Below are 55459 nucleotides of genomic sequence, written 5' to 3'. Positions count from 1 at the left end.
GTTTGATTAGCGAGTCAGTATGTGTGATCAGTTTGCAGCTTTGCCTAGCTTTGCATCTGTGTTTGAATCGTTTGTGTGTATTAGTATACCTATGTCTCTGACTCACGTAACTATGTGTGTTTCTTGATGTCCTTTGTGTGTCAATTTGGGTTTGATAAAAAATGAGGGAATTGGCTAGTTGGGGTTCTTATTTCTGAGTTTCACTTCCGATTTAACCAATGTTTCAGAGTCCAGAGAGGAGAATGTTACAGAAAGTTCTACTTCTGGTTGTGAAAACTGTATGCGACGAGCATCTTTTAATTTTTCAGAGCAACAATTTTTATATACTTGTTAAAAATTTCGGTTTATAAATTCGGTTTTTTGGCAATGATCGAAATTTAAATTTCGCTTTGGTTATAAAACCGAAACAATTTCGGTTCAGTTTTCGGTAGAGATTTTTTCGAATTTCGATTTCGGTTAACCGAAAAAAATTTCGATTTCGGTTTCGGTTAAGCAAATGCACACCCATGGGTACCACACTATTCTAGTAGCACTCAATGTTGTGAGTAAGGGTCAACACCGATTGCGTCGGTCGGGTTGGATGTAAAAAATAATCCAACCCAATTTAATCGGTTTTATAAAAAATTTAATCCAATCAACCAAAAATATATGTCTAACTCAACCCTACAATCTATAGATCAGGTTAATTGGGTTTATATTACCTATCAAAATAAAAATTCACTTCAAATTAAGATAACAAAAGTAATGAATTAGAAGAAATACGAACCGTCACAACATCATGACGCCCCTTCAATAACTCTGACCGCACACAAACACTTCTAACATTTTTGCACTTATAATGACATAATATTATAGATACGAGTTAAATATTATATAAGTGTTGAAAGTGAGAGAATACAAAGACAAACTACTAACTCACCAATCAATATATGAAATCTAACATTTAAACTCATCCAAATAATTAATATGAAATATTATAGAATCCAGAACAGAATCTAGAATAAAATCGTGTATATATATATTGCACGATTAATATTACATAGAAACATGTTATTTTTAATCCATATTTATTGTTAAACATGTTAGATACTATTATTATTCATAATAAAAGATTAATTAGTTAAAATAAAAATTTAATTCAAGTTTTAAATGAGATTCTATATGCGATTCTAAAGTGTTCTTCTTTTAAGGGTGTTCTTTTCTGAGCAATGCTATATATATATATATTTATATATATATATATATAAACCTATATATATGTATATATATATATATATATATATATATATATTCATATATATATATATATATATCCGTGTGTGTGTGTGCGCGTGCGCGTGTGTGTGTGGAGAGAGAGAGAGTTAAATTCCTTGGAGTCCTCATTTTAGTGGAGTCTTGGAGTTCTCATTTTTCAAAATTGGATAAAATATAATCTAGTGGTTTCAATTTTTTTTTTTTGTTCTATAATATTTTTATACATCCGACAAGCTAAAGATTATGTTCTACAACATGCATAGGAATTGCTTTTATAAATCGCAAGACACTATGTTCTATAATATGTTTAATATGTCCCGCGATTTATAAAATTAATTGTTGTGCATATTGATTACGTTGTAGAACATATAATCGATCTTCAGCTTGTTGGATTTAAAAATATCGTGCAACAAAAATAATTAAAAGCAAAACCACTAGATTATTGGATATATTTTATCCAATTTGAAGAATGAGGACTCAAAGACTCCATTGAAATGAGAACTCCAAGAAACTTTAGGGAAGTGCTCAAATACAAACTAAATTAGTGTGTACAAACTACAAACTTAATATAAGTTCTTGGATGGATCTAATCTAATGGCCCCGTAGGGGCAACCACACACTAGTTAATATACACCATCACACACATGATCCACAAAATTCCCTCCGTTTTTAATTTGAATTTTCCCATCAATTGGTGAACTTTTTTCGAAATACGATTTCACTTAGAAGAATATAGACAATTGCTCGAATACAAACCACTAAAATAAAAACTAAAATACAAACCAAGATACACTATACCTAAAGGACATCATTCACCCCCTATATGTCATCACCCACCTAGGGCCCACCCTTACCATTCTAGTTAATCGCATTGGCTGCATTTCTTGTTTTAGTTTTAATCCAAAACTATCTTTATAATTTACACTATTCTTGTCCTGCATTTCTAGTAATGTAATATTAATAATTTGTCCCGCATATTTGTGATATATCTAAGTGTTATTTTGTCTTGCAACAAATTCAAATCGTTGCAATCGTTGCAGGACAATGACAATGAGTTCAGTGCTAATCATAGCAATGTCCAACTACATCTTTTTTTTGTATGCAATTATTATTTTTATTTGTTCGGTGATTGAACACCAATATTATGGAATTATTATTTTATGGTAGGTAAGATTTAGAAGTTTTGCTTGTTGTTCACCAATTTAGAAGTGCAGGACTGGATAGGGAGAGAAAAACGAATTTGCAAGACAATGATCTGTGGGTCTTGGATGGGTAAGAAATTGATGGTTGTGATTAAAGTCTCTAAAGACTCCACAAAAATCAATCTCCATAGAACTTTTCTCTCTCTCTCTCTCTCTCTCACTCTCTCTCTCTCTTTCTCTCTCTCTCTCTCTCTCTCTCTCTCTCTCTATATATATATATATATATATATATATATATATATATATATATATATATATATATATATATATATATATATATATAGGGCATTGCTCAAAACAGAACACCCTTAAAAGAAGAACAAAGAAGAACACTTTGGAATCGAACATAGAATCTCATCTAAAACTTGAATTAAATTCTAACTTTAAGCTAATTAACCATTTATTATGAATAATAATAGTATCTAGCATGCTTAACAACAATTATGGATTAAAAATAACATGATTCTACGTGATATTAATCATGTAAAGAATATATACATGATTCTATTCTGGATTCTGTTTTGAATTCTGTTCTGGATTCTATAATGTTTCATATTAATAATTTGGATAGATTTGGATGTTAGATTTCATATATTAGGTTTAGTTAGTGCTTAGCTATGTAACTATAATCATAACAAATCATTTTTTATACTCCCTCTGTCCCATTTTAACTGTTGTTTGACTTTTTAACACGTATATTGAGATGTAAAAAAACAATATATATACTCAATAAAAAATTTCAATTCTTATATCAAATAAAAGTTTAGATTCTAAACTTTTATTTGATATAAATTTTATAAAAAATAATTATGTTTAGAAGTGATTTTTTTAACACCTTAAAATACGTGTAAAAAAGTCAAAAGCAGTTAAAATGGGACGGAGGGAGTAAAAGAAAAGATGTTATGATAGTGTTCTGTGTTGTTCTTTTTTTAAAGTGTTTTGTGTGGAGTGCAACCCTATATATATATACACACATATAGATATATATAGGGCATTGCTCAAAAATGAACACTCTTAAAAAAAGAACAACACAGAACACTTTAGAATCAAATATAGAATCTCATCTAAAGCTTAAATTAATTTCAAATTTTTAGTTGATTAACTATTTATTATGAATAATAATAGAATCCGTCATGTTTAACAATAAATTTGGGTTAAAAATAACATGATTCTATGTAAAATTAATCGTGCAAAAAACATATACATATGATTTTATTCTGGATTCTGTTCTGGATTCTATATTATTTTATAGCAATAATGTGGATGTATTTGGATGTTAGATTTTATATATTAAGTTTAAATGGTGTTTAACTATATAATTATAATCTTAACAAATCATTCTTTGTGAAAAACTAAAATGTTATGATAGTGTTCTGTGTTGTTCTTTTTTTAAAGTGTTCTGTGTGGAGTGCAACCCGATATATATATATATATATATATATATATATATATATATATATATATATATATATATATATATATATAATATAGGCGGAAGATCCTAAGAAACCCATCTTATCAAGAAAACCGAGGAACCCTGCTAATCACGTATGCGTATTTAATAATATACTGTATTGTAATAATTAATCATGTCAATCAAATCTAGCGTATACAGGGTAATTTTGTAACATAAATATATCCCAAATCAATCACACATTAATACCAGCTTTAAATAGATTCTTCATATATTAATCAATCAATCATTTAATGTATATTCAATTCGAATTTCAAATTTCAAATTTTAAAAGATTCACCTTGAAAAGATTTTAAAAAAATAATATTTTACATTTAACATATAATATTTGTAATTTAATATCTCAGAGAATCTTGTATAAACATATTTTTAAAAAAAATCTTGATACTGAATGATAGAATATATTCGAGAATCTCGTATCGGAGATACTTAACAATATTATTAAAATTGTAATAACATTACAGTAACAATATAAAATTACCATAAGTTTCTAAATCATGTGAATGAATATATTTTATAAATACATTAATATTCCAATAAAAAAATTTATAAAATGATTCGTTAAAACAATGGTTAAAGATTCGTTAGGAACACATGTAGAACACATTAAAAAAAATATTGTATTATATATAATCAAACTATCATAATTCATAATAAAACTTTTAGCAGAATCTTAGTTTATTTATTAAATAAGTTTAATAATAAACTTAATAGTTAAATTAAATTAAATCATAAACTAGTAAAATTAGCTAAAATTTATATTATATTATAGGTCAAACACTTAATAGAATCTTAGCATTATTAATATAATAGAATCTTAACGTTATTAATTATGTTATAAGTCAAACACTTAATAGAATTTTAACATTATTAATATATATATTGAAGATTCTCTAAAATATATAATTATTTTTAGTAATAAATATTTGAAAAATTTAGTGGGAACTAAGTATTCTTTTAACATTTGAAAGTTTCTTGAAGTGTTCTTTTAAATATTATTATAATTTTTAAATTAGGATTCCTTAACATTAATTAGTTTGTAACTCTTCAAAATAATATTAATTTGAAAATATTTGAAGAGTCAAAAGAATATTATAGGGTGAATAATTTGTAAAAGAAAAATTAAATATTCAAAAAGAATCTTGCACGATACAAATATTTATTACTAAAAATAATAAAATATTTTAGAAAATCTTCTATATATATTAAAAATATTAAGATTCTATTAGGTGTTTAACCTATAACATAATATAAATTTTAGCTAATTTTATTAGTTTTATGATTTAATTTATTTTAATTATTAATTATATTATTAAACTTATTTAATAAATAAACTAAGATTCTGCTGAAAGTTTTATTACAAATTTTGATTGTTTGATTATATATAATACAAGATTTTTTTAATGTGTTGTGTGTTCCTAACGAATCTCTAACCATTGATCTAACAAATCATCTTATGAAAGTTTTTATTAGAATCTTAATGTAACTATAAAATAAACTCATTCACATGATTTAGAAACTTATCATAATTTTATATTGTTATTAGAATCTTATCACAATTATAATAATATTGTTAAATATCTCCAATACATAATAATAATAATATTTTTACCTATTACATGTTATTTTAAAATAGATAATAAAAAAGTTCTATTTGAATATGTTCAAAAATATTTTATTCCATACTACTAATACTAATTAATTAAGGGAAAATAGATTTTTTTGCCATTCAACTTATAGTGTTTTTAGAAACTTGCCACCCAACTAAATTTTGTTTCCTTTTACTCACTTATGTTAGGTTTAGATCTTTTTTTAGCCACCAACTTAGGTTCGGATTTGATTACTAGCATTATGATAATCTTTGTAGCATCATTTATACATAGTGATAGTATGGAATATTTTGATGATATGTCGTATGTTTATATATTTATATATAACAATAATAATATAAAATGAGCCGATGAAAAATTAAAATCAGGAAAAATCGTAATTATAATTCTAAAAATTCAATAAATCATCAATATAAAATCAATGACTTCAAACAATCCACCCTCCCTGATAAGATAAAGTGTAATTGAGTGATATGATGCATCATCTTTCGCTATTAAACTTTCAATCGACACTCAGTCTAAAATCTCTCTCAAATTTATCTTCATAAATTTTAATAACTTTATCTTATTACAATTTTCAAGATAAATAAATAGAGAGGTTAACTTAATTTTCGATGATTGCCCTCTATAATGCATCATTTTATTATTATTACTCCCTCCGTCCCTCTCATTAGTTTACAATTTTTTCTACTGCTTAGCACGTATTTTAAGACTCTTATAAAATATAGTTTCATAACTTATTTTTGTGATTTTTTTTGTGTAAAAATTCAAACGCTGAATTTTTATTCGGAAGAAAAAAAAGTAAAATTATTTATGAAAGTAGTCTTTTAAAAGCCATATAATGCGTGTAAAATTCTTATCGCCCAAGGTAAACGACGTTGGAGACATAAAAAGTACTATATATAAAGATACAAACATAAACTAAATCATCAAAATATTATTACAGACTATCACTGTATTTCAATAATGCTAGACAAAATTAATGTAATGCTAATAATCAAATCCAAACCTAACTTCAATGACAAAAAAAAAATGAACCTAACATTAGTGAGTAAAATAAAAAAAATTATAGTTGAGTGGTTAATTTCTAAAGAAGCAATAAGTTTAGTGACAAATAAAATTATCATAATGTTAGCAATCAAATCCGAACCTAAGTTGGTGGCTAAAAAAAGATCCAAACCTAACATCAGTGAGTAAAAGAAAACAAAATATAGTTGGGTGGCAAGTTTCTAAAAACACTATAAGTTGAGTGTTAAAAAATCTATTTTCCCATTAATTTATAACAAAAAATATTTTGTTAAAATTCTATTAAATATTTTATTTATTTAAGATTCGAAAGTTTCATGCATTGATTATTAGAATATTAATTAATGTATCAATTTTATTATATTAAATTCTATATTTTTTTAAAAGAACACATAATAAATCATGTCAATATATGACTAACTATTTAAATACTTTTTAATAGATTCTTGATATAATTCAAGAAACAAATAATAGAAATTAATATATAATAAATATATCGAATATTAAAATAGCATAAATCTAATGTCATTAGCGAATTACTTAGTATAATCTTAATAATATTGATATGACACTTGGTAGAATATTAATAAAATTTATAATAGAATCTTAATGTATTTATTAGTATGATGTTTAGTAAAAACTTATGTTTGCTAAATTTATTATTTAATTGATTCCATTAAGTGTTTTATTAGGAATTAGTATATTCATTAAGATATGTGCAAAAATCATGTTAATTGATTGATTTTTTGAAATGTATGTCACATTAATTGATACTGAAAATTGAATTTTGGAAATAACATAAATAAAAGATATGCAAATATTCACAAGATTTTGTCCAAGATTGCCCTTCTATTTAGATATATTCTGATTGCAATTAAAAAAGGAATACCGTACAATGTACGTAATTAATCGATTTTCTTAAAACCTAGGTTTTCTCTCGAACCTCACTATATATATATATATATATATATATATATATATATATATATATATATATATATATATATATATATATATATATATATGGGTTCACTCCATACAGAACACTTTAAAAAAAGAACAACAAAGAATACTATCATAACACTTTATTTTTCATAAAAAATAATTTGTTAAGATTATAATTTCATAATTAAACACAAACCAAATATAATATATGAAATCTAACATCTAAACTAGATTGTGTGTGTGTGTGAGAGAGTTAAATTCCTTGGAGTCCTCATTTTAGTAGAGTCTTGGAGTCCTCATTTTAGTGGAGTCTTGGAGTCCTCATTTTTCAAAATTGGATAAAATATAATCTAGTGGTTTCAATTTTTTTTGTTCTATAATATTTTTATACATCCGACAAGCTGAAGATTATGTTCTTAATTAGATTATGTGTGTGTGAGTTAAATTTCTTGGAGTCCTCATTTTAGTGGAGTCTTGGAGTCCTCGTTTTTCAAAATTGGATAAAATATAATCTAGTGGTTTCAATTTTTTTTGTTCTATAATATTTTTATACATCCGACAAGCTGAAGATTATGTTCTTAATTAGATTATATGTGTGTGAGTTAAATTTCTTGGAGTCCTCATTTTAGTGGAGTCTTGGAGTCCTCATTTTTCAAAATTGGATAAAATATAATCTAGTGGTTTCAAAATTTATTTTTTTTGTTCTATAATATTTTATACATCCGACAAGCTGAAGATTATGTTCTACAACATGCATAAGAATTGCTTTTATAAATCGCAGGACACTATATTCTATATTATGTTTAATATGTCCTGCGATTTATAAAATTAATTGTTGTGCATATTGATTACGTTGTAGAACATAATCTTCACCTTGTTGGATTTAAAAATATTGCGCAACAAAAATAATTAAAATTGAAACCACTAGATTATTGGATATATTTTATCAAATTTGAAGAATGTGGACTCAAAGACTCCATTGAAATGAGGACTCTAAGAAACTTTACTCATATATATATATATATAGACACACACACACACACACACACATATATATACACATATATATTGTATATATATATGTAGTTATCTTTGTTATTTAAAATTCTTTAGTTTTCACTTATATTCGTGTGAGACATAACACGATGTGGGTATGGAAATTAACCCCTAGCACTTGTGTGACCAAGTATTGTATCCATATATATTAGGAATTCCTAATATTTTAAAAAATTGAGAATCCAACGCGTGGATCCAGGCCCATGTCGGTACCCGAGTCCGACTAACATATCAAACTATGTAACCCATATATCTGTTTTATTGTATTGCTTATTGTTTTTACAAAATCTGAAAAGATTGTTCGAGATTTTTAATTGATTAATAAAATCTAGATTTGACAAGATTTGTCCAATGTTTTATTTCAACATCAAGCACCTCATAAATTTTCCCCTTTAAACTTAACATATCACCTTCTTTCATTATGGCTCGCAAGAAAAGACGCACAAAGAAATCGATGAAGCAGCACAAGACGGAAGAATTTGGGAAAGAAATCACTCAGACAAGTTTGATTGACACTGTATCGGAGTCACTCGTTGCGAACATTATTGCAGGACTCCCAATTGCTTCTATATGTGCGTGGAGGTGCGTAGGTAAATTATTTCTTAAATTGATATCTGAAAATTGGTTTACAAAACTTTATGCTGAGATTTCCCCGTATATTACTGTTGTTGTTAACAATAATTTTGGGGTTCACTTAGTTGAGTTTGCAAAGGGATATTGTCAATTATATAAATCTGTTATCCAGATCAACAAAGCTAAAATTGCCGGCTCCTGTAAAGGCTTGATTCTTATTTTGGTTCCATGTGAAATTGGGGAATATTGGAGTCCTTTTATCTATTGTGCCCAATCTCATCTTTACCTTTGTAACCCAATTTTGGGGCAATATGTTCGCCTTCCAACACACAACAAAAAGAATTACAGTTGCCGTGGAAAAAGGACAGAAGTTTACGGGTTGGGTTTTAATACCATAACTGATAAGTATATGATTTTAAGAATTTCAACACCAGTAGACCCGCCACACCCGATTTATAAAAAAAGATCTGAGGCTGATGTCTTTATTATTGGGACTAATATTACATGGAAGCGAGTGGGTTATCTTCCATATCCAAGTTATCAAGAATCTCTTGGGGATACTATGAAAGGAGCGTTTCATTGGTTGTTTTATAACGAGATGAAAAATTTTACATCTTTGTATGCATTCAACATCGAGGACGAGCGAGACTATCTGATTCCCTTTCCCCTTAATATAGGTAACGGCAAGGTTAATATGAGTGTTGGGATATTGAACAATTGTTTGTGTTTGTTTGATAATTCACATCATGCTCATTTTGACATATGGTCGATGAAAGAGTATGGAGTTGGGGAGTCTTGGGTTTTAAAGTGTATTTTGACAGCCTCTATTCCTGCTGGCATATGTAAGTCAACACTTCACCCTCTAGTAGCTCTGAAAGATGATGGAATTATCATAAAGTCAGGAAGTGGTAACTTCTATATTTATGATCAGAAGAATATGAATTTCACCAGGTTTGAAATTGATAATGTGGAACTCTTAGCTGAATCTAACTATCTCGCAGTTCACTCATCAAACTTTTGTTCAGCCGATCTTATGTCAAACGGATGTGTGCTGGTCACGGAATTGGGTGCCAGATGTTCTGCGCGCATATCCAAGTGAACCTGTTAGTTAGTTGAGATAAGTCGATGAAATTTTAAAGCTAGCAGGCTGTATTTCTAGTTTCATTGAGCTACCTTTGCTACAATTATCTCTACATATGTCGGATTAATAATAATGTTAAGATATAATCTTTTTAAAAATGAAGATATTAAACTTCATTATTGTATTAATTTTTGAATGTCTTTCTCAATTTTCTACAACTTGCTTGTGGTCATCCTTAATATGCTAAAAATTAATTACTTTGACTTCATGTTCATTTTGTGTGGTTATGATGAATTTGGTATACGTAGATGTTATTTTACACCAACTATGAGAAGGATTGTAGAAGGGGGGGGTTGAATACAATCTTCTACAAATTTAAAAGATTCAAGAACAATACACTAAGAACACAATAAACAGAAAAACACCAAGTATTAAAAATACGGGTGGATTGAATGATCCACCCGTGAGATTTTATATAGAAGAATCTGTGGATTGTTTTACAATTCGCACAGCTGCTGGTTCATCACTCAAACAAGTTCTAACTCTCAGATTTTTCTCTCAAGTAATTTGAACAAGTTCAACTGATGCTACTAACTTGGTTATATACTCCAAGTTTTACAAAGCTTTTAGCTAGATTACAAAATGCACTCTAATCTAAAAACAATGCTGCACAACTTTGTCTTATGCATGCTTTCTGAGATGTCTTCATCTTTGACCATCATCTTGATTTGATCCAGATTGCACTGCATGAGATAAGTATGTTTCTGCTTCTTCTTTATTTTCCTAATTAGGCTTCCATGTCTATTTTAGTGTAATTCGATCCATGTGATTTGTCAGACTTAAGCTCTAGTCACTTTCAACTGCTCTTTGCTTCATCAGTTGAAGGTTCTGGTTGCTTTCAACTGCTATTGACTTTATCAGTTGAATGCCTGGCTCATCAGTTGAATGAATTACAAACTCCATCAGTTGAATGCTGTTCCAGTCTCATCAGTTGAATTCCTCAGCATTATCCGTTGAATACTTTGTCTTCAGTTGAATGCTTGATTTTCATCAGTTGAAACATCATCCAGTCTTTATCAGTTGAACAGTTACATCTCATCAGTTGAATATCCTTCACTTAGATAAAATTACATGGCATTGGATATTTACAATTAGCCATCCTATTCTACCCATCCGTTGATAATTCCCAAAGACAAGAAATGTAACAATTACAACTGAAATTTGATAAAGATTCTAAGTAAGACATGTTACAAAAATGTTTATGTTATCATCAAAAATTATTGATTCCTAACAGTAGATTACAAAGAGTGTCCGTAAATATATATTGATATTTTGTTCATGTTGACTTTCATTATATATATATATATATATATATATATATATATATATATATATATATATATATATATATATATATATATATATATATATATATATATAATTTTCACATATATTACTTAAGATTGTGTTAGAAAACATGTATCTTATTTCAAATTCATATATATGTGTGTGTGGGTACCGGCCCGTTAATTTAACATACTCAGTGATTGGCTTGTTAATCCAATAAATAGGAACTAAGGTAAGTTCAAAGTTGTTGATTATTTATTATGAAATATCTAATTTTAGATGTAACTGTCCATTGTTATTCATGTGGGCATTGTTAATTAAGATAACAATATTATTATTGTTATTATTTAAATAAATGAAACTTAAATGACTTTGACTACTAAAATCGGGTGTCTGTCAGAATGTCAGAATGTGAAGAATGTGAACGGCGTCAATTTTTTCCATATTCAATGTGTATATATTTAATGGTCACAAACATTAGACACATTAAAAACATTGAAAACACATACAAGAAACACTTAAAATAATTGTCACGATTCAATCAATTCTCTTTACTTTAGTTTGTGGTGTTGTACAATCCATAGTGTTTACAATTTAAAATAATAATTCGCTGAATTCTGTAAAGCTATTGACATATTTTCCTTTAACACCGGTGGAGAGATGTAGACATATAGTTTCTTTTAATAACACTGTTTGCAAAGCTGGCATCAGAATCTCTTTATAGCATATTTCAAAAAGGATAATGCTTACATACTTCAAAATTTGTTCTCAAATGACGTGGGAGACATATAGCTACTTTTAATTTTGTGAGAGTAAGCAATTGTCCATTGCCACTTGGATTTGGGAAAATAATCTGGGAACAGTTTTTGGAGACGGGGTGGCAATTTCGGGTAACGGATGGGGTTCGTGTCATCAATTGGGTCGATTTCGGGTCAAGATAAAATCACTTAAAATTGAATAAAACTGAAAATTGAAGTTACTAGAAATGAAATTCTAATTTCGGGTCATTTCGGGTTAATCAGGTGATTTTCGGGTCACTTTTTAGATTTTGTTTCAGTAAATCGAGTTGCGGGTTGGGTCGAGTTCGGGCCGTGTCTGATATTGCCACACGATTGGGGAATCTAACATTTTCCTCTCAAAAATAAATTTTTCTTCTCTGTGTATATGTTCATAATATTTATAATATATATTATGTGTATTTATATGTTTAATGTTTTGTTCTACTTCTATTTTGGTTTAAAAATTAGTTCATTTTTTACTCTATTTGTTATTGATCATTCTATTTGTTATTATTGTTTATGTTCATATTCTAAATATACTAATTACTAATATATTTTATAGCAAAATATAGGGACAGATATTTGAATTTGTGCTCTATTCGCCGAAAAAGGAAAGGATAACCTATCCCAAAGGTAACATCAGCCATATTCTTACCATCACTGATATTAAAATGTAGCGGGTGTTTGGCAGCCACGTTTAAGCCGGGTTTCTCGATTTATAAGTTATAAGCACTTATTTGTATCGTTTATGTAAAAAAATCAAGAAGCACTTATAAAAAGGTAGGAATGCTAGTTTTTGTTTAAGATCTTCTACTTATTTCCCAAACACTTTAATCACTTATAAGTCTTATCTTGCTTCTAACTTCTACTCCATTTATTTATTTCAAGCAAGAAGCAGTTATTTTAAACTCACCCAAACGGCCCGGTGTAATTACTGTTCTTGAATATCGAATGTGACACGTACACCAAACAAGAGCAAATATATGTGTATCAATAATATGCATGTTTTATTTAGTTAATAATCAAGCGGCAGTATGATCATCCAACTCACATATCTGAGACCATAGCCAGCGAAAAGGGAGGGATACTTTGCTCGTGCCTGAAGAAGTTTAGAGGATCAACCCGCGTCTTCACGCCAACCAGTCTCATAAAATTATTGTTGAAGTAGGACCTTCCCCATCTCCTGGCTGTGATATAATTGATAGGACCTCTTGCATTGTTCATTCCCAGATCAAGATCATTATAATTATAATACGCCCTTCGTGGATTCCTCGAAACATAAGGCCTCAAGTATCCGTATAAGCTTCTAATCCATTCAAGTTTCTGTGTTGTGTTCCCAACCCAAAGCACCCTCATGTAAACCATGTACAATGTTCCATTCCTATTCGGGAATGGAATCGCAGATTCCAGGTACTCGTCCAAAACTCCTCCGTATGGTGTAAAGACGAGAGTTGTTTCACCTGGTCCAACTTCTAGAAGCTTATCCCACAGCCCATTTATGCCTTGTTCAGATATAGGTTCTCTCACGAAATCTGATTTTCCTTTAAAAGGAATATCAGCTAAGAATGTTCTGTCAAGCAAATCTTCCGGAGTGGGAGCTTCGTCGAATAGTGGGAAAAATGAGCCCTGCATTATTGCTTGAATCCAACTGACATCTTGAATGTCCGACCTCAATAACCCTATCTCCGGTAAATTTTTATCAATAATTTTATATAATTCATCTGCTGGACCGAGATATGTACTCGTGAATGATAGCCGAACTGTTTTGTTATCTGGTCGAACACTTGTGTTGCTTATAGTTGTACTCATAAGGACTCTGAGATCAACTTCAACGGGTAGATTTCGCGCAACTGTTTGGAACGGGAGAATCATTTGCGTAGCGTTCTGTTCTAGTGTTCGAGAGATATTGAAAATCGCAACTGTTTCCGGAACTTCAACTAGATTCAGCTCCCAAGACAAAACAACTCCGAAGCTAGAACAGCCGCCACCTCTTAAAGCCCAAAAAAGATCCTCACCCATTGATTCTCTATCAAGAATATTTCCATAAACATCGACTATCCGAACGTTCAGAACATTGTCTGCAGCGAAACCATATTTACGACGCAGCACACCATATCCGCCACCACATATAAGTCCAGTAGCACCCACAGTAGACCAGACACCAGCAGGGAAAGCAAGCGTACCACTGGCTCTGTAAATCCAGTAGTAAACTTCACCCAGCGTAGCACCAGCGCCAATCGTGGCTGTTCTAGCAGTCGCATTAACACTAACATTTCGAAGATTAATCATATCGAGTAACACAAACGGAATATCATACGTGCTACTATACGAAAGACCCTCAAAATCATGGCCGCCGCTCCTAGTCCGAATCCTCAAGTGGTTCTGTTGGGCGCATCGAACCACAGCTTGGACTTGAGATTCGGATACTGGCGTCACAATGACTTGAGGCTGGAGCCGGTTCGAGTTATTAAGCCGAGGATTTCGTAGCGAAAATTCGTAAATTTGTTCGTATGAAGCATTGTTAGGAGAGTAGACGACATTAGCAATGGAGTCATTTGATTGAAAGATGAGGCACTGAATGAATGCCTGACCAGGATAATGTTCGGCAGCTGAAAATGAAAAGAGCAGATGAAATGAGCTGAGGAAAACAAGTGAAAAATGAGTTAGTGAAGTGGGAGCTCTGGCTGCCTTCATATTTATGACTTGTTTGTTGGTGGTGAGTTTCGATTTTCAACATTGTGTAAGGGGTCGCTATTTATAGTTGATCTAGGTGAGAAAAATATAAGCTGCCGAAGTTGGAGTTTTTCATACGTTTGTTTTTACTTTGTAGACGTGGTTAATTAGGACACTCTATCAATCAATACAAATTTTACTATACATTTTAGCTATATCAGACATTTATTTGGCATGTTTAGAAAATATATAAAATTTTAAGGGTCTTGTTCCCTGACAACTGATTGTCAGGGAACAGTTATGTAACACACTGCTTCCCAGTCGTTGGATCATCGATCCAACGGCTATGATAAAAGAAAAAATTTTAATCGATCCGCGTATATTTTCAGCGGAAGGCAACGGATCCGCGGTTATTTTACGCGGACTGACCTATACATACACTTCGACCTCCCTTCACCCTCTGTTCTTGCCCATCACTGCTGAGCCGCTGAGCTGGCGACGGAGATAGAAACGAAGCCGGAGTGGGTTAATCGTGTGTGTATATATTGATGTGATTATGGTTGACTACTTGAAAACGGAGGCTGTTAATGGCGGTGGTTTGCGTTGATTTCGCGGCGGTGATATATTGCTGGAGCTGTGGGTAACGTAATGGGGCTGAAAGAAGGATGAAGTGGGTTCAAAGCTTGTAGTCACGATTGATTGGGGGTTGAACAGCGGCGCAATCGGTGGTGGCGAGTTGGTGTCGCAGGACAGCTTGCAGCGAGAGATGTGTTTGGATCTTGGAGCTCTGATGTATCCGCGTAAAAATAACGCGGAGCCCCCAGCTATCCGCGTATAATATGCGCGGAACGTTAAAAAAATTTCTTTTTGTCTCAGCCGTTGGATCGTCGATCCAACGGCTGAGAAACAGATTGTTACATAACTGTTCCCTGACAATCAGTTGTCAGGGAACAGGACCCAAATTTTAAACACTTCAATCATTCACAAATTAGTAAAAAAAATATAAAAAATCATATTTGATCTGTTATATTTGTTGAATCAATGTACTTTTTATGTGTAATTTTACTTGATCAGAATTATACATAACCTCCTTGAAACACATGTCTTCCCTCTTAGAAATTTTTTTACAATACGAGTATAGCTAATGATTGTAGATAACTATGTTACAAATCTCCCTTGAAGATGCTCTTAATCATATTATCTGTTTGTCAAAAAATTATATAATTTGATTTAAAATATATATTCTTGAAATATTTTTTTTTGAGAGATAGAATATGTGTTTGAAAATAATATTTCCAGAAAAAACATTTATAAAAAATATTTTCCATCGTTTGACGACAAGAAAATATAATGAAAATCTGTAACATGTTAATTTAGAATCCAATTCAAGATTTTCTTTGAGGACAATGGGATTAGATTATTTCATCATTCAAAATAATGAAGTCGTTTTCCAAGTATTTATCTTACTTTTTAAACTATATATATGTTTCTATTAATCCTCAATGTTTGATGGTGTTACTGATACCACCTCAATATTTAAACTCGGATAATTCAACCTTCCAAATATTCGATATGTTTCAATATGAAGTCAAAATACAGTACAGTATGTAATTCAGGTTAAACTTGACAATTATTAACGAAGATATAATTTGCTCATTACTTTTAACCTCTAAAAATAGTTTGCTTGTTTTTTTAATCACCGAAGAATACAGTGTATTTTAACTTTTTAAACCTCACGAGCATGAAATGTCACTTTTGTCCATCCGTTATATATCTTTTTTGATATTAGGGCTAATTGGAATAATTAGAATGTTGAATTGGCCGAGTTAAAATATTAAAATAACATTAGTATACTTCCAAACATTAAGGATTAAGAAAGCATTAGATCCTTGTAAAAAAAAAAAAAAAACATTAGATCTATTTTTCAAAGATATTTCTTTGCCAAAATATTCCGTATTTCAGGAAAGGAAAACATCAAATAAATATTTAATTTCATGTGCTTGTTACTTTGTTTTTTTTTAATACAAAGTATAGATAAAATCATCCGTAAAATATATTTCGCGACAAATATAACCAAAATTTTAAAATAATACTCCCTCCGTCCCACCAGGTTTTTTACGTTACTTTTTGGCACCCATTTTAAAACTCTTATAAAGTATACTTACATTATATATAACTGTTTTTAAAAAATCATGAAAAAAAGTTTGATGTCTAAACTTTTATTCAGAAAAAAATAATTTTAAAAAATATTATTGACATATCCTTTATAAGAGCCTCAAAATGCGTGCAAACAGTGAATGTAAACTATCTGATGGGACGGAGGGAGTAAGTATATTATTAACTGCATGACCTAATTTCTACGTCAGAAGTTATTGTACATAGAACATTCTTGATGAACAACGGTGGCTTTAGGTGTTGGAAGAAGTGCGCTCTGCAACTTTTGATTTCAGGACGGCTTCTCATTTGAATCCATTATTTATTATATTAAAAAATCAACTTCTTCTCACTATTCAGCCGAATTTTTTTTGAAAAAAGAAGGAAAGACGAGGAAAAACTACATATGAAAAAAGAGAGTTGGCACTGAAAACTCACGGTTCTCTTTTCTCTTTTAAACTTCTATATTTACGATATTTTTGGGATAATGTAATTTAAGATATAAAATTAGACAATTAATTAATAAGTAATGATATTGTGAAATTATTAAATAATTTTTTGAGAATATCGTTCTGATTGTCTTAAAAGAAGTGACTTAAGTAAAAGTGAGGAGTAAATTAATAAATATAAGTTATTAATATGTGTAGAAAAGAAGTAGAAGTTGTAAAGAAAATCTAGTATTTTCTACTTTCAAGTTATTTCTCATGATTTCTTATTGCTTCTACTTCCGTCGTCCAAACTGAGGCAGAATATTGGAGTACATTTTTCTTTTAATTTATATATATTTAAAGAGTGCTTCCTGGTTAATTTACTTAATGGCGAAATGATTTAATGTTATCATTATTCATTAAGTGCTAGTTTGATTAACCACGGAAATGGAAAGTTGTTTCCAATATAATTTGAAATTATTATTGCAAATCATAATAAATCAGCAGATAATATTTGTGTTTGGTTTAAGTGCAAGTAACAAGGCGTAATGAGTAACTAGTTTCTCATGTTTTGTGAGCATCCACAACCACAACTCCATGAAAATTACGGTTCCTTTACTTTTGTTAAACAAATAGACAAATAGTCTTAATTTTATATATTTTCTAGAAATTTGAACTTGCTGTTATTTAAATGTCAACTAAACCACCTATATAATCTATGCGCAATCTTAGTTAAGAAACGCTGATGCATTTGGATCTGAATGAAGTAGATATTGTGATGGTCGAAATCGATATGTTTTATTTAGTAATTGAATCTGGAATATTATCATCTGCATCACATATCTGAGAACATAGCGAGCGAAAAGGGAGGGATACTTTGCTCGTGTCGGAAGAAGTTTAGAGGATCAACCTGCGTCTTCACAGCAACCAATCTCATAAAATTATTGTTGAAGTAGGATCTTCCCCATCTACTAGCATTGAAATAGTTGATTGGACCTATTGCATTGTTCAATCCCAGATCAAGATCATTATAGTTATAATACGCTCTTCGTGGATTGCTCGAAACATAAGGCCTCAAGTATTCGTATAAGCTTCTAATCCATTCAAGTTTCTGTGTTGTGTTCCCAACCCAAAGCACCCTCATGTAAACCATGTACAATGTTCCATTCCTATTCGGGAATGGAATAGCTGATTCCGGATACTCGTCCAGAACTCCTCCGTATGGTGTAAAGATAACGGTTGTGTCGCCCGGTTCAACCTCTAGAAGCTTATCCCACAGCCCATTTATGCCCTGTTCTGAAATAGGCGCTCTCACGAAATCCGATTTTGCTTTAGTAGGAATATCAGCTAAGAATGTTCTGTCAAGCAAATCTTCCGGAGTGGGAGCTTCGTCGAATAGGGGAAAAAATGAGCCAATCATTACAGCTTGAATCCAAGTGACATCTTGAACGTCTGATCTCAATAGCCCTATCTCGGGTAGACTTGTATTAACGATCCGATATAGTTCATCTGCTGGACCAAGATATACACTTGTGAATGTTAGCTGAACTGTTTTGTTATCGGGTCGAGCACTCGTGTTGCTTAAAATTGTACTAATACGGACTCTAAGATCAACTTCATAAGGTAGGTTCCGCGCAACTGTTTGAAACGGAAGGATCATTTGCGTAGCGTTCTGTTCTAATGTTCGAAAAATATTGAAAATCGCAACTGTTTGAGGAACTTCAACTAAATTGAGCTCCCATGACAAAACAACACCGAAGCTGGAACAACTACCGCCTCTAAGAGCCCAAAAAAGATCTTCACCCATTGATTCTCTATCAAGAATGTTTCCATAAACATCGACAATCCGAACGTTGAGGACATTGTCTGCAGCGAAACCATATTTACGACGCAGCACACCATATCCGCCACCACAAATAAGTCCAGTAGCTCCCACAGTAGACCAGACACCAGCAGGGAACGCAAGCGTACCGCTTGCTCTGTAAATCCAGTAGTAAACTTCACCCAGCGTAGCACCAGCGCCAATCGTGGCTGTTCTAGCCGTAGCATTAACACTAACATTTCGAAGATTAATCATATCGAGTAACACAAACGGAATATCATACGTGCTACTATACGAAAGACCCTCAAAATCATGGCCACCACTCCTAGTCCGAATCCTCAAGTGGTTCTGCTGCGCGCATCGAACCACGGCTTGGACTTGGGATTCGGATACTGGCGTGACAATGACTTGAGGCTTCAGCCTGTCGGAGTTATTAAACCGGGGATTTCTCAGAGAGAATTCGTATATGGGCTCGTAAGAAGCATTGTTAGGGGTGTACGTGACATTCGTAACTGATGCATTAGTTCGAAAAATGAGGCACTCGATGAATGCCTGGCCAGGATAATCTTCGGCAGTTGACAAAGGAAGGAGCAGAAGAACTGATACGAGGAAAACAAGTGAAGAATAAGTTATGGAAAAACTGGTTTCCTTCATGTCTATGATTTGTTTGTTTGTGGTATGTTATGATTTTCAACCTTATGTTAATAGTCGCTATATATAGTTGTATTTTTAGTGAGAAATGATTAGAAGCTATGGTTGATATTGTTGATACGTTTGTTTTTACTTCTAACATGGATGATACGTGGTAAATTAGAATACTCTATGAATACATTTTATTCGTGTAAATCATTCTCAAAATTTTATGCATGCTCTAGAGTACATATGTGACAATCTTTGTGCCCGAGATACATTACCACTTTGATATTACCAGTTGATTTTGACCTTTTCTAATTAAGTTTATTATCTTGTAATTAAGATTTGTATATAATATATAACATCACTATAACTTATTGCAAAAAAATATGAACGAAAAGTATATTTAATATTTTTTTTAATATTTATTTTTAGTTTTTTAAATATTGAAAAAAGTATTATGTTTCAATTCGACTATAAAGAGTAAAAAATAAACCAATAATTTGAATAGGATGAAACAGACTTGAAGACATTCGAATTAATCTAAAAATATCAAATTTAATTCACTTTTTGATCTGACGAATTATATCGAGATAATAACAGAATTGGATTCAAAATATTTATTTTTGACAACTAAAAAGCCATTTGATATTACAATCGAAGCTGGGTTTGTGAATCATTTATAGTTGTCTGTGATCCTACTGCTTCTAGGCATTGTAGAGATACGGAGAATCTTTGGAAAAATTATATAGTTTAGAGATGAATAGCGTCTCTAATTTGCTTTCGAAGAAATTAAATCCATCGTAAAATAAATAGAAATTATTTTTTTGAAAATAAAAAAAAATAGAAGTTGTTTTGTTTTGTTCCTATGAAAGTTTAATTTGCATCACAAAACAAATGTATCAATCAACTGCACCCAAAGGTGAGCATCATCGAGAAGAAGATGAGCAACTGGTCGATCGGTATTCCATGCAAACTTGCCAACGATAACACTTGGATTTGGATTTCTTGTACGATTATCAATTTATCAACAAAGTTATAATGGATTAAAAGTCCCAAATTTGCTCATATGTTATTATCAGATTAGTTGTAACCATATCTAGTACATCAATCCCCACATAAATAAATTCGTGTTTCATCAGATTACTTTCGTTTGTGCCGGGAGCTGGTTGAATGTACCCTGGCCAATCCACCAACCAGTAATAATTTATAATACTGTAACTAGTTGAGGGTGTTTCTGGTACCCCTGTCAATAATTGTTAATATACAGGACTCTTTGACTTTTTCTGGGCTACGTTGTAACGTTGTTTGCATATTTGGATGAATTATGCAGAGATGACATCGTGACATCGTGTATATGTATGTGATAACTTGTGAAAGTCTCCTTGACTACAATCTTGTAAGAATAAGTCTTCTGTTATCTAACTACAGTAAGGATGGAAATTATATTTTATTAGGTCTTATACTTTTTGTGTACTAAAATTTTGAAGGCAGAAGCTAGAGGCCAGAAATATATACGGATATGGCATTTTAGATTTTATTAAATAATAGTAACATCCCAACACAAGTGGCTCTATCACTACACAAGATGAAACAACCTATGAAATCAGCGAGGGTTGCTAGTCCTCGCAGCTGGTGGTATATATCTGAAACTTTTATCCAGCCCAGCACACCTATAAATACTCGATCTAAACTCTCTCGGCGCGCCAAGTTGAGATTTCTCTACAAAATCACTGGAAATGGGAGACTTGTCAATTGTCATCCTTGTTCATTTCAAATTTTTAAAATTTTGTTAGCGATTAAAAAACAAGTTATTTTTTCTCTTACCCGGTTTTTAGAAAGTTTGAATTACTTTTTTTTTGTCAGGGGAAAGTTTGAATTACATTTAAATAAGTTAAAGCACTTATATTTGTTATAGGTTCAAATTCAATTTTTTCATATTGAGTTTGAACATCTCTAGCTGTTTGCGTAATTCACTTAAACTGAATTCCAAATTTTGATAAAAAAAAATAGGAAAATATACTTTCGAATATGAATATAAAATACATACAACTAACAAAAAATATATGAGTTCAGGGGCTCGTGGGTTTACCCGGTGCGCACCCGAAGGGTAGCGGCTGCGGGTTCCTACGTTAAAAAAAATACATGTATTTATTAAAAAAAATTGTACGATATTAAAGTAATTGATAACTCAAATTTGCTTGAATATTGTGAATCTGAATTAATTCTGGATTAAAATAGCATATATAAACAAACATAAATACCTGAATGCAGCTTATATATATATAGAAGTTGCACTAAACTGGCTCTTATAAGGGCATCTCCAACCGTGATCCAAAAATCCAATTTTGGGGCAGTTCTGTCCCAAATCGCTCCAACCGTGGACTAAAAAGTGATCCAAATTTGGATCAGTGAATAGTACTGGTCCAAATTTGGATCACTACTATTCACTGATCCAAATTTTTTAACATTAAAATATTATACTTTTATTATTTGATGATTTTGTTAATTAATGTTATTAAAGATAGATTAATTAAGATTAGAATATAAATAAAACAACGATTAATTATAAAATAAAATTTCAAAATAAATAAAATTTCAAAATACATAAAATTTCAACAGTTTATCAATCGATACAGAAAAATCAAAGATAAATATTGTCCATCTTGAACTTCGAAATGCACTAATTGAGCATTTGTGGGGAAAAGTATACTAATTCTGAGAATTAATATTTTAATGCAATATTTTAATATTATTAATTTATTTATTTTTATGTACCGTTTAACTTTTTCAAATTATTTTGTAATATTTTATCTTTATCTAGTCATTAATTATATTATTATAATTAACGATGAAATTAGTTAATCATTTTCTAAAATATTTAAAATCAAAGGATATAAATATTTTAAGGATGGATGAATTTGGATCTATATTTGGATCAAATGGTTGGAATAGGATTTAGATCCCGCCATAAATTTGGATCATTTGATGATCCAAATTTGGATTTATGGTTGGAGTTTGGCATAATGGATTTTGGGTAAAGAATTGCCACCCTTGGCATATATTCCTGACATGCCCAATTAATTTACATATTCAGTAGTGCAATTTTTCCGCGTTAATTTAAAAAGAATTGTCTGACCTTGAAATAAGAAAAAACTTTATATACTCGCATCTACTTGCGCGCTAAACTTTAATAAAAGTGCTGCATGTACGAGCTGAACTAGATTCATATATAAAGTTAAAACAAACTATAAGTAATTCAGAATATTTAATAGCCAACTGCCCTCTAGAATAATATAGCGAGTAATAAAGAGTGGAGGTGATCATGCACCGCCAAAAAAACAACTATTTTAAAGAATCGAGCAGGTAACCAAACTACTAATAATTTTATTGACACTTGACCCGGTTATTAAACATTAAAAAGTAAAAAAAGGTAAAAGAAACAGTACTATGCGCAGAGATTGAAATGAGGGGTGTGCATGTAATAATTGAGGACGAAAAATTACATTATTTGAAATTAAAGGTGAAGGATCATCATTCATCAACCAACATAATGATCCTTATTCAAAAAAAAAAAAAAAAAAAAAAAACCCAACATAATGATCCAAAGCAGATACAGAAAAGCAACAAAAACGATCTAGCTACTAGCTAGACATGCATGCAGCCATGCCGTAGCTTAATTCTAATAATTATTAATCTCGAGTGATTATAACGAAGAAATCAGCACGTGCGTGTGGATCACATGTCTTGTATGAGTGAAAACGTAGGCACGGTTTGCTCATGTCTGAAGAAGTTAACAGGATCAACCAATGTCTTGATCGCAATCAATCTATTGAAGTTGTTGTTGAAGTAGCTTCTCCCCCATCTACGTGCAGCAATGTTGCTGATCATTCCAGTTGCAGGATTCGCACCGAGATCCAGATCGTCGTAATTATAATAAGCTCTTCGCGGGTTGCTTGAGACATATGGAGTCAGGTAGTCATGTAAGCTTCGAATCCATTCGAGTTTCTGTGTAGTGTTTCCGACCCAAAGCACTCTCGCGTAGATCATGAACAATGTTCCGGCTCTGTTCGGGAATGGAATGGTTGATTCCGGGTAGCTGTCGAGTACTCCTCCGTATGGAGTGAAGATAACCGTGGTCTCCCCTTCTCCAACTTCAAGAAGCTTGTCCCATAAGCCGTTAAGGCCTGGAACGGAGATCGGGGATCGGACAAAGTCGGACTTGGCTTTGGTGGGAATATCGGCTAGGAATGTTCTGTCGAGGAAATTCTCGGGAGTGTAGTTGGCGGAGAAGAAGGGGAAGAATGAAGACTGCATTAAAGCTTCGATCCATGTCACTTCTTGGAGCTCGGATCTCTGTATTCTTAGTTGCGGCAGCCTGGAATCGAAAATGGCGAGAGCTTCCTCAGCTGAACCGAGGTATGAGCCAGTAAAGCCGAGTTGAACTACGAGACCATCGGCTCGAGTACTCGCGTTGTTTCTGACTGTACTGATTCGGCACCTGATGTCCAATTCATTGGGAAGAACCGGAGCAATTGTTTGGAACGGATACATAATTTCAGTCTGCCTTTCTTCCCTAGTCACCGTAAATATCGTAAGTTTCGATGGTACATCGACTAAATTTAGCTTCCACGACAAAATGACTCCGAAGCTAGAACAACTCCCCCCACGAATGGCCCAGAAGAGATCTTCTCCCATTCCTTTTCTGTCAAGAATATTGCCACGCACGTCAACAATACGTGCATCCAGCACATTATCAGCTGCGAAACCATACTTTCGTCGTAAAGGACCGTATCCGCCACCGCAAATAAGTCCAGTGGCGCCAACAGTGGACCAAACCCCGGCTGGAAAAGCCAGAGTGCCGCTTGCTCGGTTGATCCAGTAATAGACCTCTCCCAGAGTCGCTCCTGCTTGCACAATTGCGGTCTTTGCTACCGGATCGGCTATGACAGACCGAAGATTGATCATGTCAAGTAGCACGAATGGACGAGTATACGTGCTACTATACGAAAGACCCTCGAAGTCATGACCTCCGCTTCTTGTTCGGATCTGCATGTCATTTTTCCTCGCGCAAATGACCACAGCTTGGACTTGTGATTCGGCTGAAGGAGTGACGATGACAGCGGGGCTAAGCCGGCCGGATGCATTAAGAAATCTTGGGTTTCTGGCGGAGAAAGAGTAGATATCAGTGTAGGAGGAATTAGCAGAGGTGAAGGTGAGCTGATTAATATGATCTGTTGTGCTTGATCTAAGGCATCTAAGGAAACCAGTAGGATTAGGGGACTCAAGCCATTCTAATTCTAAAGAAGAACAGATTGTGACGACAGAAAGAAAGAAGAGAAAATGCAAGGCAGTCTTCATTGTTGTTGTTTCCCTGTGGATTGATATGAATTGTACATCAACAAGGGGGTTTATTTATAGGGTTTTGAAGTAGTGTTAAAAGACCACAAGACCCATATATAGGGCTGTTCACGAACCGAGCCGAGCCGAGTTTTAATTTTTTTTCTGACGAGTCGAACCGAGCCGAGCTTTTTTATCGAACAAAAATTGTGTTCAAGCTCGGCTCGTTAACTAACGAGCCGAACACGAGCTTGTTCGCGAACAAATACAAGCCGAGTCGAGTCGAGTCGAGCCGAGCCAGAAAAAATTAAAGACAAACCGCTAGTTGACTCTTAAAATAGCTAACCAAATAATTTTAATTTTTTTGAAACTTTGTTTATATCACTAAAATGTATATATGTTAACATCCATACGGTTGGATCGGTAAGAAATATTTTTTAAAATATTGAAACACTATATTAGGATTAAACACTAGTTAGCGGTACTAGTTAACCTTTTACTTGACTGTTAAAATAGCAAACCATATAAAATTATTATTTTCCGAAATTTTGGTTACATCACTAAAATATATATATATATATATATATATATATATATTATAATTATATGTTGAATTCTGAGTTCAATAACATATATAAATTATAAAAAAAAACCCAAAAATTTTGCATTTTTTCGAGCTTTAACGAGCCGAGCGAGCTCGAGTCGAGCTCGAGCCGAGCTCGAGTCGAGCTCGAGCCGAGCTCGAGCCGAACATACTAAAAGCTCGGCTCGAGCTCGTTTACTTAACGAACAATTTTTTGTGTTCGAGCTCGAGCTCGTTAACTTAACGAGCCGAGCCGAACGAGCTCTTAACGAGCCGAGCTCGAGCTTGTTCGCGAACAGCTCGGTTCGTTAAACAGCGGCCATATATATCTTTAGGTCTATATTATATGAAGCCAAAAAATCACGTGGGAAGAATCATCCAATTTCGCTAGACTTACAAAAGTAAAGTTACAAAAAAAGATAGTGCATGCAATATATATATATGACCTTGTGCGAATCTTTCTAGAGTCGCTACTTACAAATAAGAAAATTTAATAGTCGCTCACAGTCACATGCATGGTGCATGTTATACTCCCTCAGTCCTATCGTCCCATTTAATTATATACGTTTTTTTTTCACTACACAACACGTGTTTTAAAAATCTTATAAAATATAATTATATAATTTATTTTTAATTTTTTTTATAAAAATATAAATATTATAGTTTTACTTAGAAAATTATAATTATAAAAATAAACTACAGAATTATATTTTATTGAAGTATTAGAATTTGTGTCGCTCCCCGTCCTCCAATGTATATACTATTGAGTATTGACCGCGATCGAGGAAGTATTGTAGAACATAACTGGGGAGCCCGCGTTGTGCACCAGTGCGATTTGAGGGTCATCCTGGGGCCTGAGGTAGGTACGGAAGTTTATTAGAGCCTCCACCTTTTTCTTCATCGTGGAAGTTTACTAGTAGAATATAAGTATTTTATTAAAATGATTTCAACATACAAAGTCGCGTTATATGTTCTTAAACCTGTTCGTATCATACGTAGGAAAAGAGTTCTTACCAAAACTTCCACGATTTAATTCAAACGGCGTTGACGTCACGGTCCTCGGCTCCGACGTTTTATATTGAACAGCTAGTATTTTCAATGTATGCAAAATGAATACTATGTGCTAGTGCATAAACTAGTTAATTTTTGCCCCCCTTTTTTAGAGAGTTGTTGTTAACTTACTCTATAATTTATATTTCAAATTAAAAATACAGTTGATTCGTTTTTCGTTACAATTTTATTTTAGTTTAACATATCTGATTTACTTTGGGACCATTTGGGTGGGTTTAAAATAAGTGTTTTTTTACTTAGTGAAGCAGAAGTCAGAAGCAAATTAAAAATTTATAAGTGATTAAAGTGTTTGGTGAATAAGCGGAAGTGATGAAACAAAACCTAACATTCTTAACTTCTTTTAAGTGCTTATTAACTTTTTACACAAACGATACAAATAAATGATTCTAACTTATAAGCCGAAAAGCCCAATTTTTAAGGATTTCCCAAACACCACCTTTATAAAACCGTGGAATCATAAGTATAGGAAAAGAGTCCTTACCAAAACTTCCATGATTTACTAATTCAAACGGCGTTGACGTGTTGTTCTTGGTCCTAGGGCTCCGAAGTTTCTTATTGAACATCCAGCATATTCAGTGTACGCACCTAACTAGAAAATCAATGTATATAAAATTATTGTTAACCTTTTCTTTTTCTTTATTTTGAGAAAAGTGCTGCTGTTCGTTACTTATAATTTTGAACTTCAAACTAGAATTACAATTGATTCGTTTTAAGCAGAATGATATAATTTCATTTTACTTTAACATATATACAGGTGCTTGGCTGATTTATTTTACGTGAACTTATTTACAACCGGCACACATATATATTATAATAATTTTCTTTGCAAATTGATGAAAAAATGATTATCATATTATAATATACAAATCGGACAAAATAATATATTATGATTTTGATTATTTATAAATAATTGATTTATTCTATTTCATATAATTTAAAATATTTATAAATTTTTAGTGGATAATTTTACCTATAATTTGTAATATGTATATGTTATGTTCATAGGTATGTGTGTGTGTATTTATGTAGATGACAAATATTGATCGGAGTTGGATTAGTAATCGGTTGCAACGAGATAAAATTATTCTAAATCTAGAATATAGAGAAGATCTAGAGGAATTTTTGAAATTTGCAAGCTTGAAAATGGAGGGATGTATGATGAAATGTCCTTATAAGCTTTGCAAAAATTTGAATTGGTTAGGGGTAGGTGATGTTCGGTTTCATTTCGTATCCGAGGGTATGATGTAGAGTTATACGGTATGGACTTTGCTCGGAGAGGTTTTGTAAAAAAGAAACAAGCGAAAATCATTTGAAACACGAGAATGTCGGAGGGTAGTAGATGATCTAGTTGATATCAACTCCATGTTACATGATTTTGCTGTTTCGAATCATGAATTTTATGATACCAAGGGTACTACTAATGTTGAAAAAGCTCCTAATGATAGTGCTAAAAAAATCTATGAGGTAATTGCTGAAAATGGTGCTCCTATTTATTCCGGTTGCACAAAATATACAAAATTAAGTTTTACCGCAAAATTGTTGGAGTTCAAGAATGCGTCTAATTGTAGTGACAAAGCTTTCAACAGTTTGATTAAGATCATTATGGACGTTTTACCAAAAAAGCACACATTACCCGAGTCTTATTATGAGGTGAAAAAGGTTATGAAAAGTTTAAAGGTGGATTTGAAAAAATTGATGTGTGCGAGAATGATTGTATGATATTTTATGGAGATGACAAGATAAAATTTTGTGTGATATATATAGTTGTAATCGATATTTGGATAAATCAAGAAAGAATGGTAAGAAAATTCCGAGAAAAATTTTAAGACATTTTCCTTTGATTCCCCGACTACAACGGTTATATATGTCGGCTAGGGGTGAGCAAAACCGAACCGGAACCGAAAAACCGAACCGAACCGTGTAAATTCGGTTCGGTTCGGTCCTAATTTTCTGAAAATTCGGTCCATTCGGTCCGGACCGAATAGACCGAAATAAAGTTCGGTCCGGTCCGGTCGGTAAAAAAATATTTCGGTCCGGACCGAATAGACCGAAATATATATGATTTTAATTAATATTTATATTATATATCTTATATGTTATAATTATAATATCTAATTTGTAAATTTAATTATATCTATGTTTAATGAATTGGGGGTGATTAATTAATATGAAAATTTTAAAATAAAAGATGAATTTTAGTTTTATTTATAATATAATTTTTTATTTTAAAAATAATTTCGGTTCTTTCGGTCCGGACCGGACCGAACCGAATTATTTTGGTTCGGTCCGGTCCGGTCCATTATAAAACTTCGGTCCGGTTCGGTCCGAAAAAAATTAAAACTTCGGTCCTCAGTCTATTCGGTTCGGTCCGGTTTTGGACCGGACCGACCGAATGCTCACCCCTAATGTCGGCACATACATCCGACCATATGAGGCATTACAAAAATCGAGAGGTCAATGAAGAAGAAATTTGTCACCCTGCGGATGGAGACGAATGAAAGAAATTTGACCTCCGATATCCATCATTTGCTCAAGAAATTCGTAATATAAGACTTGGTTTTGCGACCGATGGTTTCAACCCGTTTGGGAATACAGGTAACAAAACATATAGTGTGTGCCCCGTGGTAATTGTTGTGTATAATCTTCAGCCTTCCATGTGTATGATGACACCGTATATGTTTTTGACGGATATTATACCGGGTCCGGAGAGTATTAGGAAAAATATTAATATATATTTTAGACCTCTCATTGATGAATTGAAGACGTTATGGTATACCGGAGTGCAAACATATGACCAATTTCTGAAACAAAATTTTACCATGAGAGCGGTTCTTATGTGGACCATCGGTGATTTTTCTGCCATGAGTATGATAAGTGTTGGTTGGGGAAAGGAAAGTTGGCATGTCCAGTGTGTCTGGGAAGTGTACAGGGGTTTCTGTTAAAACATTCTGGGAAATGTTCTTTTCATGGCACTAACCGAATTTTTCTTGAACCCAATGATCCATTGCGTAAGAAGAGTTGCTTGTTTGACCATTCGGAAAGAAGATTGTGGCGTGGACGCTTATCCGAGGAGGAAGTTAAGACTTGGATTCATAGCATAGACTTTCCACCACCCGGAAAGACTAACAAAAAGATAAGAAGTGCTGGATATGGGGTTGAGCATCATTGGACTCATGCTCATTGTTCTATAAGCTCCCTTATTAGTCTTTACATAGTTTGCGACATTCCATTGATATCATGCATACCGAAAAAAATGTGTTTGAGAACATATTTTTTACCATTGTGAATGGTAAGAAGTCCAAAGATCACCACAAGGCAAGCTCGGATTGCAAACACTTTGGTGTGTTGCCTCATTTGTGGATTGATGAAAATGGTATAAAAACCAAAAGCACTGTACTCTCTTAATAGGAAACAACTCAAACTTCTATGTCAGTGAATTGAGTCGTTGAAATTTCCAGATGGTTATGTCTCAGTTATATCTCGTTGTTGAAATGCTAAGGAGTGTAAGTTTTTTCATTTAAATCGCATGATTGTCATATTTTTCTTCAAAATTTGTTGCCTCTAGCAATTCGCGAGCTTCTACCGGGACCTATTGTGGATGCCATGACTGGTCGGTATTAACCCCTGCAAGGCATTCTGCTCGTTAACCAACCACCTTTGACGCTTGGTTATGCGTGGTCGATTTTACACACCTATGCTGCTTACTGCTCTATACCCGACCAACATATATAACCGACCACCCATCAATCGATTCTGATATGCTCCAAAAATTGACCACCGTATTTGGTCAAACTATTATAACCGACCACCGTCGGTCAGTTATAATGAGCTCCAAAAATTTGACTTTTCTGGTCAAACTTTTATAACCGACCACGATCGATCGGTTATAATGCCCTTCAAAATTTTTGATCAATTGGTCAAACATTATAACCGATCGACAATGGCCGGTTATAAGTTTACACGTGGCGGTTGCGTCCACGTGGCTCCAAAGGACCCGGAGCAGCAAGTTTTTGCAACCGGGAAAACCGACCACCAAGACGGTCGGTTTTAGGCCTTAAACCCGACCAATGTGCCATAACCGACCAGGTTAAAACTGACCACCTGTTCTGGTCGGTTTTAGATGTAAAACCGACCGTTTTAGATCGTAACCGACTGTTTTTGACGGTCGGTTTTGTCCTATTTATTTGTAGTGAGGGGTGCTAGTTCAACATTTTTAATCATTAAAATAGATTATTTTATATGTCGAATAATTATAAACTCGTTTCAGGGTGCTAGTTCAATATTTTTAACCATTAAACTAGATTATTTTATCTGTCTAATAATTATAAAATACAAAATAATTTTATAAAATACTGAACATATTAAAAATCTGTTATAATCGTGGATATTCCTTAAAAAAAGACGATGCATCCCTGCAATCACCTGCGGGCTGCGGGATCGAAACCCCCGAGTTATATCCCTTTCACAGTGTGTACTTGTTATTACCACTTTAGGAGGGGTGTATTGGATTGGGATTTTAAAGGATTTTTTTGCATTCATGAATTACGAGGGTATTCGATTGGGATTGTTTAAATTCCATTAAAATCTTGAGGTATTCAATTGGGATTTTAAATTATGCCACAAAATCTGGTGGTATTCAATTGGGATTTTAAATTATGCTTTAAAATCCGATGGTATTCAATTGGGATTGTTTAAAATCCATTAAAATCTGATGGTATTCAAATGCTGATGGATTTTTTTTCATTTCATAAAATGATGGATTTTGTGGCATTCTTCAGTGTATTTTAAGTTTTTTGAAATCCCATCAAATTCAATGGGATTTTGAAGCATTGTACCTAAATCCTATCAACTCTACGACATTTCATCAAGAATCCGCACAAAATCAAAATCCCATACAATCCATTAAAATCCATAGACTAAAAACAATGCATTAAAATCCCAATCGAATACACTCCCGTAGAAGTCACTGAGATTCTTTTCCAAAGGATATAATTGATATGTTTGTTAATCGGGCCAAATCCTAGGTGATCAATGTTAGGTAATAGATCTTGATAGGCGTACCTGTTTGTTTGAACATTCAGAGAAAATAAAATAGAATATATACAGAGAATCAATCAACTTGGTTTTATTTAAGAGCGATATTGCGTTTGCTTTTATTACTGTGAACGTATATGCATGTTATGGAAATTGTTTCAACAACTGACCCAGATACAAAAAGTGATCCTGGTATTGATTTGTTAGTCCATGCACTAGGAGGAGGTGCGATCAATAATCATTCAGCAAACACCGTGTCCGCGTTATAATATAATATAATACAGATTTTTTTATGAACACGTGCTATATATCAAATTTAATGTATCAATAATGGTGGAGTTATGCATGTACTAAAGTTTCATCAATCAAAATAAGTTAAATACATTAAATTTAGCGCTTATCATGTGCTAATGAGCACACACTAGCTAAACACAGTATAATAATTCTTCCCTTTAAATTTAACTAATATATAAATGATTATAAATCTCCATATGCTGTAATAAATGTAGAAATTGTTTTATTTTTTAAATTTAAGATACTTGTTCTAACTTGTGAGTTTATTTTCAATAAAGTTTTTCCTATTATTCGTATTTAGTGAAGCATGCTCGCTTTAGTAGTGTCTCATTTTCATTCGGGACGGAGTAAATTAGTTTAGCATTAATACAGCTTGAACAAATGACTGTACGTAGCATGAGTATAATTTGCTTCATCTTTGAAATTATAAGGAAATTTTGCTTCATATTTGATATCTTTTTGAAAGTTAAAATAGACGTGGACTTGCATGATGCATGGGAACTCCCTTTCTCGAGCAAGGGTTCAAATCCCCTGGCACTTGGCTTATAATATAGGTCCTGTTTTGAACTTAGAAGTTTGGAGTAAAATTAGAGGTTTTACCATTTCAATCTGGTAATACTAGTATTTGAGTTAGCGGATTGAAATAGAGGTTTTGGCTCAAAAAGTTATTTTCCAAAAAGATAATTTGAGGAGTTTTTTGGGTTAAGGGTTTTGATATGTGTCACAAAAAGCTAATAAAACAACAATTTTCTAAACAGTATAAGAAACCGCTAATCCAATCCGTTAGTCAAAATATTTATTTCAACCAGGTAGTCAAAACCTCTAATTCAATCCGCTAACAACTAACCGCTATTTCCCGCCATAATGTTGGTTGCTTTTTATCAATTGATTACTTATTGGACTTGTAGGTTTCGCTAATCATCTCCTAGGTGGACTTATTGATAACCTCGCAATGTTGTTTCATGGTTTGTACTGTAATATTTAAATATGGAGACGTTGGCTCGTGTGAATGATGTATATATATTCAGTAAAGATTGCTCAGTTTGAAGATTTGCGGATATGCACCGGACATACGTGGGGCCTTGCCCATTTTGTCATCTTTAAAAAGCAGGAAAAAGAAAAAAGAAGAAGAAAATGCTGTGAACCGCAACTTACTTAGAACCGAGGAAGTACGAAAACCGCCGGAAAAAAAATTCACTTAGCCGAGGTATGTAACTATGTCAATACCTAATATGCTAGTCTTTATATTAGTATACCTTACCCGGTCGATCTAAATTTTACCTAATAAAAAACCTACTCTGCACAATTATTTCTTTAAAACTAGTGCTGAGTATGAAGCAAGGTGGTCTCTTCTTCTGTAAAGGTCGTGGCAAAACTGGCCGTGTAACATGGAAGAATATTTCAAGTGAAAATGGTTGAGAATAAGTGCAAGTCTTTTGTTGGCAGGTACATATTGGAAATTCCTAGTTTGATGGGCAATGAAAAATTCAAGTTTTTTATAAAAATACTGTTGAAAAGTAGTTGTTTATTTATTTCAGATTTCTCAATAGATTTATAGATTTATATATATTATAATAATCATAGCATAAGATTTTAGTATAACCCCATATATTTAGGTAGGCAATCCTTAGCCGATGCCCATGTAATTCTTTTTATATTTACTAGAGAAGCCGCACGTCGCGGCGGCCTATAAAAATTATATTAATGATTCAATATTAATATTTATAGAATTAAATAATTTTGTGGCTGTTTATAAAATATATATTAATGTTTCAAAATTAATATTTGTAGGATTATGTCAAGTAGGTTTGTTGCATAATCAAAATAAGTTCCAAGATTACTGTAGTGCCAACTTGCTTACCCTACTACACACATACACAAATAAATATTTTACTACAATTCTCTGTGTGTTTTGTGTTTCTCAAAGCTTAAGCCTTAAAATGTTTATCTTCCAGATCCAATAAGGTGGTATTTGCATCTAACTCATGCCGCAGTACGTTAAATAATTTTACTTGAGGTAGGGCGCGCTGTTTACCTATATATCGAGGCCCAGACCCTTTTTTGATATCAGGTTGCTTTTCAGCCCAATGATACAAGAGATCAAACTGATTCCCATAAGGGAAGTCCGAAGATAAAAAAGCTCTGTTCCGGATCGGGTTCGGGACGGGTTCACAGTTACGGGTCAAAAAATTTACCCAACCCGAACCCGACCCGAAATTTTAATGAGTCAAAATACCCAACTTAACCCGACCCGCTCTACTCGTGGGTAACCTGAACCCGACCCTAAAGATAATATTTCTTAATAAATATATTTTTTAAATAATATTTTCATTCAAATAAATTAATTTATATTAAATTAAATAATTTTTTATTAAATTTAAGTAATAAATATTACAAAAATAATATAAATATATGTATTATATATATATATATATATATATATATATATATATATATATATATATAATATTTATATTATATATTAACTTTCCGATCAATTTCGGGTAACCCGAATTCAATCCGAAAATGACCTGTTTTTTCGGGTTGATTTTGGGTCAACCCGAATTCGACCCCCACCCGAAAAACTCCGACCCGAATTCGTATTTTATGTGTCGAATTCATGTCGTGTTGTTGGGTCGGGTCCAATATTGCGACTTTACTGTTGATTCTACTCGGATTCATTTTAGCTAATAGACTAATTTAGTCTCTCTAAATCATGTTCTAATCTCCAGACAGTAGTGCACAGATCTGGGAAGCTATATTGCTTAATAATCTTTTCAAAGATGCAGTACATTTAGTCTTTCTCCGTATAATTTTACATAATGTCAATAAACATGGTTAATTTGATCCAAATAAACCATCAACGACTACCCAGCATCGGTAAAGAATCTATATGGTGATCAAGGATGCTTCTAGATATGGGTGAGGAGTGAGAACTGACCACATCACACTTGTTAGAGCAACTCCAATGAGGGTGCTAAAAAGAGTGCCAAAGTGCCATGTGGCATGACGTGGCATGGCACTCTTGTTGGCTCTTCATTGGAGTGGAAGGGGTGCCAAGTAAAGTTGTCAACTTTTGGCACCCTCCTAAAATGGAAAAAAATGTGTATATCACCCTAAAGCATATAGTTCCCTGTCTTTTTATACTTATATTTGTTTTATTTAATGTGGCAACTTTGGTTGCCAACCATTGGAGTAAATTTTTATGTAAGAGTTGCCAAAAGTACAAATAAAGAGAGAGAAAATAAAATAATAGTACTTTTAATGATGTGTCATTTTAAGCAACCTTAGTTAGCACCCTCCATTGGAGATGCTCTTAAAGAACTAAAACCTCATGTTAATTTACAAGTCCATGAAGAGACAATAAGTACTTGACTACATACACCTTTCCAAGTTGTTTTTTCCAAATTAGGTGACTTCTACTCTCAAGATCAAATGTTTATGCTTTCAATACAAAACTTTGAACACTTCACAGCTTAATGTTACCGCTTACCTCTTTTGAGTGTTGTAAGCAGGGACGTAACTACTAAAGGGCTCGTACGGGCTTAAGCCCAGGGGAGTTTTTAGAAAAAAAAATTAGTAGTTATATATATATAGACTTCTGCTAGCACAACTATACATAAAGCCCATTGTCCAATTATAACTCAACGATCAAAAAAATAAAAGAAGTGCACAGGAAGCACATAGAAGCGCGCAACACCACAGAGTCACAGAGTCAAGAAAAAGAACCAGACTACCATAGCATCACCTGATCACTTTCCCACCTAATCATTTTCCCGGGTAATAATTTTCTATCCTATTTTCTTGAAATCTCTTTCTTTTAGTTGCTATATTTGATGAATTGGGGATAAATTAGATTTCTTATCTTCTGTGTTAAATTGGAGATTTTAGTTGTAATTCAAATTCATAATTGATGTATCTTATTTGGGGATTTAGGTTCTCAATATGTCTAGACGTAATGGTCCATGTTCACAAAAGATTTCCATGTTTTTACATCCTAAAAAAGCTCAAAAAGTGAATGATGATGAAGATGAACATGTTCTGCCTCAAGTAAGCCAATTTGTGCAAGTGGATCCTCAAATAGTCCCTAATGTTGTAGTGGAACCTGAAAATGTTGTTAATTTTGAACGTGATCCTGGCTTGCGTCACCAAATACACGAGTATCCAAAGGAACAATGGAATGAAGTTCGTCGAGAATATCTCAAGATTGGGCCATATCGGTGGAGTCTTAAACGTGATGATTATCCACTAACCAAAGCTGGAGGAGATATGCAAAATCGAAGATTTAACCCTTCATGGTATGAAAGATTTTAGTGGCTTGAATATTCTCCATCAAAAGATCGGGCTTATTGTTTACTATGCTTTTTGTTTGAAAAAAATCCACCAAGAAGTGAAACATACACGGTGAAGGGGATTAAAAATTTGAAGAGAATTTCATCTGCAGAAGAATGTTCTTTTTCACAACATGTAGGAGTTACTTGCTCACAACATAATATTGCGGTGAGCTCCTGTGAAAATTTGATGAAGCCTTCTCAACAAATTGACAATGTAATGCGAGTACGATCTCAAGAAGAAGTTCTAAGGAACCGTTTGCGTGTTGAGGCAACTATTAGATGTGTTCGTTGGCTGACATTACAAGGATGTGCATTCAGAGGTAATAATGTATCTATTAGCTCAGAAAATTGTGGAAACTTCATTGAATTGCTAAAGTTTATGGGAGACTTATATAATGATATTGGCTTGGCCATTATGAAAAATGCTCCAGGGAATGCCACTTATACTAGTCCCCTCATTCAGAAGCAAGCTTTACATCTCCTGGCCAATAATGTGAGAAATCAAATATGTAAAGAGATTGGAAATGCAAAATTTTGCAGTCTTGTTGATGAAGCCCAAGATAGTTCTACTGAAGAACAAATGGGGATTATTATTAGATTCGTTGATGATAGTGGTCTAGTTCAGGAATGTTTCTTTTCAATTCTGGGAGTTCAAAACACAAATGAATCTACTTTAAAGAAGGTTACTATTGATGCCTTAACTTATTTCGATCTTAATGTTTGTAATTTGCGAGGACAGGGGTATGATGGAGCGTCCAATATGCGTGGTGCTTGGAATGGTTACAAGCTTTGATTATAAAAGAGTGTCCACAAGCATACTATGTGCACTACTTTGATCATCGTTTAGAACTAGCTCTAGTAGCTGCTTCTAATGACGTTCATGGAGTCTGGCTATTTTTTTCTAAACCAACTTCTATAGTTAATTTTGTGAATCCTTATCCTAAGCGAAAGACTGAAGTTGAAGATCTTTACAAGCTTGAACTAGAGAAGGTGATAGCTAGTGGAGAAATTGGTACTAGCAAAGGCGCTAATCAAATGGTTACTTTACAAAGAGGTGGAACAACAAGGTGGAGTTCTCATTTTTTTTCAGTCCGCAACATGATTACAATGTATAGTGCAGTGGGCATGTTTCTTTTAGATCTTAGCACTAGTGGGTCTACAAATGCCATTTGGGGTGGAGCTAGTAGAAAATACATGCATATGAGGTCTTTTGACTTTGTATTACTATTACATTTAATGCATAAAACCATGGGAATCACTAATGTGTTATGTAAAGCTTTGCAAGAGAGTCTCAGGATATTATAAATGCTATGAGTTTGGTATCAACTACGAAGACACTCCTGGAGAAGCTTAGAGCAAGGTTGGGAAGATTTTATTGCTGAAGTAAAAAACAATACCACCTGCACCGGAAACTTTGATCAGCCATAAGACCTTTATGGGTGCTTCTTTGGCCCCACTACAGTAGAATCATCCTCCTCGGTGAAGGGAGGGGGTTGACTGTCAAATTTTTACTTCGACATATCTGAAATAAAAAATAGACATTGGGGCACGATAATAAACGATCCAAAGATGCAATACTTAAAATATGCTAGAAAGTAATTAAGCGCAAGAGGACTGAGCGACCCCATCGCCCGCTTCACATTCAAGCGAGCCATGGAATCGCTTCGCGTGCTTAAAATACTACTCTCTTTCATGGGGAGTTTACCTTGTACCTTCTCTTTTCTAGCGATCTTAATAGTGCCTCGCTTTGGTCTCACCATTCTTTCGGAACTTTCTTTCGAATATGGATTTAGAAAGTCGTGTTTTATTAGTTGGTTGTGGACAATAGCCTGCAAATATTCCTCCTTTTGGAGGCAAATTTACAACTTGATTCAACAAGTTTGTCTTCATCCTTTAAAACTATGTGAACACTTGGTAAAATAAAAAGTCACAAAGAAAAGAAAACTTATATCAGGGTCTTGCTAAATAAGAGGTGTCACACAAAGGCGACCACTCTAAATTGTATTTGTTTGCGAGACCGGCTAGATAGCAGAGATGTCTTTGTAAGTCAATAATTTGGGTGATCGTGGCCTCAAGGATGATGAGTCACCATCTTGGAGCGTCACAAGAAGGATAAGCCACTCTAGTTCGGGCTGGGAGGTCAAAACATACGAGTCCTCATATGTTTATAATACGAAATCATAGTTGCGATAATTTTAACGGTTGGGATCACATCTTCTAACTCTATAACTCTACAATTGTAGTCTCGGATATTATGTATAATTATGTTAAGCTAAAATTATACTTAAAAGCTTTTTTGTTCCAGCAAATCTATTTAATGATATCTATTTTTCTTTTCTTTTTTGCTAAGGGGTGATGGTTGGAGTGCAACTTTTTCTACATATTACTCCCTCCGTCCCCTTTTACATGTCCATTTTGACCAGTCAAATTGACTATATATTGACTGAAATTTATATGTATCAGATAATTGAGAAAAATAATAAAACTATACTATTAGAAAGTATATTTAGTTTATTTTAATATGTAACTTTCATATTTCAGAAATAATGAATGAATAATTTTTAGCGTTTAGTCAAAAATTAGTCAATTTGACTCTTCGAAAAGCAAAATGGACATGTAAAAAAGACGGAGGGAGTATTTAAAAAGACCCCCTAGATGACGTATGAGATAACACATACAGTAGATTTTAGATAGTACTCCCTCTGGTTCTTAATGTTTTTCTCGTTTTATATGTTGGCACTGTTCATGACACGAGACAAATTACTTATTTACGTCTAATCTATAAGAGTAAATATATTCATGAGTGATCTTGTCGGATTCATATTTACGAGTACTTTAATACTATGAAATTTTTATATTTAATCACAATACGAAATTAGAGATATTAATGATGCAAAATGTGTGTTGGCAAACGTGTCAAAGGCAAATGAGAAAAGTATTTAGGGACGGAGGGAGTAATAATTTTCAACCCTCCAAGATGCTATTGTACTTGTTATAGTTAACTGTTTTAACTAAACAAACAAGTCAAAACAATCATTCACCGTACATATTTGATGCATCGAATGAGTATTGACTACTCTAAATAATTGTGTAGATATCAATAATTAGTTGTCTTCCCATGTGTCAGTCTTCCTGAAAATAATGGTATCTGCAAATGATTGACAATGATTTGAGTAATCCATCTTCGACTAGTACTGCCTCCATCCCAAATTAGATGACCCCGTTGACTTTGGGCACGTAACTTTAGGTGCATTGACCGTCTACTTCCGAAATTTATTTTTTTGTTTTTTCTTTTGTAAATAAAAATTTCATATTTAAATATTTATTTGCAAAAATAAAATTTTAAAAATAACTCATGTAGCTATGCGGTCAATGGATCTTAAACTGTGTGCCCAAAATCAACGGGGTCATCTAATTTGGGATGGAGGGAGTAACTTGTAGACCGCAATGAAATTTATGCCTCAAATCTTCAACTTGAAAACATTTTCACATTTCTCGAGACAGTGTATCTCGTGAAGGTTGGGTTAGCGAGGATATAATTTAAATTAATTTCCTTGCGATACGCAAGAATCTTTGTTATAAAGAAAAGAGAAATGACAAGGCTTGTGTGATTATTCCGGAAAGTATACACATCCCTTCTCTCACCGTCTTACCTCCAGGCTACAACCATCTCTGTTCTCTATGTTTTCTAATGTGTTCTTATAAAAACAAATTAAGATTAAGGGTTTAATTTTCTTTCCATTAAAAGATTAAGGGTTTATTTGATTAGAATTTTAAATGGTTTTCTTAATTCATGAAATTCTATTGAATATTGATTCTTAAAATTTATCAAAATTCGTGAGATATTCAGTTAAATTTTAAATTATGTTAAAAAATATGATAATATGCAGTTACATTTCAAATTATGCTTAAAAATATGATGATAATTTGGATTATTTAAAATATATTAAAATCTAATAGTATTTAAATGCTGATGTACTTTTTTCAGATTTCATAAAATAAGAATTTTGTGGGATTGTTAAGCGTATTTTATGTTTTGTAAAATCTCACCAAAATACATACGATTTTGAAACATTATACTTAAATATTTAGCATCAATTCTACGACATTTCTTGTAAAATCCACGTAAAATAAAAATAAGATATAAATCAGAATCATTATATTTGAGTGATATATTATATTTATAAGAATCATTTTAAGTACAATCAATTATATAGTCAGTAATTTCAAATCATAATATTTATAAGATTAAACAAATTTAACGTAATCAACATTTTTTTTTTATTTAAGTTGATATAAAAAAATTGCAACCTTGCGCAACACCAGATACATCACAAACCCAAATTTTCAGTATCAGGGTTATCAAGTCTAATAAAATCACCTTATAGCTTTGTGGTTGAGACGAATTAAAAAGAAATCTCCCGTGGGCTCCAAATAGAAAGGGACAAAGCCACAGCTTCAGTTTGTTTCTTGCTCATAATAATTCATTGAATCTTCATCGTTTAATGGTGAAAGCCCAGTTCAAATCTTGTCTAGATGCAGTAAGCATCAAGCATAATCGACCAGCTCCAAACCAAAGCCGTGTTCTTTGGCCAGTAGTTTCCGCATGCTGAATCAACTCGAGCGTGTCCTCTTCATCTTTTTTCATTTGTTTTATATGGCTAGCCAACGCACAAGTGTTCTCGTGCCTCTCTTAACTTTTACGATACTCAAAGTCATATACTACTGGCTACTACGTCGTTCTACCCCATAAAAACAAGCAAATTAAACTCAACCTTCAAATCAGTCAACATCTCATTCTTGAGGTTTGTGTTACGCCCGTTGTTAATACTCTTATCATCTCTTGTATATGTACCACATGTTTGTTTCTCTAAGCTTTCCTGTGTAACGGTAGATTTGGAACAATATGATTCTTTTATAATGAACACGGTACAGTAAAAACCCCATTAATTAATACTCTTGAGAATAGAAAAAAATATGTGCAAATTTCAAGGGTGTGACTACATTTCACACCAATTTTGTAATATGTGGCTGAATTTTAAATCTCGCAAAAATATGGCCCGTTAAGTTCGTTAGTTTTCAATCGTTAACTCACTTAAAAAACATAAACTGAAGGGTAATTATGTAAAACCAGAAAAAAAGCAGAAAAATTGGGAAGTCTCCCTCAACCTCCACTGTTGTCGACGCCCGACAGTGGGGCTTTATCCCGCGGCGCACACACTTCACCTAGCATACAAATTCGATACACTTGATATACACACCATCAATTATCTCCATCTCATCTCCCTTCTTCTTATGTCTTTCCTCTCACACTCTATTTTTCTTCATTTTCGCCGCCGCCGCGGCATAACCTCTCTAGTCCGACATCCTGTAAACAACCCTCAAACAATCACACACACTTCACCACTGTCTCTCAGAACGACACACATTTCACCACTGTCTTTCAGAACGACACGAGGTTACCAGATCCACAAGAAGCTAGAAGAAGAGAGAGTATATATAGAAGATTTGTATGAGATGTTGAAATCATTTGCTCCCAAACAAGACTCAGAATAAACCATTTGTCACAAAACACAAACGATTAGTCCACAAAGTACGAGCAACCCATCCTATTAAGCTTAATTAAATCGATTGCGTGTATTGTCATGGCTTGCCGCTTGAGTGCGTGTTTTTGGAAAAGACGGATACTGAATTCACTACTCGTCCAACCATGATGTAAGATGTACGATATAGCCACACCCTTGAAATTTACTCAAAAAATATTAATTAATCAAAATATTAATACATAGATAAATTAATAATTTGTTATTTTGTTGATATACTAATAATTTATTAGTTTATCAAGATATATTATTTAAAATTTTGTAACATATACAATTTATAGATTATAATTCTATAACTAAGACAAGGGGGATACAACATTTCCAGAAGATGTAGACCAGCTTTTTTTAAACTTTATAAAGATCTCTAATAATTAAGTCTTGTGATCAAAGAAGCCAATTAAAACTTAAGAAACTCAAAATTAGGGTTTTGAGAGTCGACTCCCAAAACTAGCCTTCACTTCTCCATTCTTCACCTTCATCTTTTTCATCCACCAAATCGTTTTCGCTCTCCCATCTTCTCCACTATTTACCAGTTTTTTGTTTTTCAATAAATCGAGTGTTGCTTAAACCTCGAAGATTCCAATCGAGTTTTATTCTCGGATCTGTTTCAGATTTGAGTTTGGGCTTGATTGTTTTATGAATAAATCAGATCTTTTGAAATCAAAGGTCCGATTGTATTTTCCCGTCTCGTCTTTTGGCGTGTGTTGATTTAGTACCCAATTTTTGGGTGGTTCTGCGTTGTTATAGTTGTGGTTGTTATGTGTTTTTGTGTTATCAATGAGAATGATTGGGATGGAGTTTTGGGAGATCTGGCTTATCGTATTATTAATACTTTCGGCATGTCTATAGCTGGCTCCCGGCATGTAGATAGCTGGGATATGCTTGGAACGGTGGCGATCGCATGTGCTCATCTTTCACAAATTATAGTTGTTCATTATTCGAGGACTCTTGTTCCTCATTGCTTAGTTTTTACAACTGAGTCGCCTGAACACCGCAACAGCCATGGAACTATTGTGAAGGTCAATTGTGAAGCTATCATTTTCGGGATTGATGTAGGCTGGATTACTCGAAAAGCCTTTGTAATCATTTTCAGTTTCAAGAATCCTTGGATTCAATGTGTTAAGCAATCTGGAAACAATGCGGCTATTTGTTTAGCTCGTTTTATTGTTAATCAACCTGATTGCATTGTCAGTTGGGGATTTGTCCCGACTAGACTTGTTTCAATTTAATGGAATGAATTTGCATTTTGTCAAAAAAAAAAAAAAAGTCTTGTGATCAAAGAATTAAATATCATGACTCAATGAATGCTAAAATGGTTATCAATTAGCTCAGTGAAAATGAATATAATAATCATCCAAAATTAGTATTAAGTTATTCACATTAGGATCAAATGATCCAAAACTCTAATTTTTTCTTAAATTTCTCTTTCAAACATGTCAAATATTATTTAACAATTTATATTTGCGGTGATTAAATATTCACCATGAACACTTTTGATTTGTAATTTTCTGCAGTAATAAGAGAAATTTAATTACGCAGATTAAAAGATCAAGGAAAAATAGATTTTTTCGTCACCCAACTTATTGTGTTTTTAGAATTTACCAATAAATTATAATTTTCTTTTTCTTTTTGTCACTAATGTTAGGTTCGTTTTTTTGTCATTAACGTTAGGTTCGGATTTGATTATTAACATTGTGTTATCTTTTTTAGCATTATTAAAATATAGTAGTAGTCTGCAATATAATGGTGATATGATATTTGTATATATCTTTTTATGTAGTACTCCTTATGTGCCCTAAGTAATATACCTTGGAGGACGAGAGTTTAACATGCATTTTAAGGCTCCTAAAAGATTTAGATTTAGAAATTCTATGATTGTCTATTATCTATTTTTCTATAGTATTCATCTTTATTTTTGTACAATAGTATAAATAATTGTACATGATATCTAACCTTGATTTTATGAAACAATATATAATATAAACAATAGACAATTATAGAATTTCATAACCTTAATTTGAGGTTTATATATGATATCTAAATTGGTCGTTGAACTTCACAAAAATATAGTATCGCTTCACGCGATTTTGCTTGAGTATTGATTGTAGATGATAAATTGATTGAAAACATTGATTTCAGATTGATGATTTGATGAATTTTTAGAATTCTAATTGTAATTCTTCTTGAATTTACCGGCTCATTTATGTTATTATTATTCCTTCCGTTCTTTCGCATTTCTTTATAGTTCTTTTCCATTATTTGGCACATATTTTAAGATTCTTACTTCTTATAGAACATAGTCCCACAATTTAATTAATTTTGAGATTTTCTTTTTGTGTATATAAATTCAAATGTTAATTTTTTATTCAAAAAAAAAATTAAAATAATTTATGAAACTAAATTTTTTTTAAAGCGTTAAAATAAGTCTCAAACTCTCGTCCTGCAAGGTAAACTACCCTTAGGACATATGGAGTAGTATTATATATAAAGATATAGACATATGACAGATTATCATAAATATTGTAGATTATCACTATATTTTAATTTGCTAGAAAAAATAACATAATGTTTGTTAATAATCAGATCTGAACCTAACGTCAGTGAATAAAAAAAATTCTAAACCTAACATTGGCTAAAAGAAAAAGTTATAATTTAGTGGTAAGTTTCTAAAAATACAATAAGTTAGGTGACGAAAAAATCTATTTTTCCAAAGATCAACGGATTGATTTTAATTTCTATTCTTTTTTTGTCAAGCAAGCGGAAGAAATATATTAGAAACAATCTGGAGCCTCTTGTCCTTTTAATTTCTATCTACAATATGCAACTGGATTGGTTACTGCAAACAATTCCAACGGGAAAGATTAGATATTAGAATCTCCAAAGTCCAAACGGCTAGGAGAATCTGGATTCTAGCATCCAATATTCAGCTATCTACTCCACGTGTAACTGGGGCAGGCTCAACAGTTAAAACTTACCGTTAATTAAAAGCCTTCGTAGGAACTAGGAATGATCTATTTTTGCAAAACTTAGTGGGTATTTGGTAAAGAGGTTTGTGGACTTTTTTGACATAGAAGTCGACTTCTGCTTAAATAGAGGTGTTTGGCTGATTATGAAAAGCACTTATATTGAAGTTTAAAAGCCACAAAAAAAAAGTTAGGAAACCTACCTTCAAATAAAATTTTAAAATTTTAATCTTTTTATTAAATATAACTGGTATATTTTATTCAAGTTCGAATGTAGCCTGGCACATCGAATTGTACAATGCATGAATGCAGTTTCTTATAAATAGTGGATATTACGAACTTATATCCTGCAAATTACATTTGAATTTTTTCGTACAATTACAATCATAAATTACATAATATTTTAAAGATATATTGATTTGATATAAATATTTACGCTAGCTGCATTTTACATTTGCATGAGTTTTTGTATACTTATGTTCATCTATAGAAAGATCTCTTAAATATTTTTTCAAGTATTAATTATGGTTGGTAAAGTATTTATGATGCGTTAACTTGGATGTATTGGAATGAGAAAAAAATAGAATGAAAATTTCTGAAGAAAGAAGAATGCATGTGAATGGAAGAAATTTTATAAAGAAAATTTATGAAAAAATGAAAATAAGATGAAGATTGTAAGTAAATATCATGAAAAAGTGGGATAAACATTCTTTACAGAATATTTGGTTATATTTCTAATTCAAATAGTGGGGAATTAAATGATAGAAAGAATAAAATTTATACACATATCTCATTCTACTATATATCCTCTCATTTCATTTCATCCAAATTAACGTAATTTTAAATTTCTCAACTAGATTTGTTGAAATTAACTAAAATTTAATTTTATAAAATTATATAAGATTGTTTTAGAAAATGATATATAATAATATATTATTATATTAATAATTTTTACGAGTGAGGAGGAGAAGGAAAAAACAAACAGGGGGTGCTTTAATCAGTGAACGAATCAACTAAAATTTAATCAGAAATCTATAATGGAGAGATGGTAAGAGACAATAACATGTTACGCACCAAAAATTAGAAAGACGAATCGAATCAATAATAGTATTACCAAGTCTTTTAAACTTAATTATCTAAATAAAACAGTTTTCCTCGGCATTAAATTCTCCAAGAAAAGCTCAAGAGGAACCTTCCTGGAAGCTCACTCGATGCCACTCAATCATCCTCCTTTTAAACCTCCCCTCTTTCCTCTTCATTTCTTCATCACACCACACTTCTCTCTCATCTCTCCTCTCTCCTCCATTTCTCTCTACATTATATACCCAGCTATGAAACTCTCTAACATTAACCCCAAAAAGCTCTTCAAGAAAAAAACCCGGTCTGTTTCCCGGTCCGAGCAGTCCTCTTTTGGCTCCTCCGCCACTTCATCCTCTGACGATTCGACCCACCATTCGAAGCCTGCCGGGTCGGGTACACCCACTAGTGTTTTACCCGACCCGACGTCCTCCGACTTTTGTGACCTCGTGCAGGCCTTCAAAATTATTGACGCAGACGGAGATGGGAAAATTACCCGGGCCGAACTCGGGTCGCTTCTGGGTCGGGTCGGGTCGGACCCGCTCTCCGAAGAGGAGCTCACCATGATGCTTAGAGAGCTTGATAGTGACGGTGATGGGTGTATTAGTTTGGAGGAATTCGGTGCGATCAGCTCCGCTTTCGGGCCTCCATCTGGTGACGTGGAGTTACGAGAGGCGTTCGATTTTTTCGACACGGATCACGATGGGAAGATCTCAGCGGAGGAGTTATTGTGTGTGTTCACGTCTATCGGAGATGGGGTGTGTTCGTTAGAAGACTGCCGTAGGATGATCAAGGGCGTTGATAAAAATATGGACGGCTTTGTTTGTTTTGAGGATTTTTCCAAAATGATGTTGCACCAATATAGATGATGTTATCCTCTCTTCATGTCTTTTACTACGATCAAATTAGATTTATGTTCTTATACTGTCAAGACAGTATGGAAACGTGTTAAGAATTGCGTTACCAATACCATTTGATGAATATGAGAAAATTGCGTATTGCATGTCTGACATTGCGGTATATATTCATAAAATTATGTTATTATTCTTTGTCTTGTTCCATACTTGCAAGTCAATAGTATAAAGTACATTTGGCACCCTTTTTTTTCTTAATACATTTGGCATCCTTACACATTTACAGTACAGTGTGCGTTTTTTTAAAGAAATTCGAAGAAAAATTGATTATGTTTTTTTAACATAAACTTCTTCATGATATACATGGAGCGGAGATACTTACTAAGAGGAGCTATATATACTAGCACGATTTGTATCCAACAATTATAAACAGACTTGGTGCATCTTTGGCTTAACCGAAAAAACCCTTATCTTACTCGGAAGCCTGCTTCGACTTATCATGTGTGTTTGGTTGAAGAAACTAGCAGACCTAGGGACCGTATGAGCGAACTCTAGTACTTCTCGATTAAAATAAATAAATGAAGTAAAAGTTAAAATTTATACTAAGTGATTAAAAGGTACGAAAAAATGCTTGTAATTTATAAATTCACAAGTTGGGATTTTAAACCGGTGCTGAAAGTCAGGATCTTATTTTTACTTTTCTTCTCCTTTTCAATGTGTTTTAAGAATTCCTTAACTTTCTATATTAAATTATTATTTTTTAAATTTATACCAGAAATATTTAATACATTCAAATAAGCTAAATGTGAAGTAATTGTATTTTATTATGTTTTGAAATCTTGGACATAAGTCATATTATCCAAACTTTAATGTAATCTATAAATTTCAACATACTTATCACTTATAATCAACTTCTATACTTTAAGCAATAAACTAATTTTATCGAAATAAGTTTTAAATATTTTATTTTAAAACAAGAATCGAAGTCCGCACATAAATAAAATTTTCATTTTTTATCGGTTGCAGAGAACAATTTCTACACAACCAACAACGCCACAACTTCCACCGACCTAGACTTAAGAGAGTTAAAACTGCGAAATACAACTTGCAGCAATTCAAGTTTCACGAAAAATTTGAACCTCTCGTGGAAAGTACTATAATCAAATATGAACGAGGAGTGTTAAGTCGTGCATGCTATCATCATGTTACAAAGATTCAAGAGATAAAAAGAAATCCAACATATGAACGAGGATTGTTTAGTGGAAGTGGTCCAAACACCCACTAATTAGGCGACTGCCTCAGCGATAATATGATGGTTTCATTTATAGTTAAGAAAATAAGTTGATATTGTCCACTCAATGATGTGAGATTTTGACTTGTTCTTTAAGGTTTAACCACTTGTCTTCTATGGCACTGCTGCTTGAGTCTTTGTGGTGTTTAATTTTAATAGGATAGTAGTGATTAGGAGTTCGTGTTCGTCCACACAGAGAAAGGAAATGAAATGAAATGGGATTTTGTAGTTAATATTATTATCTTTTACTGACCATCATATTATAATTAAAAAAATTATTAAAATATAATTTTTTGATCTAAATTTATTTGACAAACTTAGAACATCTCCACTGCGGTTGTCTATTATGATTGTCTAAATTGGACTTGCAAGAGATCATGTATTTATATAATTTAGTCTAACAATTCACATTATTTTATATTTTAATTCTTCTTACATCTTTTATGTGTGAATAACTAACTTTAACACTTATACACGAAACACATGCATAATAAAACTCAAAAATCATTCAAAGTTCCTGGCAAATTGGTTTTGAGTGTCATTTTCAAATGTCCCTGCCAGTGGGAAAGAAAGAAATTGGCTCCGTTAGATTGGTGGCGGTTAATGTATTGTTGATTGTTTTGACAGTATAGATAAAATAGCGCCGACATGGATAGATTACACAAAAAAGAATTAAGTTAATTTAAGCAAGTGTGTAATGGTATTATTCAGTTTGATATCTCTCTATCAAATCATTGTTACCCATCATCGACAAACAGAACTGTTTAGATAAGTCTAATGTGAAGAAAGCCATAAGTTAAGGTATTATATTAATATTACATCACACACTTTTTTATCTATTGTGCATTAAGCCGGGTGTTTTCACAGAAAAAGCTTCTCTAATTTAAGAGTAGAGACATGATCAACGAACCTGCTCCAAGTGAGATATACCGAGTATATAGGTTTGGTTTTATCAAAGCACCGGTCTAGGAGTTTCGGTTGCATTGTATTGTTCATCAGGCCTTCACGTTATTCTGCTTTCCTATATTCTGCAAAACGGAGAACAAGAGGAACATGTCCTGCACTAAAACTCCGTAAAGTCGGACAAGTGTAATTTCAACATTTCAATTTCCTAGTGTGAGTTTGATTACAGAACTGGAGAATAGGAGAAACAATATTGCAAAACTACGTGACGAGATTAAAGAGTTTTTATTGTATAACATGATGAATCAAGTTCCTTGTGAGGCTAATTGTTTTAGTGATTTCTCTTCTCCTACATATTAGTGTTAGAGAATATTATGTCCTACATATTCAGTGTTCAGTGTTAGAGAATATTATGTATGAAGCTTCTGCTATTTAATATTTCCTTATTTCACAAAAAAAAAAAAGTTCCATATGTCCAAATGATTAGAATTATTATACATTATAATAAATGTCCAAAATGGGTTTGAGTTTAGTTTCAAATTTTAATCTTCATCCAAGAGAAAGAAATAAGCCTCCATCTATTTTGACCAAGTCATAACTAAAATAAATTTAATGAAATGAAATATTGTTAAATGAATATCTTAAATTTATAAAAATTATATAAAAACTTTGCAAATAATAATCAATGAATAACATTTCCGCTTTGATTCCGATTAGTTATCATTCAAAAATTCCAATCATTCAGAAAATCATGTTTTTTGAGATTTAACAAATACCCCAATTATTTTAAATTAATTATAACAAGCGGAGAAGTCTGGAATCCGAATACAAGTATAAAATAATAACACGTATCGTTTGAGGTCATACTCCACCGTTTCTCCACTACCTCCTGTATAATATTTGGTGCTCTGTTATATAAATGGTTATGAGCCCATGACCATGACAATCCATGCGAAGACATGCAGAAAAGTCTAGGCTTTTGCGGTTTGCTACCTAATACCAGTGTTCTAAAAGTCGGCGATTAATCGGGATTAATCGCCGATTAATCGTTGTTCGGTCGGCTACCGTCTCGATTAAGCGTTAATCGGTGAAAAAATCGTTTTTTCTAAAAATCGGGATTAATCGGTTAAAAGTCGGGATTAATCGGAAAAAGTCGGTCAAAAATCGGTGAATTTAAAAAAAATTAAATAAAAAGCAAATTTTTTTAAAAATTTTAAATTTAATTTTAAATAAAACAAAAGGCACGGAAATGACACATAAATTAAAGTTGTTTTTATTACTTTTCATTCTTTCATTAGCTCCCAAACTCTAATTACATAAATTTGCAATATCTTTTTTCGCAAATCCAATCAAATTCAAGTTTATATATGAGATGACTCGACTTGTATCATGTTTTGTGTTATAAAAAATCATCAATTCATTTGATTTTATAAGACTATAAATTTATATTATATATAATTATATAAATATATATATAATTTAAAAAATAATATTAAATTGATTACGATTAATGATCCGATTAATCACTCCGATTAATCTCCGATTATCCGATTAATCGCTGGACGGTGCCTTCACCGATTAAGTCCGATTCCCGCTTTTCACCGATTAAGTCCGATTCCCACTTTTTACAACACTGCCTAATACATAGAAAAGTAAGAGAGATACACACGCAGTGTACACGGTATAATTTTTCTTATTATCTTCTTTTTACTTCTGGAACAAATATTTTAAATATTAAATAGTCGGCTAAATTAAATAGATTGTGTAAGAGTAGTTCTGTAAGATACTATTTGATAAAATTAGCTGATAGCTATATTAATTAGTTAAATTTTATAATAATATGTTATTATTATTTCAGATTGTTATTAATTAAATATATTATTTAATATAATAATATGTGATGTATCCAAAATTAAATAATTGACTTTTTTTTTGAAAAAATATGATCTATTAGAATGTCCATTTAATATAATATAATATAATAATACATGATGTAGATCTATTGGAAAAAAATACGATTGATTCTTTTATCATTTTAATTAAATTTTAAAATACCTATGGCATATAAAATTCATAATACTTGAACTGAATATAATAATTTAATCGACAGTTTTATGTGCATAAGAATTTTTCTAATAGAGAAAGTTGATGGTAAGTTTATATGCAAATGCATGGAAAAATGGGTGTTTTTGTATGTGGGCGTGAAGCTGAAGGAACTAGTAAAATTAATTTTGTTGGTTTGTCTCAGCAGGCAGACTTTGCAAGTTGTTGTGAACATGTGCACCGACTAAATAGATATGTTGACATCCTTTTTAAAGTTGTGAGGACTTCGAAAGTATGGCTGCGGGATGAGATATTAAAATCCATCGGAGTACATGTCAATCATATGCGAGTAACATGTTTTGTAGCTTTCTCAAAAAAAAAAAAAAACACATGTTTATTGTAGTAAATATGTGTAAATGAAATATTATATATTATTTACAAATATAATATTTTTAATTAAATCCTCCTTTCATTCAATGAAATGTAAGAAACACTAAAAACTTAAACCTAAATGGAAATTTGGAATTTTGAGACCGCGTCACTAAAAACATCCCTAATTATACAAATCTTAAACTAAAATAAGGTAAAAGATTTATCATAAATGAAAGTTATAAAAATTATATAAAAACATCTCTTAACTCTAAACGAATATTCACCCCCTAACCGCCAAAACATGTTAATTATATGTGTCAAATTTCTGGAAAGAATGCACATTATTTGTTATCAATATGAAATGACATAATATTTTACTTAGTAACATAAAATAATAATGAAATACTACTTTTAAAATATCATTAGTCTCACTTAAAAAATGATTGACAAATTTACACAAATCCATTGTTATCATGTCGATCGTCTAGTCACGACTAGTCATTGATTAGACGATAAAGTAAAAAGATGTCGACTAAATATGTCGACTAGTTAAATGTTCAAATTTCAATCAACCGGTCGACTAGTTGTCGTGCTGCAAGTTGTTCGGGTCACCAAATGATTTATAAAAGGTCAAAATCCGGTCAATGTTTAACAAAAATAAAATAGAGTAAAGCAATAACACCCTAAGCCATAAACACCACATCGAGGGGCCGAACCAGGATTTGGAATCTACCTAGGCTGGATGAAAGACACAGTAAAAAATTCACAACCTAATATCTATGTATCACATAAAATTTTTGAAAAGTCGTATAAAAATATATCTTTGAAAAAAACTCTTAAGTACAAGGACCAAATAAAACTAAATAATGTGAAAACACTAAAGAAAAACAAACCTCAACAATGCAAAAGTAAGTAAAGCTGTCTAGTCAATGCAGAAAAGTAACTCCATTCCTGACAAACAACACATACAAATAATATAGTACTATACGATCAGTTTATTGCATGAAACAAATGTAATCAATTTTTGGTTTTGAATTTAAAAAATAAGTGTACTCACATTATTTAAGTTGTGCTCGTCGATTACAGCCCCAGGATCAATCTCTTTAGCATATTCTCTTTCGATATTATGAACCATATATAGTACTCCCTTCATCCCCCTCAATTGTTTACATTGGGGGACGGGGGCTCGGCACGCATTCTAATGCTCTCATAAAATATAGTTTGATAATTTATTTTGAACTTTTTTTTTCCGAATAAAAATTTAGTATCTAAACTTTTATATAAAAAAGAAAATTTTGAAAAAAAAATTATAGAACTATGTTTTATATGCGCCTTAAAATGCGTGTCGAGCAATGCAAAAAACGTGTAAAGAAATGAGAGGGACGGAGGGAGTATCTCTCAAATACTCATCTTCCAACACAATCTCCACTCCATTCCAACACAATCAACGGCAATTTATTGCTTCCTCTTTAACGATTAAGAGATCGTTTTTTTTTCTTTCTTCTCATCTTCTTCTTTAACATCTATATTCCTCATATATATTTTATCTCTATATTTGTATGTATATATTGTGTGTATACAAATATACGTACATGCATATATGATTAAATATGTAAGTATATACATGTATATTCAATTTTACATGTGCATATGTGTATATTTACTAAAATAAAGAGTTAATTAAAAAATGCACCTCTTTGGTATTGACCAAAAGCACCTTTTGCTCTATACTTACAAAAATTACACTGTCCATCTCCTCCTATTTTTTTGGCGCCACATTTCATATCCTTCCGTTAAATATATCTGTTAACCTGAGTTACTGCTGAGGGTATGCATGATATTTCAATGTTTTTTTATTAAATAAAAATATAACAATCTTCTTCTCTCTATACATACACAACTTATATATATACCCCACAACACAATAAATAGACAATTGAGCTGCTCAAAGCACACCCAACTCCCACAACAGACCTATTTGTTTTACGCAATCGATTAATGGCTAATGAACACAGTAATTCTCAAATCATAGAAACTTCCTATATGACTAATCCCATAATGTTTCACCCACTAAGCATTCATATTCAAAAACTGCTTCCCATGACTCTCTCCACCCAAAATAAATTAGAACTCCCCTCGAAAACACTCACTATATCATCGCCATAGATCTTCGATAACACCCACTCTTTCTTGGACCAAATCCCACTACCACAAGACCAATACATCTTGCCCACACACAAATCAAAAAAAATTCTTCTAGTCCTGCCCATCAAAATTCTTCCAATACGTCCCATCAAACTCTTTCTTGACTGATGTTCTCGTCAACGGGGGGCGATGCTTGTGGGAGTGGTCGGTGGAAGAGGCTTTGATGGGGGTGAAGTGGAGGGTGTTCAGGGCTTGTGAGTGGCGGCACGGTGGTGAGGTTGAAGAGAGAGAAAGTGGGTTAATGAAAAGTGAAGAAGCTACCATTGCAGATGAGTGTAGAGAGGGAGATAGAGCAGAGAGACTGAATTACCACATAATTGGAAATTCAGGTTAAAGAACTACAAAAATTATAGGTTACTATAAAATTGTGGCTCAATTGACAAAAATACCCTTAATATTTTACGTTAACGGGAGCAAATTAGTGGCAGTGGTCAAAACGGGTGCATAATGTGGCGCTATTTAAGTATAGGGTGGATAGTGCAATTTTGATAAGTAGAGGATAAAAATTGCTTTTGGTCAATACCAGAGGGTGTATTTTACAATTAACTCTAAAGTAAAGTAATAAAACCTAAGTCATAAACGCCATAGCCTCCACTCCATTCCACGACAATCAACGACAATTTATTACTTCTTATTTAACGGGTAAGAGATCTTCTTTAACGGGTAAGAGATCTTTTTTCCCCTTTCTTCTTATCTTCTTCTTTCATATTTATATTCTTCATATATATTTTGTCTCTATATCTGTATTGTTAGATATAATTGATGATTACTAATGTTCTTAAAGTTTGTTTTAGAACAGGAATCATCAGAGTTTAATCTGGAAGCTGATCAGAGTTTAGTAAAGTCTGACAGAGTTTAGTAAAGTCTGACAGAGTTTGATAAAGTCTGATCAGAGTTTACATAGTCAAGATTCATCAGAGTTTACACGTGGAAAGAGCTCAGAAGCGGATATACTTCAAGGAAGGATAGAAGCGGATGAGTGATTTACTGGCTATGGAAACTAAACAGAAAACTGGAGCAATCTTTGATTGATAGAATTCATAGCAGATTTATAGGATATCAAATCAGAGATTGATTTTGTAACTGTGTCTATATAAACACAGATTAGGGTTACTCTAGAAGAGTTGAGTTATCGAGTACATTGTTAAGAACCCTAGCAGCTCTTAGTGATACAATATAAATCACTGAGAGAGTTTTTGTAACCATTAAAGCTTTGTGAATATAAGAGTTTATTACTTTCAATCTCTTATATTGTCTTACTGTGTTACAGATTGTGATCATTATATCAGATTATATAGTGAACTTATAGGACCTAACAAGTGGTATCAGAGCCAGCTCTGTTAAGATTACTACAGTGAGATCTTAATCACAATCATGTCTGAAAAATCACAAGCTTCATCCTTTAGAGTTCCAATCCTTAAGGCATCTGAATATC

General features: G+C 32.5%; 6 protein-coding genes across 6 annotated transcripts; 3 read left to right on the top strand and 3 right to left on the bottom strand.

Moving 5' to 3' along the window:
- Positions 1 to 8988: 8988 nt before the first annotated feature.
- Positions 8989 to 10239, top strand: LOC108221295 (F-box protein At3g07870). Its single transcript, XM_017395183.1, has one exon. It carries the CDS (start codon positions 8989 to 8991, stop codon positions 10237 to 10239), a length of 1251 nt encoding a protein of 416 aa, XP_017250672.1.
- Positions 10240 to 13266: 3027 nt separating this feature from the next.
- On the bottom strand, positions 13267 to 15071 carry LOC108221066 (berberine bridge enzyme-like 8). Its single transcript, XM_017394967.2, has one exon. It carries the CDS (start codon positions 15039 to 15041, stop codon positions 13395 to 13397), a length of 1647 nt encoding a protein of 548 aa, XP_017250456.1. The 5' UTR covers positions 15042 to 15071; the 3' UTR covers positions 13267 to 13394.
- A 3125-nt stretch (positions 15072 to 18196) lies between these two features.
- On the bottom strand, positions 18197 to 20098 carry LOC108222166 (berberine bridge enzyme-like 8). Its single transcript, XM_017396071.2, has one exon. The coding sequence runs from the start codon at positions 20076 to 20078 to the stop codon at positions 18438 to 18440; it is 1641 nt and encodes a 546-aa protein (XP_017251560.1). The 5' UTR covers positions 20079 to 20098; the 3' UTR covers positions 18197 to 18437.
- A 3420-nt stretch (positions 20099 to 23518) lies between these two features.
- Positions 23519 to 25458, bottom strand: LOC108220517 (berberine bridge enzyme-like 25). The gene has a single exon (XM_017394310.2). The coding sequence runs from the start codon at positions 25416 to 25418 to the stop codon at positions 23796 to 23798; it is 1623 nt and encodes a 540-aa protein (XP_017249799.1). The 5' UTR covers positions 25419 to 25458; the 3' UTR covers positions 23519 to 23795.
- A 10866-nt stretch (positions 25459 to 36324) lies between these two features.
- On the top strand, positions 36325 to 37506 carry LOC108221294 (uncharacterized). Its single transcript, XM_017395182.1, has 2 exons — positions 36325 to 36677; positions 36771 to 37506. The coding sequence occupies exons 1-2, from the start codon at positions 36325 to 36327 to the stop codon at positions 37504 to 37506; spliced, it is 1089 nt and encodes a 362-aa protein (XP_017250671.1).
- An 8961-nt stretch (positions 37507 to 46467) lies between these two features.
- Positions 46468 to 47400, top strand: LOC108220353 (probable calcium-binding protein CML36). Its single transcript, XM_017394094.2, has one exon. It carries the CDS (start codon positions 46491 to 46493, stop codon positions 47223 to 47225), a length of 735 nt encoding a protein of 244 aa, XP_017249583.1. The 5' UTR covers positions 46468 to 46490; the 3' UTR covers positions 47226 to 47400.
- The last annotated feature ends 8059 nt before the right edge of the window (positions 47401 to 55459 follow it).

This window comes from Daucus carota, chromosome 5 (genome assembly GCF_001625215.2).
Source record: "Daucus carota subsp. sativus chromosome 5, DH1 v3.0, whole genome shotgun sequence".
Classification (NCBI taxonomy): domain Eukaryota; kingdom Viridiplantae; phylum Streptophyta; class Magnoliopsida; order Apiales; family Apiaceae; genus Daucus; species Daucus carota.
The sequence above is the reverse complement of the archived record's forward strand: the minus strand, read 5'-3'. Positions and strand labels throughout refer to the sequence as shown.

What these genes read in the sequence shown, in the direction of transcription:
- LOC108221066 (XM_017394967.2), bottom strand. Translation starts at nt 15,041, where the DNA reads ATGAAGGCAGCCAGAGCTCCCACTTCACTAACTCATTTTTCACTTGTT.
- LOC108221294 (XM_017395182.1), top strand. Translation starts at nt 36,325, where the DNA reads ATGTCTAGACGTAATGGTCCATGTTCACAAAAGATTTCCATGTTTTTA. An exon ending in CGAAGATTTAACCCTTCATG is followed by an intron (nt 36,678 to 36,770) that starts GTATGAAAGATT and finishes TCCACCAAGAAG; the next exon opens with TGAAACATACACGGTGAAGG.
- LOC108220353 (XM_017394094.2), top strand. Translation starts at nt 46,491, where the DNA reads ATGCCACTCAATCATCCTCCTTTTAAACCTCCCCTCTTTCCTCTTCAT.
- LOC108222166 (XM_017396071.2), bottom strand. Translation starts at nt 20,078, where the DNA reads ATGAAGGAAACCAGTTTTTCCATAACTTATTCTTCACTTGTTTTCCTC.
- LOC108220517 (XM_017394310.2), bottom strand. Translation starts at nt 25,418, where the DNA reads ATGAAGACTGCCTTGCATTTTCTCTTCTTTCTTTCTGTCGTCACAATC.
- LOC108221295 (XM_017395183.1), top strand. Translation starts at nt 8,989, where the DNA reads ATGGCTCGCAAGAAAAGACGCACAAAGAAATCGATGAAGCAGCACAAG.